Here is a 72,089-nt window from a genome sequence, read left to right on the forward strand (position 1 = left end):
GGAGGTCCTGATTGGCTTATCCTTGCTTCCCAGTTGGTGGGCTTGGCTCCCAGGCCCACCTATGGCTGCGCCCCGGCACAGTCATATGAAATCCATAGATTAGGGCCTAATTTAGTTATTTCAATTGATTTCTTTCTTTCTGTGGCCTGTAACTCAGTAAAATCTAAGAAATTGTTGCATGGTTTTGTTATTTAGTATTTTATTAGGATCCCCATTAGCTGTTGTGAAAGCAGCAGTTACTCTTCCTGGGCTCCACATAAAATATGAAACATGACATATTACAGAACGTTAATAGACAAGCACACAGACAGAACTACATCTATAATAGACAAGCACACAGACAGAACTACATCTATTTAAAAAAGGCACACGTAGTCTACATATCAATAACTACACACAAACTATCTATGTAAAATAGTGGAAAGGCTTTGTGCCGTGAGGTGTTGCTTTATCTGTTTTCTTTAAACCAGGTTTGCTGTTTATTTGAGCAATATGAGAAGGAAGGGAGTTTGATGCAATAATGGCTCTATATAACACTGTACGCTTTCTTGAATTTGTTCTGGATTTGGGGACTGTGAAAAGAGCCCCGTTGGCATCAAATAAAATCAAATTTTATTTGTCACATGCGCCAAATACAACACCTTACCGTGAAACTAAAGTTTTAAAAAGTAACACAATTAAATAACAATAATGAGGCTATATTCAGGGGGTACCGGTACCGAGTCGGTGTGTGGGGGTACAGGTTAGTCGAGGTAATTTGTACATGCAGGTAGGGGTAAAGTGACTATGCATAGACAATAAACAGTGAGAAGCAGCAGCGTAAAAACCTAGACTTGGCGCTCCGGTAACGCTTGCCGTGCGTTAGCAGAAAGAACAGTCTATGACTTAGGTGACTGGAGTCTTTGACAATTTTTGGGGCCTTCCTCTGACACAGCCTAGTATATACAGTGCATTTGGAAAGTATTCAGACCTCTTGACTTTTTTCACATTTTGTTACATTACAGCCTTTGATACATTTTCTTCATCAATCTACACACAATACCCCAAAAATGACAAAGCATAAACAGGTTTATAGAATTGTTAGCAAATTTATAAAAATTGAAATATTACATTTACATTAGTATTCAGACCCTTTACTCAGTACTTTGTTGAAGCACCTTTGGCAGTGATTACAGCATTGAGTCTTCTTGGGCATTTCGCTACAAGCTTGGCACACTTGTATTTGGGGAGTTTCTCCCATTGTTCTCTGCAGATCCTCTCAAGATCTGTCAGGTTAGATGGGGAGCGTTGCTGCACAGCCATTTTAAGGTCTCTCCAGTTTGATCAGGTTAAAGTCTGGGCTCTGGCTAGGCCACTCAAGGACATTCAGAGACTTGTCCTGAAGCCACTCTTGCGTTGTCTTGGCTGTGTGCTTAGGGTCATTGTCCTGTGTCCCGTGTGGCTCAGTTGGTAGAGCATGGTGTTTGCAACGCCAGGGTTGTGGCTTTGATTCCCACGGGGGACCAGTATGGAAGAAAAAAAAAATGTATGAAATGTATGCATTCACTACTGTAAGTCGCTCTGGATAAGAGTGTCTGCTAAATGACTCAAATGTAAATGTATATATGTTGGAAGGTGAACCTTCACCCCAGTCTGAGGTCTTGAGTGCTCTGGAGCAGGTTTTCATCAAGGATCTCTCTGTACTTTGCTCCATTCATCTTTCCCTCAATCCTGACTACTCTCCCAGTCCCTGCTGCCACCACCATGCTTCACCGTAGGGATGGTGCCAGATTTCCTCCAGATGTGACACTTGGCATTCAGGACAAAGAGTTCAGTCTTGGTTTCATCAGTTCAGAGAATCTTGTTTCTCATGTTCTGAGAGTCTTGAGGTTCCTTTTGTCAAACACAAAGCAGGCTGTCATGTGCCTTTTACTGAGAAGTGGCTTCCGTCTGGCCCCTCTACCATTTAAGTGCTGATTGGTGGAGTGCTGCAGAGATGGTTGTCCTTCTGGAAGGTTCTCCCATCTCTACAGAGGAACTCTGGAGCTCTGTCAGAGTGACCATTGGGTTCTCGGTCACCTCCCTGACCAAGGCCCTTCTCCCCCGATTGCTCAGTTTGGCCGGGCGGCCAGCTCTAGGAAGAGTCTTGGTGGAGTCAATGGAAACAGGATGCACCTGAGCTCAATTTCGAGTCTCATTGCAAAGGTTCTGAATACTTATAAGGTATTTCTGATTTTTTTTAAAGACATTTGCAAAAAACCTGTTTCCACTTTGTTATTGTGGGGTTTTGTGTGTAGATTGATGAGGGAATGTTTTTATTTAATAATTTTTAGAATAAGGCTGTAACATAACAAAATGTGGAAAAAGTCAAAGGGTCTGAATACTTTCTGAATGCACTGTAGGTCCTGGATGACAGGAATCTTGGCCTCAGTGATGTACTGGGCCGTAAGCACTATCCTCTGTAGCGCCTTACGGTTGGATGCCGAGCAGTTACCATACCAGGCGGTGATGCCACCAGCCAGGATGCTCTCGACGGTGCAGCTGTATAACTTTTTGAGGATCTGGGGACCCATGACAAATCTTTTCAGTCTCCTGAGGGGAATAGGCTTTGTCGTGCCCTCTTCACGACTTTCTTGGTGTGTTTGAACCATGATAGTTTGTTGATGATGTGGACACCAAGGAACATGAAGCTCTCAACCTGCTCCACTACAGCGCCCCATCAATGAGAATGGGGCGTGCTCGGTTTTCCTTTTCCTGTAGTCCACAATCATCTCCTTTGTCTTGATCACGTTGAGGGAGAGGTTGTTGTCTTGGCACCACACAGCCAGGTCTCTGACCTCCTCCCTATAGGCTGTATCATCGTTGTTGGTGATCAGGCCTACCACTGTTGTGTCATCTGCAAACTTAATGATGGTGTTGGAGTCGTGCCTGGCAATGCAGTCATGAGTGAACAGGGAGTACAGGAGGGGACTGAGCATGCACCTGAGGGGCCCCTGTGTTGAGGATTGGCGTGGCAGATGTGTTGTTACCTTCCCTTACCACCTGGGGTTGTCCCATCAGGAAGTCCAAGATCCAGGTGCTTAGCTTAGTGATGAGCTTTGAGGGCAATATGGTGTTGAACTCTGAGCTGTAGTCAATGAATAGCATTCTCACATAGGTGTTCCTTTTGTCCAGGTGGGAAAGGGCAGTGTGGAGTGCAATAGAGATTGCATCATCTGTGGATCTGTTGGGGCGGTATGCAAATTGGAGTGGGCCTAGGGTTTCTGGGATAAAGGTGTTGATGTGCGCCATGACCAGCCTTTCAAAGCACTTCATGGCTACAGAGTTGAGTGCTACGGGTTGGTAGTCATTTAGGCAGGTTACCTTAGTGTTCTTGGGCACAGGGACTATGGTGGTCTGCTTGAAACATGTTGGTATTTCAGACTCAGTCAGGGACAGGTTGATGTCAGTGAAGACACTTGCCAGTTGGTCAGTGCATGCTCGGAGTCCATGTCCTGGTAATCCTTCTGGCCCTGCAGCCTTGTGAATGTTGACCTGTTTAAAGGTCTTACTCACATCGGCTACGGAGAGAGTGATTACACAGTCGTCCGGAGCAGCTGTTTCAGTGTTACTTTCCTCGAAGCGAGCATAGAAGTAATTTAGCTCGTTTGATAGACTCGTGTCACTGGGCAGCTCTCGGCTGTGCTTCCCTTTGTAGTCTGTAATAGTTTGCAAGCCCTGCCACATCTGACGTGCGTCGGAGCCAGTATAGTACGATTCGATCTTAGTCCTGTGTATTGATGCTTTGCCTGTTTAATGGTTTATCGGAGGGCATAGCGGGATTTCTTATAAGCTTCCGGGTTAGAGTCCCGCTTCTTGAAGAGCAGCTCTATTCTTTAGCTCAGTGCGGATGTTGCCTGTAATCCATTGCTTCTGGTTGGGGTATGTACGTACAGTCACTGTGGGGACGACGTCAACGATGCACCTATTGATGAAGCCAGTGACTGATGTGGTGTACTCCTCAATGCCATCAGAAGAATCTCGGAACATATTCCAGTCTGTGCTAGCAAAACAGTCCTGCAGCTTAGCATCTGCTTCATCTGCCCACTTTTTTTATTGACCGAGTCACTGGTTCTTCCCGCTTTAATTTTTGGTTGTAGGCAGGAATCAGGAGGATAGAATTATGGTCTGATTTGCCAAATGAAGGGCAAGGGAGAGCTTTGTACGTGTCTCTGTGTGTGGAGTAAAGGTGGTGTATTGTTTTTTTCCCGTCTGGTTGCACTTTTAACATGCTGGTTGAAATTAGGTATACGGATTTAAGTTTCCCTGCATTGAAGTCCCCGGCCACTAGGAGCGCCGCCTCTGGATGAGCGTTTTCCTATTTGCTTATGGCCATATACAGCTCATTGAATGCAGTCTTAGTGCCAGTATTGGTTTGTGGTGGTAAATAGACAGCTACGAAGAATATAGATGAAAACTTTCTTGGTAAATAGTGTGGTCTACAGCTTATAATGAGATACTCTACCTCAGGCAAGCAAAACCTTGAGACTTCCTTAGTTTTCGTGCACCAGCTGTTGTTTACCAATATACATAGACCGCCACCCCTTGTCTTACCAGAGGCTGCTGTTCTATCCTTCCAAAAAAGCATAAAACCCGTCAGCTGTATGTTGATAATGTCGTCGTTCAGCCACGACTCGGAGAAACATAAGATATTACAGTTTTTAATATCCCGTATGTAGGATATACGTTCTCGTAGATCGTCTATTTTATTATCCAATTATTGTACCTTGGCTAATAGGACCGATGGTAAAGGCAGATTACCCACTCGCCGTCGGATCCTTACAAGGCACCCAGACCTACGTCCCCGATATCTCTGTCTTTTTCTCCTGCGAATGACGGGGATGAGGGCCTTGTTGGGTGTCTGGAGTAAATCGTTCGCGTCTGACTTGTTAAAGAAAAAATCTTCTTCCAGTACGGGGTGAGTAATCGCTGTCCTGATATCTAGAAGCTATTTTCGGTCATAAGAGACGGTGGCAGAAACATTATGTACAAAATAAGTTACAAATAACGCAAAAAAAAACACAATAGCACAATTGGTTAGGGGACTGTAAAACGCAGCCATCTCCTCCGGCACAATTATTTGCAAAACATGATTTCCCTGTGTTTTATATGTTTCCACAGAGATTGGAATAATACTGTGAAATTTAGAAAATTATGATAATGCCCTTTTAGTGGAAGAGCTATTTGATAAGACCACCTGAAATTTCAGCCTATTTGTGGTAAATTAGTTACTAGACCAATAACAGAGATCCAAACCTCTCTGCCAATAACAGCTAGCTTTCTGTTTTCCTCTCCCCACAGACTACTACCAGACAGTCCTAGCAAAATTCTTGCTTGAGAAATTGCCCTTTGCTAAGAAGCTATTTTGTTTCTTTATTAACCATTTTAATTCAAAACAATCACAGTAAGGTGTTACCCAGAAAGTATATTATATTGAGATAAAAAACAGCTGCGTTGGACCTTTTGATGTTTAAACACATAGAATCGTTGAGGTCATTACAGTACTGGACACCGAGGAGGAGAAGGATAAAGGGGGGGAAGAGGTGGAGGAGAAAGAGGAGCAGGAGGAGGAAGTGAGGAGGTGGGGGAAGGGTTTGAGGATGATGATCAAAATAGACATAGTTAATGAAATAAATAAAATCTAATTTTATTTGTCATGTGCTTCGTAAACAACAGGTGTAGACTAACAGTGAACTGCTTACTTACGGGCCCTTCCCAACAATACAGAGAGAAAGAAAAACTAAATAAGTAATAATAAATATAAAATGAGTAACGATAACTTTATATATATATATATATATATATATATTATTTTTTATATATATATATATATATATATATATATATATATATATATATATATATATATATATATATATGAGTTACCATACCCACACATCACTTGTGCTATGCAGTATTAGAAACAAATGTTTCTCTGACACATTTTTATGAGTAAAATAAATAATACAATATACTGTACAGCGCTAGGCATTAGTCACTAAAAGAAGCTCCAGGAGTGACGTGGTGCCTGCTGTGATTGGTCGAGATTTCACAATGCAGTGGACCGCTCACGTCCCTTGACCACTCCCCCACCCCTACAGCACTGGTTAGACATTAATGTCATTACTCAGCAAAACGTCTGTCACTCAGTCAGAGTTTGTATATTCAAAACTTCTTCCAAAAGTGGCAAAAAAAACGAGCAGGTTGTGGCAGCAGTGAATTAGGAGGAGAGGGCAGAACAGCCAGAAAGTCAAAGTGCAGCAGCAGCAGAGTTAGACACAGGTTCTTGCAGGGTTGGTGGTAGCTAACTAGCTAGTCTCTTTCAGTATAAGAGTTGGCTAATGCTAATAAGATAGTGTTAGCGCTGTTGGGTGTCAGTCAGTTATTTAACAGTATACTTAGTCTATGGGCAAGCTAAGGATGTTGATAGAAGTCATGATATTTGGAAATGTGTTTCTTTCCAGCGAGTGTATATGATGGGTTTCGTTTCTGTAGCTAGCTTGCCTGGCTAGCTAGCTGAGACAGAAGAGATGAAAGTTTTTCTAACTGAAGCACATGGGTGCGTTCGAGCAGATCACTTTTGTCAAAGTCGATGCCCATCGCAGGGGTTAAAAATGTTCTACATGTCAACTGCATGAACTTTACAAAAATTGTGTGATCGAAGGTCATGAAGTTAACTGTACTCGACTGCAAGTTTTTGCAGTTGCTCTTTACCAACTTCATCCTGCAGCCATCGCCTGTATTGTGGGAGGATCTACTGTATTGTCAACCAATCATTAGGGTGTTTTTGTTTGACCACGCAAACGTGACCAAAGACTTGACTGAAACAGGAACTAACTTTACTGTGATTCATGTATAGCGTGGATATGAATGTGATACTTGAGGCTCTCACTGATTGTACAATGTAGGCCTATACATACTACACCATACCATACTATACCACACCAAACACCAGTGGTTCCCAACCTTTTTCGGTCACTGTACCACCAACTGAATTTTACTCTGCCTGGAGTACCCCTGAAGTACCCCCCCATGTGCATTTTACCAGTAGACCTATGGTCTCATGAGTCTTCTCAAGTACCCCCTGTGGATAGGACAAGTGCCCCAGGGGTCCTAGTGCCCCTGGTTGGGAACCTCTGCCATACACACTGTATGATTTCAGTTCGTGAGTGTGTGATATGGGGGTTGGAGACATGGTTATTTAAACATTATAAAGAAAAACTTTGATAAACAGTGGAAACACTGTCATGTTGATCTGAGCCTTGATGTTGGAAAAGCACATCAGTGTCTGACTTTCAGCTGTCGCAGATGCACCTCCACCGACTTCACTCCTCGACTTTCATCTACAGTCGGTTGCTTTCGCCTTACCACTCAAAACATGCTCCATATCTTCTGACAGTGAGATTTTTAAGCCCGCCTGTGGACTGAAGCCGCACTTTACTGCAACGTTATGTTTAACCTGTTTATTAGCAATTAGCAATGTTGAGGTGGTAGAACTGACTAAATGAAATAAAGCAGCGGTCTTATAACCTATTCCATTCTACAGGCTCATTTCTGTTATTTCAATATATAGGCTATGTAACTAATTTACAAATGTTGTAAAAAAATTTAAAAAAATGCCTATTATTAAATTGTTGAAATTATTTCATTGAGCTTTTATTTGTATTACTCTTTTTCATTCACTTAGATGGGGACAATAAAAGACCACTCTAAAATGTGCATTTTTGTCACATCCGGCTTCTTGACCTGTGAGATCGTCTGAGGGGGGCTGAGGAGTATTTCTGTCTGTAATAAAGCCCTTTAGCAGGTAAGCATTTCATTGCACTGTGCACTCCATGTATATCATGTGTATATGACAAATAAACCAGCTTGAAGTTAGAAGGGAAAGGGGAGTCAGAACGAGAGGGGGAAATATGGTCAGCTTTGTGGTTAGATTGTAGGTGAAAAAAACATTGAAAATACATAGGCCCTTTAGTTGTGTCCTCGAATGTTATGTAATATAAAAATCACACAGTTGGTAGAACTGACTAAATAAAATGAATCATAGAGGTCTTGTAACCTATTCCATTCTACAGGGTTTTTTGGGGGCTCAAGTCTCTTTATATTCATATAGCCTAGGGCAGGAATGGGCAACGCCAGTCCTCTGGGTTCTGATTGGTGTCACACTTTTGCCCCAGCCCCAGATAAAACTTGACTCCAATAATCAACTATTCATGATCTTCAGTTTAGAATGCAATTAGTTTAATCAGCTCTGCTTGCTAGGAATGGGGAGAAAGTATGACACCACTCTGGCCCCCGAGGACTGGAGTTACCCATCCCTGGCCTAGGGGCTATATAGCTTCTAATCTGTCATGTTTGGAGTTGTGCTGCGCTGTTATGTGGATACTTGAAATTTTCTTTACAGTTGAGTAGCCCTGGTCGTGTCAGTAGACAGTAACTTTAAAGAGCAACTGCCCCTAAAAAGCAACTTCTCATTTAGGCTTTTTCTATGTGGCATCGATATGAGTCAGAAACATTTACTCTACTGTCAAAATTGACTACAAAGTGTAAATACGTTCATTTTAATAGTAAAGTCAATCTCGTCCAACGTAGTTTTTAAAACTTTGAGACTGCATCACAATGTAAACAAATGTTGGGTTTTTTCAATCATGCCCATATGTCCACAGCTGACAGCACACAAGTAATCATCAATTCGGAGTGCAACTGCACGCGAACTGATAGTAATGCTTGAGGTAAATTTGGGTTGACTTTGGATATCCCTATGAGACTAGTTAGGGACCATCGCTAAATTACACACTGTACATTGGACAATATGTTCAAATTCCAATAGCTCCAAATTTCAATGACTGATTTTGTACATTTGCCCACTGACAAAGAAATGATCAGTCTATAATTTTAATGATAGGTTTATTCGAACAGTGAGAGACAGAATAACAACAAACAAATCCAGAAAAACACATGTCAAAAATGTTATAAATTGATTTGCATTTTAATGAGGGAAATAAGTATTTGACCCCCTCTCAATCAGAAAGATTTCTGGCTCCCAGGTGTCTTTTATACAGGCAACGAGCTGAGATTAGGAGCACACTCTAAAGGGAGTGCTCCTAATATCAGCTTGTTACCTGTATAAAAGACACCTGTCCACAGAAGCAATCAATCAATCAGATTCCAAACTCTCCACCATGGCCAAGACCAAAGATCTCTCCAAGGATGTCAGGGACAAGATAGTAGACCTACACAAGGCTGGAATGGGCTACAAGGCCATCGCCAAGCAGCTTGGTGAGAAGGTGACAACAGTTGGTGCGATTATTCGCAAATGGAAGAAACGCAAAAAATTGTCAATCTCCCTCGGCCTGGGGCTCCATGCAAGATCTCACCTCATGGAGTTGCAATGATCATGAGAACGGTGAGGAATCAGCCCAGAAATACACGGGAGGATCTTGTCAATGATCTCAAGGCAGCTGGGACCATAGTCACCAAGAAAACAATTGGTAACACACTACGCCGTGAAGGACTGAAATCCTGCAGCGCCCGCAAGGTCCCCCTGCTCAAGAAAGCACATATACATGCCCGTCTGAAGTTTGCCAATGAACATCTGAATGATTCAGAGGACAACTGGGTGAAAGTGTTGTGGTCAGATGAGACCAAAATGGAGCTCTTTGGCATCAACTCAACTCGCCGTGTTTGGAGGAGGAGGAATGCTGCCTATGATCCCAAGAACACCATCCCCACCGTCAAACATGGAGGTGGAAACAATATGCTTTGGGGTGTTTTTCTGCTAAGGGGACAGGACAACTTCACCGCATCAAAGGGACGATGGACGGGGCCATGTACCGTCAAATCTTGGGTGAGAACCTCCTTCCCTCAGCCAGGGCATTGAAAATGGGTCGTGGATGGGTATTCCAGCATGACAATGACCCAAAACACATGGCCAAGGCAACAAAGGAGTGGCTCAAGAAGAAGCACATTAAGGTCCTGGAGTGGCCTAGCCAGTCTCCAGACCTTAATCCCATAGAAAGTCTGTGGAGGGAGCTGAAGGTTCGAGTTGCCAAACGTCAGCCTCGAAACCTTAATGACTTGGAGAAGATCTGCAAAGAGGAGTGGGACAAAATCCCTCTTGAGATGTGTGCAAACTTGGTGGCCAACTACAAGAAACGTCTGACCTCTGTGATTGCCAACAAGGGTTTTGCCACCAAGTACTAAGTCATGTTTTGCAGAGTGGTCAAATACTTATTTCCCTCATTAAAATGCAAATCATTTCATAACATTTTTGAAAGAGACAGCCACAGAGGAAGGCAGACCAGACAGACAGCCACAGAAGAGGGCAGACAAGAGAACAGCAACAGAAGAGGGCAGACAAGCGAGACAGCAACAGAGGAGGGCAGACAAGAGAGACAGCCACAGAGGGCAGACCAGTAAGGCAGCCACAGAAGAGGGCAGACCAGAAAGGCATTCACAGAAGAGGGCAGACCAGAGAGACAGCCACAGAAGAGGGCAGACAAGAGAGACAGCAACATAGAATACTAAGAGACAGCCACAGAAGAGGACAGACAAGAGAGACAGCAACATAGAATACTAAGAGACAGCCACAGAAGAGGACAGACAAGAGAGACAGCCACAGAAGAGGGCAGACAAGCGAGACAGCAACAGAAGAGGGCAGACAAGCGAGACAGCAACAGAAGAGGGCAGACCAGAGAGGCAGCCACAGAAGAGGGCAGACCAGAGAGGCAGCCACAGAAGAGGGCAGACAAGAGAGACAGCAACATAGAATACTAAGAGACAGCCACAGAAGAGGACAGACAAGAGAGACAGCCACAGAAGAGGGCAGACAAGCGAGACAGCAACAGAAGAGGGCAGACAAGCGAGACAGCAACAGAAGAGGGCAGACCAGAGAGGCAGTCACAGAAGAGGGCAGACCAGAAAGGCAGCCACAGAAGAGGGCAGACCAGAAAGGCAGCCACAGAAGAGGGCAGACCAGAGAGACAGCCACAGAAGAGGGCAGACAAGAGGGACAGCATCAGACAACACAGAGAAAGTAGAAGCAGAGAAGGGGTGAGCACAAAGTAGGCTGTATCACTTAAAGCTGCTCCATTGATTCTTATTACTGCACTGTTTGTGTGTGTGTGCGTGAGGGGGGGTGTTTGGGTACTGTGGGATTCTTTAATCAGTTTTGGCTCATTGGACAGGTTTAGTGTGCATGCGTGCGTGTGTGTAGTGAGTGAGAGAGAGAGGGGGTGTTTGGGTACTGTGGGATTCTTTAATCAATTTTGGCTCATTGGACAGGTCAGAGTCTATTTTTGAAGTTGCTGAGTGGTTTTTGGCAATACACTGTAGATGTAGAGTACACTGAGTGCACAAAACATTAGGAACACCTTCCTAATATAGAGTTGCACCCCCGGCGACGGCGGAGCGCACGGACGCTTTCGTCCGTCTTGTGCCGGTCCAAGAATTTCCCCTCTAGGGGCACAATACAAATGCCCCCGGCGGTCCCTCTTAATCATGGCCCCAGTTCAGAAGAAAAACTTACAAAATAGCCTTCAGAATAGCCTCAATTCGTCTGGGCATTAACACTTCAAGGTGTCGAATGCGTTCCACAGGGATGCTGGTCCATGTTGACTCCAATGCTTCCCACAGTTGTGTCAAGTTGGCTGGATGTCCTTTGGGTGGTGGACCATTCTTGACACACACGTGAAACTTGAGTGTGAAAGACCCAGCAGCGTTGCAGTTCTTGACACACTTAAACCAGTGCGCCTGGCACTGTCAGGCTGTGGGTAACTGGTGCATGGAATCAGGCGCAGGAGAGCAGAGATGAGTGTACAAGGTAATTTATTCCACGAACATCACCAGTATAAAACAAATACTAAAGGTGCGTGAAATTACCGGTCACTCGTAAATAACGGGCGTAATAACGAACCCGGCAAACAATACCAGCCAACAAGTTACGACCTGAACATTATATACAAACACGCACACAAACATGGGGGAAACAGAGGGTTAAATAATTAACATGTAATTGGGGAATAGAAACCAGGTGTGTAGAAAACAAAGACAAAACAAATGGAAAATGAAAAGTGGATCGGCGATGGCTAGAAAGCCGGTGACGTTGACCGCCGAACGCTGCCTGAATAAGGAGTGGGACCAACTTTGGCGGAAGTCGTGACAGGCACCTAGTACCATACCCCATTCAAAGGCACTTAAATATTTTATCTAGCCCAGTGGTTCCCAAACTTATTATAGTACTGTACCCTTTCAAAAATTCAACCTCCTACTGAATACCACCTCTGGCACCAGGGTCAGCGCACTCTCAAATGTTGTTTTTTTACCATCATTGTAAGCCTGCCACAGACACACTATACAATACATTTATTAAGCATAAGAATGAGTGTGGGACTTTGTCATAACCCGGCTTGTGGGAAGTGACAAAGAGGTCTTATAGGACCAGGGCACAAATAATAATTTAATAATAATCATCAATAATTTTGCTCTTTATTTAGCAATCTTACATATAAAACTATTTGTTAATCGAAAATTGTGAATAACTCACCACAGGTTAATGAGAAGGTTGTGCTTGAAAGGATGCAAATAACTCTGCAATGGTGAGTCGAATTGGAGAGAGTCTCAGTCTTAAATCATTTTCCACACACAGTCTGTGCCTGTATTTTGTTTTCATGCAAATGAGGGCCGAGAATCCACTTTCACATAGGTACGTGGTTGCCAAGGGCATCAGTGTCTTAACAGCACGATTTGCCAAGGCAGGATACTCTGTGTGCAGTCCAATCCAGAAATCTGGCAGTGGCTTCTGATTAAATAAAATTTTCACAGAACCGCTTGTTGCAATTTCGATGAGGCTCTCTTGTACACATATCGATAAGTGGACTGGAGGCAAGGCATGAAAGGGATAACGAATCCAGTTGTTTGTGTCATCTGTTTCTGGAATGTACCTGCGTAATTGCGCAGCCAATTTACTCCGGTGCTTCGCTATATATCACATTTGACATTGTCAGTAAACTTGAGTTCATTTGCACACAAAAAATCATACAATGATGGAAAAACCTGTGTGTTGTCCTTGTTAATGGAAACAGAGAAGAGCTCCAACTTCTTAGCCTCAATTTTGTCCCGTACATTGAATATAGTTGCAGAGAGTCCCTGTAATCCTAGATTCAGATCATTCAGACGTGAAAAAGCATCACCCAGATAGGCTAGTTGTGTGAGAAACATCATCATGCATTGGGGTGTTTTTCTGCTAAGGGGACAGGACAACTTCACCGCATCAAAGGGACGATGGACGGGGCCATGTACCGTCAAATCTTGGGTGAGAACCTTCTTCCCTCAGCCAGGGCATTGAAAATGGGTCGTGGATGGGTATTCCAGCATGACAATGACCCAAAACACATGGTCTCTCAATTTAAAAAAATGGTCAATACTTTGCCCCTTGATAACCAGTGCACTTCTGTATGTTGTAAAAGCGTTATATGGTCACTGCCCATATCATTGCATACTGCAGAAAATACACGAGAGTTCAGGGGCCTTGCTTTAACAAAGTTAACCATTTTCACTGTTGTGTCCAAAACGTCTTTCAAGCTGTCAGGCATTCCTTTGGCAGCAAGAGCCTCTCGGTGGATGCTGCAGTGTACCCAATTGGTGTTGGGAGCAACTGCTTGCAGCGCATTACCACTCCACTATGTCTCCCTGTCATGGCTTTTGCGCCATCAGTACAGATACCAACACATCTTGACCACCAAACTTCCATTTGATGTCACAAAGCTGTCCAGTACTTAAAAAATAAGCTCTCCTGTTGTCCTTTTCAGAAGAGGATGTCTTCCTTAATTGACCCCCCAAACACGTAACGGACATATACCAGGATCTGTGCCAGGCCCGCCACGTCTGTTGACTCATCCAGCTGTACAGCATACAATTCACTGGCTTGTTTGCGAAGCAGTAATTGTTTCAAAACATCTCCTGCCATGTCACTGATGCGTAGTGAAAGAGTGTTGTTTGATGGAGGATTGTCTGTATATTTTTGGGTGGCCTTTTCCCCCAGCATTGTCCCAGACATATCCATGGCAGCAGGAAGAATTAAGTCAAACCACAATAGTATGAGGCTTGCCTGTCCTAGCTACTCGGTATCTCACTTCTAGCCCCTTCTTATTAATGGTATCTGTTGCTTTATACATGTCTTACTACTCAAAAGATGTCTTAATACTCGCTCAAAAAACTCCTGTGGCTTATTTTTCAAATTGGCATGTTATATTTCTAAATGTCTGCGCAAGAGTGAAGGTTTCATCGAGTTGTGAGATACTACTTTTGCACTTACAGTTGAAGTTGGAAGTTTACATACACTTACGTTGGAGTCATTAAAACTAGTTCTTCAACCACTCCACAAATTTATTGTTAACAAACTATAGTTTTGGCAAGTCAGTTAAGACATCTACTTTGTGCATGACACAAGTAATTTTTCCAACAATTGTTTACAGACAGATTATTTCACTTATAATTCACTGTATCACAATTCCAGTGGGTAAGAAGTTTACATACTCTAAGTTGACTTGCCTTTAAACAGCTTGGAAAATTCCAGAAAATTATGTCATGGCTTTAGAAGTTTCTGATTGGCTAATTGACATCATTTGAGTCCATTGGAGGTGTACCTGTGGATGTATTTCAAGGCCTACCTTCAAACTCAGTGCCTCTTTGCTTGACATCATGGGAAAATCAAAAGAAATCAGCCAAGACCTCGGAAAGAAAATTGGAGACCTCCACAATTCTGGTTTATCCTTGAGAGCAATTTCCAAACGCCTGAAGGTACCACATTCATCTGTACAAACAATAGTACGCAGGTATAAACACCATGAGACCACGCAGCCGTCATACTGCTCAGGAAGGAGAAGCATTCTGTCTCCTAGAGATGAATGTACCATGGTGCGAAAAGTGCAAATCAATCCCAGAACAACAGCAAAGGCCCTTGTGAAGATGTTGGAGGAAACAGGTGAAGATGTTGGAGGAAACAGCTGCAAAAGTATCTATGTCCACAGTAAAACAAGTCCTATATCGACATAACCTGAAAGGCCGCTCAGCAAGGAAGAAGCCGCTGCTCCAAAACTGCCATAAAAAAGCCAGACTACAGTTTCCAACTGTGGGGACAAAGATCGTAATTTTTGGCTTGCAAGCCGAAGAACACCATCCCAACCGTGAAGCACGGGGGTGGAAGCATCATGTTGTGGGGGTGCTTTGCTGCAGGAGGGACTGGTGCACTTCACAAAATAGATGGCATCATGAGGGAGGAAAAGTATGTGGATATATTAAAGCAACATCTCAAGAGATCAGTCAGGAAGTTAAAGCTTGGTCGCAAATGGGTCTTCCAAATGGACAATGACCCCTAGCATACTTCCAAAGTTGTGGCAAAATGGCTTTAGGACAACGAAGTCAAGGCATTGGAGTGGCCATCACAAAGCCCTGACCTCAATCCTATAGACATTTTGTGGGCAGAACTGATAAAGCATGTGCAAGCAAGGAGGCATACAAACCTGACTCAGTTACACCAGCTCTGTCAGGAGGAATGGGACAAAATTCACCCAACTTATTGTGGGAAGCTTGTGGAAGGCTACCCAAAACATTTGACCCAAGTTAAACAATTTAAAGGCAATGCTACCAAATACTAATTGAGTGTATGTAAACTTCTGACCCACTGGGAATGTGATGAAAGAAATAAAAGCTGAAATAAATCATTCTCTCTACTATTATTCTGACATTTCACATTCTTAAAATAAAGTGGTGATCCTAACTGTCCTAAGATAGGGAATTTTTACTAGGATTAAATATCAGGAATTGTTTAAATGTATTTGGCTAAGATGTATGTAAACTTCCGACTTCAACTGTATAACGCACTGTGGCTGAGGAAAGGCACTACTCCCAATATAAGTGAACCCCAAATCAATGTAGTTCTCATCATATTTGCACCTCTTCGATGCTCCAATGTCCCTGTCTGTTGTTCAGTGCTTTCCCGGATAAGGGGCAGTAGCTCTTCGGGTGCATCAGATTCACAACTGTCAGTGTCCATGCCAGCTGGACTAACAACAAATGTAGAATTACTGATGCTAGCATTGGATGTGCTTGTGGAAGCAGAACAACTTGTGTTGTCGACAGGTGCAGGTCTAGTACTGCTGGTAGTTTTTATTTTATTTATTTATTTAACTTGGCAAGTCAGTTAAGAACAAATTCTTATTTACAATGACGGCCTACCCCGGCCAAACACAGACGGCACTGGGTCAATTGTGCGCCACCCTATGGGACTCCCAATCACAGCCGGATGTGATGCAGCCTGAATTCGAACCAGGGACTGCATTTATTTTAGATTTTTTTACCTTTATTGAACCAGGTAGGCCAGTTGAGAACAAGTTCTCATTTACAACTGCGACCTGGCCAAGTTAAAGCAAAGCAGTGCGACAAAAACAACTACACAGAGTTACACATAAACAAACTTACAGTCAATAACACAAAAGAAAAGAAAAATAGGAAAATCTATGTACAGTGTGTGCAAATGTAGAAGAGTAGGGAGGTAGGCAATAAATAGGCCCTAGAGGTGAAAATAATTACAATTTAGCATTAATACTGGAGTGATAGATGTGCAGATGATGATGTGCAAGTAGAGATACTGGGGTGCAAAAGAGCAAGAAGGTAAGTAATAATATGGGGATGAGGTAGGCAGGTGTGCTATTTACAGATTGGCTGTGTACAGGTGCAGTGATCGGTAAGCTGCGCTGACAGCTGATGCTTAATGTTAGAGAGGGAGATATAAGACTCCAGCTTCAGAGATTTTTGCAATTCGTTCCAGTCATTGGCAGTAGAGAACTGGAAGGAAAGGTGGCCAAAGGAAGTGTTGGCTTTGGGGATGACCAGTGCAATATATCTGCTAGAGCGCGTGCTACGGGTGGGTGTTGCTATGGTGACCAGTGAGCTGAGATAAGGCGAGGCTTTACCTAGCAAATTATTATAGATGAACTGGAGCCAGTGGGTTTGGTGACGGATATGTAGTGAGGGCCAACCAACGAGAGCATACAGGTCGCAGTGGTGGGTAGTATATGGGGCTTTGGTGATAAAACGGATGGCACTGTGATAGACTACATCCAGTTTGCTGAGTAGAGTGTTGGGGGCTATTTTGTAAATGACATCGCCGAAGTCAATGATCGGTAGGATAGTCAGTTTTACGAGGGTATGTTTGGCGGCATAAGTGAAGGAGGCTTTGTTATGAAATAGGAAGCCGATTCTAGATTTAATTTTGGATTGGAAATGCTTAATGTGAGTCTGGAAGGAGAGTTTACAGTCTAACCGGACCACTAGGTATTTGTAGTTGGCCACATATTCTAGGTCATAACGTCCAGAGTAGTGATGCTAGTCGGGTGGGAGGGTGCGGGCAGCAATCGGTTGAAGAGCATGCACTTAGTTGTATTGATGCCTCTTGTACTGAGATGCAGTGCCTTAGACCGCTGCGCTACTCGTAGAAGTGCTACCAGTAGAGCTGGTATGTGTCTCTATGGATGCGGGCCTTACTTTTTTTTTTTTTTATTCAGGAAAATGGAATGAGCAGCAGCTACGTTTGGCTACATATGGACTGTTAGTGGAATTCCGATAAGAGAGTAACAGTAATGTGAACGGTTAATGTTAATGTGTTAATTATTTGACTAGGCTACCTGTATTTGACATTGTGTTGTTATTTCGCTGAACACTAGATAGTTAAACTTTATTTTTGGCAGTGAAACGAGGCTACTTAGGTGAATAAAAAAACCTCACCCAAATGTATAGCCCTGTTGGAAAATATAAATGAACTGTTTGAAAATGTAAAGATTATTATACACTGCTCAAAAAAATAAAGGGAACACTTAAACAACACAATGTAACTCCAAGTCAATCACACTTCTGTGAAATCAAACTGTCCACTTAGGAAGCAACACTGATTGACAATAAATTTCACATGCTGTTGTGCAAATGGAATAGACAACAGGTGGAAATTATAGGCAATTAGCAAGACACCCCCAATAAAGGAGTGGTTCTGCAGGTGGGGACCACAGACCACTTCTCAGTTCCTATGCTTCCTGGCTGATGTTTTGGTCACTTTTGAATGCTGGCGGTCGAGTAATGCTGGCGGTTGCTTTCACTCTAGTGGTAGCATGAGACGGAGTCTACAACCCACACAAGTGGCTCAGGTAGTGCAGCTCATCCAGGATGGCACATCAATGCAAGCTGTGGCAAGAAGGTTTGCTGTGTCTGTCAGCGTAGTGTCCAGAGCATGGAGGCACTACAAGGAGACAGGCCAGTACATCAGGAGACGTAGAGGAGGCTGTAGGAGGGCAACAACCCAGCAGCAGGACCGCTACCTCTGCCTTTGTGCAAGGAGGAGCAGGAGGAGCACTGCCAGAGCCCTGCAAAATGACCTCCAGCAGGCCACAAATGTGCATGTGTCTGCTCAAACGGTCAGAAACAGACTCCATGAGGGTGGTATGAGGGCCCGACGTCCACAGGTGGGGGTTGTGCTTACAGCCCAACACCGTGCAGGACGTTTGGCATTTGCCAGAAAACACCAAGATTGGCAAATTTGCCACTGGCGCCCTGTGCTCTTCACAGATGAAAGCAGGTTCACACTGAGCACATGTGACAGACGTGACAGAGTCTGGAGACGCCGTGGAGAATGTTCTGCTACCTGCAACATCCTCCAGCATGACCGGTTTGGCGGGGGTTCAGTCATGGTGTGGGGTGGCATTTCTTTGGGGGGCCGCACAGCCCTCCATGTGCTTGCCAGAGGTAGCCTGACTGCCATTTGGTATCGAGATGAGATCCTCAGACCCCTTGTGAGACCATATGCTGGTGCGGTTGGCCCTGGGTTCCTCCTAATGCAAGACAATGCTAGACCTCATGTGGCTGGAGTGTGTCAGCAGTTCCTGCAAGAGGAAGGCATTGATGCTATGGACTGGCCCGCCCGTTCCCCAGACCTGAATCCAATTGAGCACATCTGGGACATCATGTCTCGCTCCATCCACCAACGCCACGTTGCACCACAGACTGTCCAGGAGTTGGCGGCTGCTTTAGTCCAGGTCTGGGAGGAGATCCCTCAGGAGACCATCCGCCACCTCATCAGGAGCATGCCCAGGCGTTGTAGGGAGGTCATACAGGCACGTGGAGGCCACACACACTACCGAGCCTCATTTTGACTTGTTTTAAGGACATTACATCAAAGTTGGATCAGCCTGTAGTGTGGTTTTCCACTTCAATTTTGAGTGTAACTCCAAATCCAGACCTCCATGGGTTGATAAATTTGATTTCCATTGATTATTTTTGTGTGATTTTGTTGTCAGCACATTCAACTATGTAAAGAAAAAAGTATTTCATAAGATTATTTCTTTCATTCAGATCTAGGATGTGTTGTTTAAGTGTTCCCTTTATTTTTTTGAGCAGTATATATTTTTTTACTTAAAAAAAAATATATAAATATATTTATTTTTTAATGTGAATCAAATTTTTATTTGGCGTACCCCCGACAGCATTGCATACCCCAGTTTGGGAATACCTGGTCTAGCCCATTTACCCTGTGAATGGCACACATACACAATCCATGTCTCAATTGTCTCAAGGCTTAAAATCCTTCTTTAACCTGTCTCCTCCCCTTCATCTACACTGATTGTTGTGGATTTAACAGGTGACATCAATAAGGGATCATAGCTTTCAACTGGATTCACCTGGTCAGTCTATATTATGGAAAGAGCAGGTGTTCTGCTGTCACGTCAGGCCAAACAACGCCATTTACCTGTGACTGTATTCATGATACAGCACTGCCTCGTGTGCCTTATTGCTTAAATAAAGTAATATTCTTCTAATTGACCATTTTGATGCCAGAGGGCCTGGATATTGCTTTGTGGGCCTTTGTCTTCCCACCTGTAAAATCAAACTAGGAAACAACTGCTGCGGTCTGTGTGACTCACCTGCAGCAGTGGGGCGATGTGGAGGTTGGAGAGAGGGAGAAAGAGAGAGACAGAGAGAGAAAAATAGTGAAGAGGAGGTGTGACTCTCCTGTATCTCCTGCAGTGGGGGTATGTGTAGGATGGAGAGAGGGAGAGAAATAGTGAAGAGGAGGTGTGACTCTCCTGTATCTCCTGCAGTGGGGGGATGTGGATGGTGGAGAGCAGCAGCAGTAGGGCACAGCTCCAGGACAGTGTGGGTTTATGCAGTTGGGCAACAGCCAATGACAGGCCCAGATGGGCCAGGGCCAGGACCACACCCACTCCTTTAATCCACAACGTAGGCTGTCATTCTGAACTGTTGGTTATGGAAAAATAAAAAAACATAAAAGCTACAATATTTTGGTTCTAAATTGTCTGGGGGAAAAAATTGGGTAAAAATGTTTAAGGTTCCACCTCAGCTGGTATTTTCCTTGTATATTATACCTTAGGAACAAAGAAACTGGCTAGTCTGGAGACCACAGCATTGCCCAACAGAGTCCACAGCAAAAACTTCCTAGCCCAGTGACTCCAGAAACTCCGCTCAAAGTATGTGGGGTCTTGTCAAAGACAAATCATTTTACCATAGACAAATCATTTTACCACGAGCCCAGTCTGAAAACTTCATGCCACTTCAATTAAAAAAATATATACGCACATTAGGAATGGAGAGAAAAAAATTACGCACCTCAGGAAAAAAATATAAATAAATTGACGCAGCACGGAATGTCGTGCAATTTGTAGACCCCAACGGCCGTAGACGATATTTACCTTTTTATACACACATATTAGAAAGCCTTTCTCCAGCTGGAACTGTCTCTCCAATCCTGGTTCATGTTCTTGGAAAAGAGAGCCTGAGACTACAGAGCAATCATTCTGTTTTTATTGCGAAGTTTTGCCAGGAGGTTTGAACAACTCTACCATGAAGTATGAGAAGCTCTGTGGGGAAATATACATTATTAAGGGGATAACACACTATAAAATCAGTCCATCTGATCCACTTAGCTTTCTATTAAGGCTTTTTCATGAGAGCTGTGTTGAATCAAATCCAACTTTATTTGTTGTTTTTGGCCCATGTGACAGGTCACCTTAACGTGAAATGTTTACTTACAAGCCCTAAACCAACAATGCAGTTCAAGAAAGAGTTAAAAAAAATATTTACCAAATAAACTAAAGTAAAAAATGATAAAAAAAGTAACACAATAAAATAACAATAATGAGGCTATATACAGGGGGTACCGGTACTGAGTCAATGTCTGGGGGTACAGGTTAGTCAAGGTCATTTGTACAGCGAGTAGCAGCAGTGTAAAAACAAAGGGGGGGGGGTCAATGCAAGCATTCCTCTGACACCACCTAGCAAGCATTCCTCTGACACCACCTAGTATATACAGTGAGCACCATAATTCGTTGGACAGTGACCATTGTTTTGTTATTTTGGTTCTGTACTCTAGCACTTTGAGTTTGAAAGCATACAATGACAATGAGGGTGAAGTGCAGACTGTCAGCTTTAATTTGACGGGTATTTTCATACATATCGGATTAACCATTTAGAAATTATAGAAGCTTTTGTATATAGTTCCCCCATTTTCGGGCATCAAAAAACATTGGACAGTTTAACATAATGTAGAATAAAGTAATCATTGTTAATATTTGGTCGCATATCCTCTGCATGCAATGACTGCTTGAAGTTTGCAATGCATCAACATCACCAGACGCTGGGTTTCTTCCCTGGTGATGCTCTGCCAGGTCTGTACTGCAGCCATCTTCAGTTCCTGCTTGTTTCAGGGACTTATTGCCTTCAGTCTCCTCTTCAGCATGTAAAATGCATGTTCAATTGGATTCAGATCCGATGATTGACTCGGCCAGTCAAGGATTTTCCACTTTTTTGGCCATCAAAACCCCCTTCGTGGCTCTAGCAGTATGTCTAGGGTCATTGTCCTGTTGCATGAAGAAGTGCCGTCCAATGAGTTTGGAGGCATTTGGTTTTATCTGAGCAGATAAAATATTTCTGTAAACTTCAGAATTCATTGTTCTACTTCTGTCTGCAGTCACATCATCGATGAAGACAAGTGAGCCTGTTCCACTGGCAGCCATACAGGCCCAAGCCATAACACCCCCTCTACCATGTTTCACGGATGAGGTGGTATACTTTGGATCATGGGCATGTCTTTTTTTTCTCCACACTTTCCTCCTTCCATCACTCTGGTACATGTTAATCTTTGTCTCATCTGTCCATAATACTTTTTTCCAGAACTCTTGGGGCTCTTTTAGGTGCTTTTAAGCAAACTGTAATCTCGCCTTTCTGTTCTTCAGGCTTATCAGTGGTTTGCATCTTGTAGTGTACCCTCTGTAGTACTGCTGGTGTAGTCTTCTACGTATGGTAGACTTTGATACATCTACACCTGCATCCAGGAGACTGTTTTTAGTCTGTTGGGCTGTTGTCAGGGGGGTTTTCTTCACCATAGAGAGTATTCTCCGGTCATCCACTACAGTGGTCTTCCTCAGTCTACTGGGTCTTTTGACATAATTGAGTTCACTGGTTGTTTTTTTCTTGTTAATGATGAACCAAACTGTTGACTTGGGAATGCCCAGGGTTTTTGCAATATTCCTGATTGATTGATTTTCATTTCTGAGCCTTATGACGGCCAGCTTCATTTGCATCGATACCGCTGTCTTCCTCATGTTGTCACACCCCAGCAACAACCTCCAAAGGCAATAGCAAAGTGTAGAATCAATGCTATTCATCAACAGCTCTCCTGCATTCACTAACGACACAAATGAATACACCTGCCTAACGACACACATCTGTGAAGCCAATTCAACAAATACTTGTAGTACCTTAAAATGGGGGGACCATGTACAAAAGGTGCTGTCATTTCTAAACGGTTCATCCGATATGTATGAAAATACCCTTAAATTAAAGCTGACGGTCTGTACTTCACCCTCATTGTCATTGTATCCTTTCAAACTCAAAGTGCTAGAGTGCAGAACCAAAATAACAACAAAAATGGTGCAGTTACCATCAGTCCAGTAAAACAAAAAAGCAAATTTTTCAATTCATGCTCCACAGTGCCTTACAAGTGCTAAACCAACTGATCTATTTTGTTATCAAAGCTCGAGTTTTTAAATATAATATGGTCTGATTGACAATATTGGCAGGCCAATCATTTAGCCAAAATGCTGTGATAATGTACTAGGCCTACTGCCCAAACCTCATTCCTACAAAACTGTTTGTGCAGGTTATGTAAAAATAAAAAATCTGAGCAGTAGATCTCAACTTGCTTTTTGACTGGGAAAGTGATCTTGACCCAGAAAAGGTTGGTGACCACTGGTCTAGGGTATCCGGGATGATGATGCTGTTGATGTGAGCCATGACCAGCCTTTCGAAGCATTTCATTGCTACCAAACGTGAGTGCTACGGGGCGGTAATCATTTAGGCAGGTTACCTTTGCTTCCTAGGGCACAGGGTCTATGGTGTTCTGCTTGAAACATGTAGGTATTACAGACTCGGTCAGGGTGTAATCATTGTGATGACAACACACCTGCTTCTCCCTACCATTGTACATTATACATAGGAGGGGAGGAGTGGGCCCCCACCAACTCTTTCCCCCTGCCTAAAATAATTAGGCTTAAATGGGTTTCAATTGACAATTTAGGTCAAAGAGGCCCTGGATGTTGATTTGGGGCCTTTGCGCCCCACCTGGAAAATAACCTAGCAATGAGAAACACTGCAACACACAGGGAATCCCTGGGCATAGCCCAATACTAGCATTCATTCCCTCCTCCTCTTCTGCTTCGCTTCCCTGCTCTGCAATGCAGCATCAGCTTGTTTAGCATTCTTACCTCTATCTCTCTCTTTTTCCACTCTATCGTTCCATGGGGCGCATTGCCTTGTCACCAAAACAAAAGGCATTGCTTCCTGCATAGAAAAGCAACACAGTGAGATGGGCCTGCATCTCTCCCTGGCCCTGCCTATGTAACCCCTTGAATACCAATATTGTCGGCCTAGTTCAGAATGTAAAAATTCAGATAAGAATGGATACAATGAATTATTTTCACCCATCATATTCTGTTCTTCTTTTTGCCTGGGCATTGTGGTATTGTGGAATCATTATGATATATTATGTTTTGAGTCCTATGGTTTAATTTTAAACATAACAGGGAGGGGCAGTAGTGTGTAGTTGTAGACCTATGGTATATACCAATCCCAACCGTTCAGATCTCAGAGGGAGTCAACGGTAACAACAGAAATGGAGTGAGTTGTAATCATCCCCAGCTCACTTTTCTACAAGGTGCATGAATCACAGAGACACAGCCCCACTTAGTGGCTAAACAACACAGTGCCACAGCCCCACTTAGTGGCTAAACAACACAGAGCCACAGCCCCACTTAGTGGCTAAACAACACAGAACCACAGCCCCACTTAGTGGCAAAACAACACAGAGCCACAGCCCCACTTAGTGGCTAAACAACACAGAGCCACAGCCCCACTTAGTGGCTAAACAACACAGAGCCACAGCCCCACTTAGTGGCAAAACTTCACATCACAGCTGAGGCCTCCACTTAGTAATACAGGGCTACAAAGTCTGTTAAGTCAGGTAGGTATCTTGCATACAGCAGACTTGGCAAATTTAGTGTGAAAATGTTTCAACAATGACCCAACTGATAGACTTTTTTACCAAAGAGACTGTCTTAAGACAGGTCGGTCAATGTACTATTAGAGAATATGTGCAGTTGATAGAAGGAGTATATGTGAGAGCCAAGAGAGAGAACCCAGTATGCACAGATCTCAGCAACACAGCAAAGGTTGAGCTCTGTTTGGCCATCAGTACCAAGACTGGAGCGACCCTGGTGAAGAGTAAGTGAGAGACATTAGATGTTTCAGCCATTTTATAGGCCCAGCCATCTGTTCCTCACAAACAACAAATAGAGGACCATTCTGATTCCTTGAGAGCAACATTACATTCCCTACGTTTCTCAACCAACATATTTTGAGGTTACAGGATACGGGTAGCCTATTTCTTAAATTAAGTTGATGCATCATTTTTTACAGTCTCCTATGATAACAACAACATAAACAATGGTGTAGACTATTTATATGACCTGGTTATAAGGTTATGGCTATTTAAGTAATGTATATGTATGTCAGTTGTATTTAGGTTTTGTCATATTTTAAAAAACAGGTGGTAGGCCAATATACAGTTGAAGTCGGAAGTTTACATACACTTAGGTTGGAGTCATTAAAACTCTTTTTTCAACCACTCCACACATTTCTTGTTAACAAACTATAGTTTTGGCAAGTTGGGTAGGATATCTACTTTGTGCATGACACAAGTAATTTTTCCAACAATTGTTTACAGACAGATTATTTCACTTATAATTCACTGTATCACAATTCCAGTGGGTCAGAAGTTTACATACAGTAAGTTGACTGTGCCTTTAAACAGCTTGGAAAATTCCAGAAAATGGTGTCATGGCTTTAGAAGTTTCTGATAGGCTAATTGACATCATTTGAGTCAATTGGAGGTGTACCTGTGGATGTATTTCAAGGCCTACCTTCAAACTCAGTGCCTCTTTGCTTGACATCATGGGAAAATCAAATGAAATCAGCCAAGACCTCAGAAAGAAATTTGTAGACCTCCACAAGTCTGGTTCATACTTTGGAGCAATTTCCAAATGCCTGAAGGTACCACGTTCATCTATACAAACAATAGTACGCAAGTATAAACACCATGGGACCACACAGCCGTCATGCCGCTCAGGAAGGAGACGCGTTCTGTCTCCATGAGATGAACGTACTTTGGTGCGAAAAGTGCAAATCAATCCCATAACAACAGCAAAGGACCTTGTGAAGATGCTGGAGGAAACAGGTACAAAAGTATCTATATCCACAGTAAAACGAGTCCTATATCAACATAACTTGAATGGCCGCACCAAGGAAGAAGCCACTGCTCCAAAACCGCCATAGAAAAGCCAAACTACGGTTTGCAACTGCACATGGGGTCAAAGATCGTACTTTTTGGAGAAATGTCCTCTGGTCTGATGAAACAAAAATAGAATTGTTTGGCCATAATGACCATCGCTATGTTTGGAGGAAAAAGGGGGAGGCTTGCAAGCCGAAGAACACCATCCCAACCGTAAAGCACGGGGGTGGCAGCATCATGTTGTGGGGGTGATTTACTGCAGGAGGGACTGGTGCACTTCACAAAATAGATGGCATCATGAGGAAGTAAAATTATGTGGATATATTGAAGCAACATCTCAAGACATCAGTCAGGAAGTTAAAGCTTGGTCGCAAATGGGTCTTCCAAATGGGCAATGACCCAAGCATATTTCCAAAGTTGTGGCAAAATGGAGTAAGGACAACAAAGTCAAGGTATTGGAGTGGCATTCACAAAGCCCTGACCTCAATCCTATAGAAAATGTGTGGGCAGAACAGAAAAAGTGTGTGCGAGCAAGGAGGCCTACAAACCTGACTCAGTTACACTAGCTCTGTCAGGAGGAATGGGCCAAAATTCACCCAACTTATTGTGGGAAGCTTGTGGAAGGCTACCCAAAACATTTGACCCAAGTTAAACAATTTAAAGGCAAAGCTACCAAATACTAATTCAGTGTATGTAAACGTCTGACCCACTGGGAATATGATGAAAGAAATAAAAGCTGAAATAAATCATTCTCTCTACTATTATTTGACATTTCACATTCTTAAAATAATTTTTACGGAGATTAAATGTCAGGAATGATGAAAAACTGAGTTTAAATGTATTTGGCTAAAGTGTATGTTAACTTCCAACTTCAACTGTATATTTCATGAATTACTTGAAATTAGTAGACATCTAACAGACTGTGCCTTTAAATAGTCTAGTGAAACATCCAACTAATTTTGTGCCAGAGGTGGGATGGGGAATAGTGAGTGAGGACCACGTTTGGAGGAAACATACTACATATTGTGGCAAAGCCTAGACCTCGCTAATGTCTGATCGTATTTCAGACATTTGGAATAAGATGAGAGAAAGAGCTCTGACGAAGGCCTTGAGGCAGATGCATAAAGCCTATTAAAGAGTAGAGATAGTAGCAAGAGCAGTGTGCGGGTTTCTTCTTTTTTTCTCATCTTGTTCAACTGTTGTCATTCACCTGCAAAAAGGGATGGCTCAGATGTGCGAGTGCCCTATGAATTTTGAGAAACAGGGAATAAAAAGCCCACATCTATGTGTTTGCGTGTGCAGTGCATGAAGTTGTATTCGAAATGAACCGATTTCAGAAGTTTAGCCTTCTCGTTTAACACTGTTTACACTGTATCAATGCCTCTATGTGCGAGTCCGACTAAGGCTCAAATAGTCCTACAGCTGGTTACTGAGGCCTATTGGTTAAAACAGAGATACACATCTGTGCTACTCACATGCATTATACAACAAACAAATAAATTGGGCTACATCTTCTGCCTTGTCTGTACAGCGAACACCGCTACCACAGACAGATGTGACGCTTCCTTGGGAAATGGTCGGACCACTCAGGATTCAGGAAATCTCTGCCCACATGTTCCTTGGCGCTTATTCCCAATTCTTTTGATTGGCTATGTTGTAGACTTGGACTTGGAGACAGTGATGTTGTTTCAGTACAATGACCTGCATGAATGAATTGTGTGTCCAACAAAATGCAGACCCTTTGATATCATTTTTTATATTTTTATATCAATATGCCTAGATATTTGTTAGAGGATAACGTAAAGCCACAGTCTGTAAGATTAATAGTAATTTCAGCGAATAAATGATTTTACATTTTACATTTTAGTCATTTAGCAGACACTCTTATCCAGAGCGACTTACAGTAGTGAATGCATACATTTCATGCATTTTTTTTAATTTTAATTTTATTTTTTATGATAATGACATACCTCATGAAATTCCATAGGCTTATTATTATATCCCAACATTAAGCTACCCTTATAAACACGATTTGATGCTCCTATAATTTATTTACAAAGTCTATAATCGAATCAATCCCACGCAGCCTGTGTTGGGTGGGGATAGCTTTGTCCACTGAGTGGGGACAGAGAGCCACATACACAGTTCGGAGTGTAGGCTACTTGGAAGATTGGCCTGACAGTAGTATCATCTTGATTTGAGTTCGTTTGTGAGAGCTGTTGATGAGGGTAGGGCCTCTTTACACTGGGCAAAGTGGACACAGTAAAATGTTTTTGTTTCACCGACATATGTAGCTTATTCTGAGTTTCTGATTGTTGATGTTAGGGTATGCCTTTACATTTTCCCTGGTGGAAACATGTTTCTCATGTAGGCCTACAAAATACATGGACACAACAGCTCTGGTGAGTGCTGCCGCGGGCCCAGGTTCATGTCAGGGTACTACAGGTTTCCTATGTCCTGTTCTTAATAGAGTGGGTGTGTTCATTCAATAGGTTGGCACGGTAGGCTACAACTCCCATTGCTCTGGGGTGAGATTTCCCCTATGAAGGCCTACAGATCTTGGATCAGCTTCCTTCCCGGAATCCTAACATTAACAATCAGTGGGGAAAATGCAAAACTGGCCCAAGATCAGCATCTAGGGTCAACTTCACCCTACTCCACACCTCCCATTCGGAGGCGGAGCCCCGAAGTCCCTTTACTTGAAATTGAACACAGTTGAAGGTACTGCATCATTCTGCCAGCCTCACAGATAGAATTTTAAGGTCTTTGGAGTGGGAGTAGATCGTCAGCTGGACAAAGCTTTTTTGAAGAATGGCGTCGAGGTGCCCCAGATGCACAAAAGATGTGTTTTTTGGTAAGGAATAATTTTTGTAAATTTATAGCCTGAGCCAATGAAAAATAATCTGAACATTGAAGATGATCAGAGAATTTGGATTGCATATTTTTAAGAGTGATGGTTATGATTTACGATAACTAAATGAAAATGTACTGAAATAAAACATTCAAATGGTTATTGTAGGGATAATTTGTGCAGATACAAACATAATAGAATATAACTGAATCCAAACACTGTATGTCTTGCAAATGCCTTTGTGAAGAGGAGAAAAATGTTATGTGAAGTGCTTGGCATTGGGGCGACCCGGAGAGTGTCGGGGGGCTGCCGAGGCATGAATGCCAAGTTGTCCCGGCTGATGACTTTGGGTTGCAGAACTGTCAGAATAGGCTAAACGTGAAGACTTTGTTATCATAAGATAATGTATTATCAAAAGACAATAGAAAAATATAATTAAAGTTACCTTTTTAAAACCAGGCTAAGGGTTTTGCAGCTTCTCTGCCGCTGGGACTAGTTTCATCATGTGCATACATTCTTAACCAGATGTCTCTGGAATGTTGACTGATTATTCCAAGACATTCAACGAGGATGAGTTAGTACTTTACATGTTTATTTACTTTAACGTATAGGCAAGGTTACACGGGTTATATAAGTTAAACCACTGGAAGGAGGCTACAAGCTGCAGCTCTTGGTTGTTCTCACTCTTGTCTCAAATACACTTTTGTCTATTGATTTGTCTGCAAGTTGAACCCTTATTTATGCTGAAGTGTGGTAACCCGTTATAGGCAGAGGGAGAGGGGTCAAAATGTCCAATAACATTTCAAGGAGAGGGTAGAGTACAAAGTCTGTGTTGGTTATAGCCTACCCTGTGAAACAACATGAAGGAAACCCTTTGTATAAAATCCCAAATTGTCAGGTGCGTCGTAAAAAGTGGACCAAGGCGCAGCGGGTCTCATGCTCATCTTCCTTTTTTATTTGGATAACCGTGAACACTTAACAAAAATAACAAACAAAACAGTCCTGTAAGGCTATACATGGAACAACTACCCACAAACACAGTGACAAAAACCCCCCCTACTTAAATATGGCCTCCAATTAGACGCAACGAAGAACAGCTGCTTCCAATTGAAGGCCAAACCAAACCTGAACATAGAAATAGACTAGACATTCAAACATAGAAATAGACAACATAGAACATTACCCAAAAACCCAAGACACATAAATCAAACACACCCCTGCCACGTCATGACCATACTATAATAACAAAATGACCCCTTACTGGTCAGGACGTGACACAAATAGAGATATACACTACCATGTCAAACGTTTTAGAACACCAACTCATTCAAGGGTTTTTCTTTATTTTTACTATTTTCAACATTGTAGAATAATAGTGAAGACATCACAACTATAAAATAACACATATGGAATCATGTAGTAACCAAAAAAGTGTTATATTTGAGATTCTTCAAATAGCCATCCTTTGCCTTTGACAGCTTTGCACACGTTTGGCATTCTCTCAACCAGCTTCATGAGGTAGTCACCTGGAATACATTTCAATTAACAGGTGTGCCTTCTTAAAAGTTAATTTGGGGAATTTCTTTCATTCTTAATGTGTTTGAGCCAATCCGTTGTGTTGATATACAGAAGATAGCCCAAATTGGTAAAAGACCAAGTCCATATTATGGCAAGAACAGTTCAAATAAGCAAATAGAATTGACAGTCCATTATTACTTTAAGACATGAAGGTCAGTCAATACGGACAATTTCAAGACCTTTGAAAGTTTCTTCAAGTGCAGTTGCAAAAACCATCAAGCGCTATGATAAAACTGATGAAACTGTCTCTCATAGTAAAAATAAAGAGTAACCCTTGAATGAGTAGGTGTTCAAAAAAATGTTGACCGGTAGTGTACACTGTAAAGGGGTTACTGTGATTTTGACAGTAGTTTACATGCAACTTGGTGGCAAGTAAAATTCTGTATTTCATATTACAGTACACCTACTGTAATATAAATACGGTATCAACGCAAGTACTGTGTAATGACACAGTACAATACTATACAACTGACTGTATTATACTGTAAAAAAAGGTAGATGCTACCATAATCGGAATAAATGTATGAATTAATGAATTAATAAATAAATGGATGAACGAATGAATGAAGGGAGGGAGGGGTTTGTATTTCATAGTGTTTTTGTGTAATTATAGGGGATTAGTACAAGCAGGTTGGCTGCTAGGAAAAGGCCTTAATAACAAAGCCTTCCAAACTGGCAGCGACTACAGGGCAAAACAGACCAAATGGACATGCCAAAATGTTCAACCATTTAAGGTTTAAAGGTGCTACACATAAGATTTAGTAAAAATGTTTGCATTGTAATTTCGGAACATTTCCATAATATACACTACCGTTCAAAAGTTTGGGGTCACTTAGAAATATCCTTGTTTTTGAAAGAAAAAATATTTTTTTGTCCATTAAAATAACATCAAATTGATCAGAAATACAATGTAGACATTGTTAATGTCTGCTAAATGACTTAAATGTTGTTGTAAATGACTATTGTAGCTGGAAACGGCTGATTATTTAATATGTCTACATAGCCGTACAGAGGCCCATTATCAGCAACCATCACTCCTGTGTTCCAATGGCACGTTGTGTTAGCTAATCCAAGTTTATCATTTTAAAAGGCTAATTGATCATTAGAATACCCTTTTGCAATTATGCTAGCACAGCTGAAAACTGTTGTGCTGATTAAAGAAACAATAAAACTGGCCTTCTTTAGACTAGTTGAGTATCTGGAGCATCAGCATTTGTGGGTTCGATTACAGGCTCAAAATGGCCAGAAACAAAGCACTTTCTTCTGATACTCATCAGTATATTCTTGTTCTGAGAAATGAAGGCTATTCCATGCGAGAAATTGCCAAGAAACTGAAGATCTCGTACAATGCTGTGTACTGCTCCCTTCACAGAACAGAGCAAACTGGCTCGAACCAGAATAGAAAGAGGGGTGGGAGGCCCCAGTGCACAACTGAGCAAGAGGACAAGTACATTAGTGTCTAGTTTGAGAAACAGACGCCTCCCAAGTCCTCAACTGGCAGCTTAATTAAATAGTACCTGCAAAACACCAGTCTCAACGTCAACAGTGAAGAGGCGACTCCGGGATGCTGGCCTTCTAGGCAGAGTTGCAAAGAAAAAGCCATATCTCAGACTGGCCAATAAAAATAAAAGATTAAGATGGGCAAAAGAACAGTGGAAGATTGGACAAAAATGTTATGGACAGACGAATCTAAGTTTGAGGTGTTCGGATCACAAAGAACATTCGTGAGACGCAGAACAAATGAAAAGATGCTTGATGCCATCTGTCAAGCATGGTGGAGGCAATGTGATGGTTTGGGGGTGCTTTGGTGGAAGTAAAGTGGGAGATTTGTACAGGGTTAAAGGGATCTTGAAGAAGGAAGGCTATCACTCTATTTTGCAACGCCATGCCATACCCTGTGGACTGCTCTTAATTGGAGCCAATTTCCTCCTACAACAGTACAATGACCCAAAGCACAGCTCCAAACTATGCAATAACTATTTAGGGAAGAAGCGGTCAGCTGGTATTCTGTCTATAATGGAGTGGCCAGCACAGTCACCGGATCTCAACCCTATTGAGCCGTTGTGGGAGCAGCTTGACCGTATGGTACGTAAGAAGTGCCCATCAAGCCAATCCAACTTGTGGGAGGTGCTTCAGGAAGCATGGGGTGAAATCTCTTCAGGTTACCTCAACAAATTGACAACTAGAATGCCAAAGGTCTGCAAGGCAGTAATTTATGTAATTGATTCTCCTGCCGGAGCGGCATCTGTTGTAAAAACAGGAAAGCTGTTTTGAATTTGTAGCTGTGTTATCTAGTGGACATTGGGTCAAATGGCCATTGTAGAAATTGCTCTGTCATTTCTTGGTTTCAAATATTCTACACCATTTGCTCAATTTCAGTTTGTGTGAGAAAACAAGCACTTAGTAGTGTAGGGAATCATTGTACCATCTAAATTGCTGTGAAAGGCTCGAGTCAGTCACTAGTCTCCGCCATGTTACGGGGAAATGAGATCCAGGGTAGAGGGAGATTGGTTTTGAATGCAGCTTAGTGCTGTTGCAATTCACCTAACATCCACATAGGGGAAATTCTAGGTGTAGCACCTTTACGACTTGCTGCCACTCCAATCTGTCCTCTATACATTTTCAATTGATGGGGCACTATAACCATCAGAGTTATTTTGGTACAGCATTCTCACTCACAGGTGCAACAAATATAGCATATTACAAGGCACGCCTCAAAATGTGTTAATTACTGGAAACAACAAGACCTACTCCGTTTATACTGTGTTGTCATTTTCTCTCTCTTTCTGTCCTGCAGCTGAGAAAGTGAGCTCGCTGGGGAAGAACTGGCACCGGTTCTGCCTGAAATGCAAACGCTGTAACAAAACCCTGTCGGCTGGCAACCACGCTGAGGTAAAGGGAAGCCCTGTGACCATAATCAAATCAAATATCCTATCTACAGAGAGAGGAGGGAGATTTTTTTATTTATTTATACTTTATTTAACCAGGCAAGTCAGTTAAGATTAAGAGCAAATTCTTATTTACAATGATGGCCTACCCCTGCTAAACCCTCCCCTAACCCGGACGATGCTGGGCCAATTGTGCGCCGCCCTATGGGACTCTCGATCACCGGCGGTTGTGATACAGCCTTTAGACCAATGCGCCACTCGGGACGAGAGCAAGAGAGAGCGAGAGAGAGAGATGCTATCTTACCCAAGAATAAAGGGAGGGAGGGAGGGAGGGAGACAGAGAGAGATACAGCGAAGGAATGTGCTATCCTACTCAAGAGAATGGGAGAGAGGAAAGGGGTTGCATGGGGACGGAGGGAGTAGGGCAGGCCACTAACCCCCATACAATGTAAAGCTATTTGAGCATAAACTGTATCACAACTAAGGGGTGTTGTCAGTTAAGTGAGTTGCTTTTAGGCCCATATATAAACTCAAATTAAAAGTTGCTGTGGCGCATCTACATTAGAAGTCAGATAACAGTGGCTGTGAAATTCCAATCATCTCAAGAATGAAACTGTTGAGCGGCTATGTTTTTGTGGGTCCCTTTAATTGTAGCTGGTCTGTGAACCAAAGCGTGGCTTTAGAATAATCTGACACTCATCCTTTGTCCACTCCGATCCCTCACCAGGCATTGTGACCCAGATCCTTTCTTCTGCGTCTGCGTCCCAAATGGTACCCTATTCCCTACACTGTCAAAAAAGAATCCTGTTGTTTTTACAAAACTTTGTGTACAGTATATAGGGCACTACATAGGGAATATGGTGCCATTTAGAACGCAGGCAGTGTCATGCCACCTTTCATTGTCCCGCTCAAAAGACTTAGGGAATTTTCTAGCTCACTGAGCTGAATCGTTCAAGTTCAGAATCTAGGGCTTGTATATCTGACTGCACCCCCATCTCACAGACATGGGACACACACACACACACACAAACACACTGTGTCCTCCCCTAAGCATGGCAGTTAGCCAGCCTAGTAGCGGAATGGAATGTTAGCTCAGGGGACGTCTCTAATTCGAGTGAATGTTTAATTGAACTCTGTCAAGAGGACTTGTCTCTCGTTTCACCAGGGTGCTTCTTCCTCAAGACAAATATGACACTGAGGATGATGGATGGAAATAACGAAGGGTTGGGGAATGCAAGTATTAAGACTTTAGTAAGGGTCAGGGCCAGTATTCATAAAGTGTCTTAGAGTAGGAGTGCTGATCTAGGATCAGGATCCCACTGTCCATGTAATCTTCATTCATTAAGATCTAAAATCAAAACCGAGGCACTCCTAATCTGAGAATCTTTGTGAATATGATCCCAGATGTTTGAAACAAAGTAATTCCATTAGTACCTAGAAAGTGTAGGGTTATGTTATTGCTAGTGTAGTATTAACAGTGTAATCCTCTTGTATGATCTCTCATGACCCCACATTTCTGCCTAGTCATGTACAGTATATCCTGTAAAATGTAAGAAAGGAGCTTTACTGTACAGTCATAGTAACAGCAACTGTTCAAGGATGACTCATCCCCACAGTCAGAACAATAATAAGCAAATCCCAGAAATATACATATCAAAAGAAGGATAACAGAGTTTGAAAAGAAGCTCAAAATGAAGGCAGCACAGGTGGGCCTGGACAATGAAGACTCAGCTTGGTGCATGGATCCCCAGTGAGGGTTTATTGTACTAAAAATAGTAAAAGACAACAAATAAAACAATCAATAAACAATGGATAAAAACTAGGCAGTTCGAGCCAGTGGGGGACCACATATACCCCCTGGCAGGGGGGGGTTAGCGGCCGAGTCTGGACTCAATCTGTGGCTGTCAAAAATGACAGAAGGGGATCAGAACTATTCTAGCCAGTGTCTGGAAAGGCTATATAAAACATTCATCTAAATGTGCACTCTAAATTATATTTTTCACTTATCACAGACTCCAGGTAACTGGGTTTAAAATAATTCTAGTTAGAGGCCCAATAGTCTGGTCAGGTATGGTTGGTCTCCTGACTAGTGTTCTCCAAGTCTCACTAAGTAGGATAAATGTCAAGGAGTTGTTTTGGAAGCCTGTTTGATCATGTTTGATACCCTAACCCAGGGGTAAGTCATCGTCCTGGCCCAAACAAGTCTTTGAGTTGATTGATACTAGGGCTACTGAGGCCACATGTGGCTGGTGGCACCTTAATTGGGGAGGACAGGCTCATAGTAATGGCTGGAATGGAATCAATGGAATGGTATCGAACACATCAAACATATGGCTTTCATGTGTTTGATACCATTCAATTCACTCCATTATTATGAGCCATCCTCCCCTCAGCAGCCTCCTGTGACTGAGGCTACTCATTCAGGTCATCTCAGACCAGTAAGTGACAAAATCAAGCCTTGTTTCAGTGTTTCAGTGTACATTAGTTTGGAGACTATGGGGGAGTTGGTTCAGTGGGCCAGGGAACAGACAGCTGGTTCAGTGGGCCAGGGAACAGACAGTTGGTTCAGTGGGCCAGGGAACAGACAGCTGGTTCAGTGGGCCAGGGAACAGACAGCTGGTTCAGTGGGCCAGGGAACAGACAGTTGGTTCAGTGGGCCAGGGAACAGACAGCTGGTTCAGTGGGCCAGGGAACAGGCAGTTGGTTCAGTGGGCCAGGGAACAGGCAGCTGGTTCAGTGGGCCAGGGAACAGGCAGCTGGTTCAGTGGGCCAGGGAACAGACAGCTGGTTCAGTGGGCCAGGGAACAGACAGCTGGTTCAGTGGGCCAGGGAACAGACAGTTGGTTCAGTGGCCCAGGAAACAATACATTACATTTTTTTCATATAAAGAAATACTTGTTGATAGAGTTCACAGGGAGCAGAATTCATGGCATGCTGTGGTTGTATTCTCTAGAGTCTAGTAGTCTTAACCTCCATGCTGTCTTTGTCCTTTCATCTGAAGACTAGTTGGATTTTAAAATTGCAATATGTAACCTTTTGGGCGACCTGACCAAACTCACATAGAAATGAGTTATAGATCTGTCATTCTCATTTAAGCAAGTCTAAGAAGCGGTCTATCTGTTCTATGTGCGCTATTTCTATGCTTCCTCTTTTTATGATTCATTTTTGAGTCTTTTACTTTCGGTTTTATACACCAGCTTCAAACAGCTGAAAATACAATATTTTTGGTTATGAAGAAAAAAAATCACAGCGGTTTAGATGGTACAATGATTATCTACACGATACTTGCTTGTTTTGTCACATAAACTAACATTCGATTTCTGCATAGTGCACCTTTAAGAGTTACTTATGGATGGAAGGGTTCACATGCTTGACTTTTGAGAGGTAATTGTTCTTACACAGGTCTGTCTGTACAGTATGAAATACACAACCCAACAGTATACATGGAATAATGTACAAGCACTGCTAGTTCACTGTCACCAGCCCAGATACTGTCTACTTCAGGGGTGTCGGTCTGCCAAAAGGTCCTCACTGTCAAAACGTTTTTTATGCTCCCTTACTGTCCAGCTTTCATTTTTTTGTGATTATTAGCGAGCTGGACACAGTCAAGAAACTGAATGAATGTAGGTCCATTGTCATTTATAAACAGTTTCCATTTGATTTGAGTCATTTTAAAGTATAACAAATTCTCCACTTCTCTCTCTCAGGGGTCAAATAAAAAATTTCATCAGGGAGGGACAGAGAGGGGAGAATGGCATTTGCATTCCTGAAAGGGTTTCTCATTTGGGGAACTCTCAGTACTTCTGGCTGTTGGGATCTTTGAAAATACAGACATGCCAAAAGACATGGGTACCTGATGTTGACATCTTTAAAGTTAAGTAGATGTTAAAAGACTAAGTATACATTTATAATGACCTTGTCAGAGAGGCATATGCTTAGTTCCTAGACTGTAGCCTACAATGCTAACACATTCATCACATTGAAAAACGCCTGCTCCATGACATCACGCCCTCAGTGACAGTGTGACAATGAACAGGCCAAAGTGTGACATCACAACAGACTGTCAGGTCTGTAACGGATACTTGTGGTATCAAAGGTTGAATCCCATTTGGGACGCACGTTCACTCTCCAGAGAAAACATGATTTGAAATGATCAGACATGGGAGGAGCTGAGTCACAGGCTGTCCTAGACACAATGTTCCAGACCTCAGTGTCCGTATATAGAGAGCCTGAAATAGCTATACAGGAAGTGATTGTCATGACGTTGCCCTCTTTGGGTGCAGCGAGCACAGTTGACCCCCCTCCCTCTGCACCAGGCCTTTTCTATGCACCATCCCCCGACCTCTATACTTCTGACACCAGGCTCTGTGAGAGCGGTCGTAAATTCCTATAAGGAAATTCTCTCCTCATGGCCACAGTATAGAGAACAAAGGATTCTTCCACCTCACAGAATTGGAGAACCGGACGGCATTTATGTTCTGGAGAAGGTATAAAAGATCAGTGAAGAATCCAGCTACGAACTGGTCCGTTAGGTACAATTTTGTGAAACTCATGAGAGACAATACAGCCATATTACCATAATAATGTTTATATACTAGCCTCAGCTATGAGACTTACATCTAAATGGTTGTATAAAATTAATGAATAAGGATAAAGCTATTTGGAATATGTTGGGATGCTTGTAAGATGTTAATGTGAGAGAATTGTATTTTCTGTTTAAAGTTTTACCAAGTCATCAGCACGCCCCCATGAACAGACGAGACCTGGCGTCATGAGACAGCCTTTTTCTATCATTCTGAATAAAACCCCCACCCAGGGTTTCTATCACCAGACCAGGCCTCCACTTCATTACGAGTTGGCTAATAGGTTTGACCATGCATCCCTCTACTGAACTTTAACCATACAACGTGGTTAAACTACTAGACTATCGATACAGAATAAGAACAAGTCTTTGATATTAATTACTAGTCTGCAGCTAGGAATTCGGTATCATTGAACGCGACAACCGGCGGAAACATCTGTCCTATAACGACATGAACGAATGTCGCTTTGAAAGATCCATTCTAACCGAGAGAGAGAGAACTCTCCAACAGAACGACCTTTCCAACAAAGATCCCAACGACACACTGAGCGTAAATATTGATTGCAATTGTTCCCGAATGAGTGAGCGTTCATGTGCAAAGTATTAGCAGTTCAATTGTATAATATTCAATTCTGAACTACCCCTTTTGTTTAACAAGCCGCCATGCCGGTTTAGACCACTAGGGCACATTCTCCTATCATTTCCTTGTAACCATATCTGTTTGATTATGCATTTCTGTGAATTATTTAGTTTAGTAAATAAATTATTTTAAGACAATTGATGTATGGATGACTCATAGTGAAGACTGGGTTCATGCAGATAACCAACAATTTACGACGTTTGGAATGAGATTGACGTGAGGTAAAGAATACGTCATTAAATCAGAAGACTAATCGATCAGATATTATAATATCTGAAAGTTATATTAGGAAAATTATAACTTTGTAATCTGAATATTTTCCTTGGTGCCCCGACCTAGTTAATTAAAGTTACACGATTAATCAGTTTAATCGCGTAATAATAATTACAGAGAGTTATTTGATAAACATGTCTTCAGTTTAATGATGCCAAAGACACGACATTATGATTTAACTTTGAAGTTATCAGTGCGTATATGTGACACATTCAGTGATTCACTATGAAAATCATGTGCGTATTTAGGAATACTTAGCTGTTTTTTTGCTTTCTAAATTTCACGCTACGGTCAGTTTTTGTTGTATTAATGGTGCAAGCAGGACGCTAACAAATCTACGCTCGGGAAACAATGGTACAGCAAGGCCTTATCATTACAACAATTATTATGAAAAAATGTGTGTACAAATATATATTTTTTGTCGCACAGCAAAATATTTTGTTGCATATGCGACCAAATAGATCGCAGTTTAGAGCCCTGTATCCACATCAATGCAATTGAACCGCAAACAATTCCACACTAAATGCCATTTCTTAATATATACCTACACGGTGTTACCATTGTTCCTGACAATGAAATAACCTTATGTTATACTGGGATGATCTGAAGCTATTTACGCAGCAAAAAGGTATTTCATTAGAGAGTGACTTCAGTGTTTTTGGAGAATCTTCTTTGGAGCTTTGGTTTGTCTTACTTTGCTGTTCTTGTGGCGTAAGGGAGTTTGTCAAGTAATTAAATATTATTCTGCTTGAGGACACATATCTCGCACGCACGCACGCACACAGATCATTCCTGTGTGTTCAGAGTGAGCTGTGTTCGACAGTGTGTGTGTGCATTTATTCATATAGGTACTGTTTGAGCTGTGTCACACACAATAACCCAGTGTTGGTCCGAAAAGAGCTGTGTCACATTCATTGCGTGTTTCTAAGGTTGAGTCATAAAAGGCACCCTAGTCACTACTTTTGACCCCATGGGCCCTGGTCAAAGGTAATGCAATAGGGTGCCATTTGGGACTAACTCTCTATGGTTGGTTTCATATGCAGATATTTAGACGGAAGAGCTTGAAGAGCCTGGTGAGGTCACAGCATCCTAAATCTCTCCTATCCTCCTCTCAGATGGGTGTTAGTTGTCTAAATATTGCTTTATTCCCAGTTCATGCCCCGAAATGTGAGGGAGCTAGCTAGAGCATATGGAAGCAGTTTGCTCAAATGAAAGTCTGAATTGGGGAGGTGTTTGACAGGAATTTGAGTTGGAAGGATCTCTCTGCTCTGCTCGGCCCAGTCCATTTTAGGACTGACAGAGAGAGCTCCTCCATAATTAACTTGAAGGGGTCAGAAGGAGAAGGCATTTGTATATATTTGAAAGACAATTGCTGCCCTATGGGCCCAGGTCAAATGCAGTGCACTATAAACAGAATAGGATGCGATTTGTGACAATTCCAGTGACCGGTCAGCGGTCACATTCCTGAAATATAACCTCTGTCTGATTGGTTTAAACCCAATGCTTTACAGTGACGCTGACTGACTGTAAAGTTCCGTTTCAGTGAATTGTGAACCGTTTCAGTAGTTTCAACTTCAGTAAACAGTTTATTTCCGTAATAAGTAGTACTGTTTCAGTAAATAGTTACAGCTGAAGTTGAACTTAAATTGTATATTTGTTTTTATTAATGAACCATGTTCAGCTATTTCTTATGATAATAGATTATTTGTTAATATTATTCTCTGTCTTTCAGCATGATGGACTGCCCTACTGTCACAAACCATGCTACGGAACTCTCTTTGGACCCAAAGGTAAGAGATTACTGTTAAAAAGCCTCATCACAAATATATGATGAGGAAGAATGGCTATAGCATACATATAGGATAGGATAAACTTTGTTGTCCCCGAGGGGGAAATTGTCTTGGATACACAGTGCTGCTGAATAAAAATTAAATAACCCTATACCCGTTACACACACATACGTACACACTTAAACACCACCACACTTCATAAAGTATCACAAATGCACTCCTTTCCCCACTCACACAAACAGCCATAAAAGTAGTTGAATGATTAAGAAAATAATGTTAAAAACATTAGACCATTTTATCACACAGATACTATATGGTTTTTCAAGGCATTTCCAATGCATCAAAGTGCATGACCTCATCAGTGTGCTGTGTGGGGCCCAGACGGATATTTATACATCTATAATGACCTCCTGCCCTGGTGTAATGCAGCCTGGCCAGAGCCTATTCAATTATTACTCCTAACCAGGTGGGCCTCATTTCTTAAAGTTCCTTCAATTTCAATTTGCTTAAATCTTTGACAAAAATTTGGACCACACAAAAATCCTAGGATTTGTATGTGCCATTAAAAAAGTTGATTCATAATTATGGTGTACACATCACACCACACTACATCATGTCCGACCAACGCAATTGAAGAAATACAACTTTGGGATTTATGAAGGCATGAATGAACTCTGATGTAATCTGAGGTACTTCGCTTTTTAAAAAGTCAATAGAACCACAAAAGGAGATTTTTATAAGCTCATTATAACATTTTTGTCTGACTACAGCGGGGGTGTACTCAGAAATATAGGTATTATTCTGGGTAAATATGAGATCCCAATTGGCACCCTATTCCCTATACAGTGCACTACTTTTGCCCAAAGCCCTATGGGCCCTGGTTAAATGTGGTGCACTATAAATGGAATAGGGTGCCATTTGGACAGGACACAGACATGATTTCACAACTTAGATTTTAATTGGATTATTCCCCAATGTGATGCTTTAACCGTGTAGTAGTGTATGAACACAAGGGCTTACTGAAGAACTGAAAGAAATATAGATATCTACACACTGTTGAAAGCTACAACAGTTTATTGAGTGCAATGTTTCACTCTATTGAAAAACTGACTACAGAGGCAACCAGCTACCTAATATGACCATGCCTGCATATCACATGATTGTTGTTGTGGGGGTGCCATAACACCTGGAAGAGAAAGTCTAATCTAATTTCCTAGATGGGACCTGGGTTCCAGCAGTTAGGGGCCAATAGACTGGGGAAGTTAAATGTAAAGAGGGTGACATATCTGACAAACTTCCGCTCATATCAAAGAAAATGATTTTGAGTAGCTTCATAGATTATCCATAAAGAATGAGATCATCCTACATTACAGTTGAGTTGACCCAGTCCATACATACAGAAACAAGGAATTTGTCTGGAATGTGTGTGTCTCTGGTGGTTTGGGTTGGATGGGGGCGGGGTTTGGTTCTGGATGTTTGGATAAAGGAACCTCAAACCCAACTGAAAAACAGCAGGCATTTCCCCTTGGCCTCTTCCTCCTCTGTTTTCAGTCTATCATCCAAGATGGGAGTTATGCAGTAGGACCTCTACTGGGGCTTAAGTTTCCTTTTTTAAATAAATCACACTGACAACCAAATTCCTCTCCTCTCCTCTCCTCTCCTCTCCTCCAGGTGTGAACATCGGAGGGGCAGGCTCCTACATCTACGACACTCCTCAACCCACCTTCGACTGCCCCTCCGAGGGATCCCCCACCACACCATGGACCACCATGCAGATCACCTGGAACCAGCCCAAAGGCAAGGGGACAGTGGATCCCAGATCTGTTTGTCATGCTAAACAATGTCCACTGGAGCTGAGCAAGACAGCACAAACCGATTTGGGACCAGGCTAAAGCGACGGAGGGGAGTAGTAGTATTATTAATTAAGGGAGCTTAGAGTAGCATATTGTCTTGATGAAAAACAAATACCCTCCTTAGCTCTCGCAACCTCGCGCACAAACGCACTGTTGGTTAAGGGCTTGTAAGTAAGCATTTCACGGTAAGGTCTACACATGTTGCATTCGGCGCATGTGACAAATAAAGTTTGATTTGATTTGAACCAGTCCTTTTTATCAGGGCTGCTCAAATAAACTGGCCTTGCCAAGTGCTCCAAGTATGACCGTTAAGGGTTAAATATAGCAACATAAAGGGAGTAGAGAGGGTTACTCACCACCAAATGGTTGTAATGACTGTCTTGTTTCACACACAAACATGCACGCACGCACGCGCACACACACACACACACACTTGTAATGACCCTCTTTCTGTTTGTCACTGGGGAGGATTGAGGAATTTTCATTGGCCAGCTTTGATTGGCTCACTTCCTGAAATATTTTTCCTTAATGAGGCTTTTCCGACAGACGAGCCAATTGTGTTAGTGACACTTCACACTTCACTGGCTTGTATCTAAGATACATTTTAAGATATAAACCCTCTAAATCAGGACCAATTGTTTTGAAGTGATTTGCAGCACAAGAGATGTCTAACTCTGTCTTTAAAGAACCATCTCTGATTACAAGATTCAAGAATGACCAACAGACCTTTTTAAAAGATCTTCTCCACCACTTGTGCTTTGCGTTTCCTTTGAAGATTAAAATGATTTTGAAGGAAGGGGTGGGAGAGTTGCTGATTGCTCGTTGTTACAATTATAATGATTTATAATCTGTTGAAGCTTTGCCTTTTGATAAAAAACATCCAACCTTTTTTCTACAGTATGTATCACAATGCGTTACTATTCAATCTGCAAACTATGTGGTTAACTTAGAATAGATAAATTGTGTATATTGAATAATTCTGTAGGAGATTACATTTATTTTACAGTAGCAGCAGGACTTGGTCACTGGTATGCTGAGTTTGTATCTGTTTGTCCTTATATTTGCTGTCTGTTTGTATTCCACCAATCTGCATGTTTCTGTGAGGTTGAATTCTGTGAATTTGTGGGGTGAACTGATGAATAACCTCCAGTCACTGTTTTTCCCAGTTCTTCCCCCTCCAACCAGGACATTTGCTGGAGAGACCTCACTCTGTCCTGGCTGTGGGAAAGTGGTCTATTTCGGTATGTTTTGGTCAGACTGTTATTTCAACATTTGCTTTCTTATGTTTATTTTCTATGTTGTCAACTACAATGGACTTGTACTGATAGTTTAGCGGATGTTTATATTTTCAAAGCAACATACAGTACAGTAAGTGCATATATTTTTGGTGGGAATTGAACCCACAACCTTGTGTAACCTTTATTTAACTAGGCAAGTCAGTTAACAACAAATTCTTATTTACAATGACGGCCTACACCGGCCAAACCCGGACGACGCTGGGACAATTGTGCACCGCCCTATGGGACTCCCAATGATGGTCGGTTGTGATATAGCCTGGATTTGAACCGGGGGGTCTGTAGTGACGCCTCAAGCACTGAGATGCAGTGCCTTAGACCGCTGCACCACTCGGGAGACCTTAGCATTGCAATCACCACATTTTTACCAACTGAGCCACATAGAACTATGTGCACTGTTTATTAATGATCCTGACATGCCAGCTGAGTGAGGTGGTAGCAGTGAAGTGTTTGTTTGTGTGTGTGCAGCAGAGAAGGTGATGTCCCTGGGTAGGAACTGGCACAGACCGTGCCTGCGCTGTGAGAGGTGTAAGAAGACACTGACCTCTGGTGGACATGCTGAGGTATTATATCCACATTATTACTGTAGTGGTTCCCAAACTGTGGGGTCCTGAGGGGTCAGCAAAATGTGTACAATTGCAAGAAATTAGCTTTAAAAGGTAGGTTGACGTTTATTGTCATTAATCTTGCCCTGGAGGCAGAACTGACTGATTTCTGCTAGATGGGCTAGCTGCACAGTCAAAATTGGATATATCCCAAAAATGTATGAAAACAAAAATTTTATTTTTGGTCTTAATTTAAGGTTGGGGTTAGGCATTAGGGTTAGCAGTGTGGTTAAGTTTAGGAATACTAGATTAAAGGAATAATAGATTTTGGAAAACTAGAAAAAGGAAAACTAGATTTTGGCAAGGAGACCTTTTATCTATTTTCCCAGAGTCAGGAACTTGTGGATACCATTTTAATGTCTCTATGTCCAGTATGAAGGAAGTAAGAGGTAATTTTGTGTGCCAATGCTAACTAGCGTTAGCACAATGACTGGAAGTCTATGGGTATCTACTAGTGTGCTAGCAGATACCCATAGACTTCCAGTCATTGCACTAACGCTAGTTAGCAACTTCCTTTAAATTGCACGCTGAGACATAAAAATGGTATTCACAAGTTCATCTGACTCTGGGAAGGTAGATAAAAGGCCTCAATGCCAAAATCCCGTAGTATCCCTTTAAGGCTTTGTGACTTTGTGGCTATCCCAGCTAGTGGCCACTGCAGAGCTGTGAGAAGGGGGGCTTAGTGGAAAGGTTTGGAAACCACTGCTGTAGATGACAGAAGCCAGGGGTGCTTTTAAGACTTGCATCAGTATTTTTGTAATGAAATGTGATTTTATTAATTTTATTATTAAAGTCTCTTGCATCTTCAGGATGCAAACATGGATTTATAACACAATCTGAAGATGCATTGAGGTTGGTAAATTAAATCAGACTGAATCAAACCAATAGAAGGGTATTCATCCCCTCAGGGAGGGGCAATTAAGAAGAGCTAAATGCCCCTTCATGTGTGTCATATTCTGACATCTGTAGTCTAGGGTCATGATACAGTCTCATGATAAAGAATGGATGTTGAATAATAATATCTCAATCAGATTCAAAACTGTAACATGACATTGCTGATGTTTCCGTTGCTGCAGCATGAAGGGATACCTTACTGCCACGTCCCTTGCTATGGCATCCTGTATGGACCAAAAGGAGTGAACATCGGCAACGTGGGCTGTTACATCTATGAGAAAGAAGGCATGGCGCAAACTGAAATACCCAGCCAGTCCTAGCCACACACTGAAAGTGAGATGAATGTAAATAGCCAATAGAAAACTCTGGTTAAATGTCCTCGGTTTGGGGTTTCAGTTTGATTTGGGTAATTTCAGTGAATTAATTGATTGAAATGACTGAATTGAGTGACTGAAGTTGTTGCGATGGAACCGACCACGCGATCACAGGTCAACATGAGGTCATGTTTCTCTATTTGTTTTCATGATCACAGAAATTATATTACATGGAAGGGACATTTACAAAAAACGTTCTGCATTTTATTCTAATGTATTAACGTAATAATGTTTAGGAATATTTAAATCACGTTTGCAACCTACTTAGCACACTGATTTAACGTACCAGTCAAAGGTTTGGACACACCTACTCATTCAAAATTTTTTCTTAATTTTTAATAATTTCTACATTGTAGAATAATAGTGAAGACATCAAAACTATGAAATAACACACATGGAATCATGTAGTAACCAAAAAAGTGATAAACAAATCAAAATATATTTTATAATTTAGATTTTTCAAAGTAGCCACCCTTTACCTTGATGACAGCTTTGCACACTCTTGGCATTCTCTCAACCAGATTCACCTGGAATGCTTTTCCAACAGTCTTGAAGGAGTTCCCACATATGCTGAGCCCTTGTTGGCTGCTTTTCCTTCACTCTGCGGTCCAACTCATCCCAAACCATCTCAATTGGGTTGAGCTCTGGTGATTGTGGAGGCAAGGTCATCTGATGCAGCATCTGATTTGGACTCATCAAACCAAAGGACAGATTTCCACCGGTGTAATGTCCATTGCTCGTGTTTCTTGGCCCAAGCAAGTCTCTTCTTATTATTGGTGTCCTTTAGTAGTGGTTTCTTTGCAGCAATATGACTATGAAGGCCTGATTCACGCAGTCTGTTGAGATGTGTCTGTTACTTGAACTCTGTGAAGCATTTATTTGGGCTGAAATTTCTGAGGCTGTTATAATGAACTTATCCTCTGCAGCAGAGGTAACTCTGGGTCTTCCTTTTGTGTGGCGGTTCTCATGAGAGCCAGTTTCATCATAGCGCTTGATGGTTTTTGCGACTGCACTTGAAGAAACTTTCAAAGTTCTTGAAATGTTCCGTATTAACTGACCTTCATGTCTTAAAGTAATGATGGACTGTTGTTTCTCTTTGCTTATTTGAGCTGTTCTTGCCATAATATGGACTTAACCCTACCTTGTCACAACACAACTGATTGGCTCAAACACATTAAGAAGGAAAGAAATTCCACAAATTAACAAGGCACACCTGTTAATTGAAATGCATTCCAGGTGACTACCTCATGAAGCTGGTTGAGAGAATGCCTAGATTGTGCAAAGCTGTAATCAAGGCAAAGGGTAGCTACTTTGAAGAATCTCAAATATAAAATATATTTTGATTTGTTTAACACTTTTGTGGTTAATACATGATTCCATATGTGTTATTTCATAGTTCTGGTGTCTTCACTATTCTACAATGTAGAAAATAGTAAAAATAAAGAAACACCGTTGAATGAGTAGGTGTGTTCAAACTCTTGACTGGAACTGTATAAAATGTGTATACAACAATAGGCTCATATTCAATAATAAAGATTGATTGCATGCATTTGCCAATGGTTATGGTGAAGAATAATGCATAAAGAGTTATGATACATTATCAAAGATAATATCTTGTTCCTCATTGATATGAAACAGAAAAGGAGTCTTTTCTAAATAAGATAATGTAATATTGGAATTAAGTGTAAATTATCATTTGTATGTGACGAATAACACTTGAATTATGCTTCACACTTCAGGCTTTCTCTTTTGTTCTCTTGTATTTCGTTTATCTTTTTTTATAAGATCAGTGCAAGGTTTGAAGGTTGTTTTTGATATGTAACAAACACACTGAGTGCACAAAACATTAAAGAACACCTTCCTAATATTGAGTTACACCCCTTTTGCCCTCAGAACAGCCTGAATTCATCGGGCATGGACTCTACAAGGTGTCAAAAGCATTCCACAGGGTGCACATTTGGGCATATCAAAAATATATGCAGAAAGAATCTTAGTATCCATTTTCCACCTCATCATTGTCCTTTGATTTGAGAGGAATATCTGTCGTTTCCACAACTTGGGATCCAGCCAAACTTTTCCTAGAATGGTACATTAAAGAAATAGATACAAATCATTGATAAAGCATTTACTATGACATTCATAATTAACAATAATCATGTTTAGAAAGAAACAAATTCACAATTTTGACTGATATCTATACTAAGCAACTTTATTGTTACCCTGAAATGATTTGATATGGAGATCAAGTCCCTTGTTCTGGGCCTAAGGCTGGCATTCAATCCAAGGTAGGCTATAACGCAGCGCATGACAACAGGCTTTTAAAGGTAATTTACGCTTGAGCCGACATGCGAAGGGTTTACCATGAATGTGATCTCCCCAAACGTTGGGGAAAATGCCTTTAAAATGCGCAATATGAAGCACTGTGTGCAACCCAACCAAATTCACTTAAAAATGTAAGTTAAAAACCTGTCATTCTCATTGAAAGCAAGTCTGATAAGTGGTAGATACGTTCTATGTGCACAATTGTTTATGCTTCCCTTAAGTTTAGTTTTTGCGTCCTTTACTTTAGGTTTCGTACACCAGCTTTAAAATGTAGAAAATACTATATTTTGGGTTATTGAAAATACAGTATATTTCACAGCGGTTTAGATTGTACAATGATTCTCTACATTGCTTGTTATGTCACATAAACTGAAATTATAGGACAATATTTTAGAATTTTAGCAACCACGCAATGGCGGAACAATTTCTGCGTATTGGGCCTTTATAAGGCACATTGTCAGCGGTCAAGTGCGCTGCTCTATAATGTGCTCTATTGCATCCAACCATAAGTGTCTGTATCACAGAGGCTATCAGAGTCTATATCGTACCCTGTCTGCCCGTCCTCGACGTCCTGGATGGTCTCTGGTAGACAGCGGTCCCGTGTCTCCGGCAGCATCCTGGCCACGAGGCTAGCCAGCAGGGCTATGGAGCAGAGGAGGACCTGTGGAAGGTCCCTCCACACCTCGTCCAGCAGCAGTATCAGAGGGGCCAGAGACACTCCCAGACGACCCATGGATGAGTTGTAGCCCATGCCGTTCTGCCTGAGAGATAGAGAGAAAGACACAGAACACATGTTTTGACCTGTCTTTAGTTACACTTTAAATCAGAATCCCAATCTCCTGAAGCTGATCTCTTTCTGGTTTTTTTCCATTCTTAATGACATTTCCACAGGAAAGTTTTTATTTTATTTTTTATTTTCAACTTTATTTAACCAGGTAGGCTAGTTGAGAACAAGTTCTCATTTGCAACTGCGACCTGGCCAAGATAAAGCATAGCAATTCGACACATACAACAACACAGAGTTACACATGGAATAAACAACACATAGTCAATAATACAGTAGAAAAAAGAAAACAAAAAAAGTCTATATACAGTGAGTGCAAATGAGGTAAGAAAAGGGAGTTAAGGCAATTCTGGTGGCGAAGTAAATACAATAGAGCAATTAAACACTGGAATGGTAGATCTGCAGAAGATGACTGTGCAAGTAGAGATACTGGGGTGCAAAGGAGCAAGATAAATAAATAAATAAATACAGTATGGGGATGAGGTAGATAGATGGGCTGTTTACAGATGGGCTATGAACAGGTGCAGTGATCTGTGAGCTGCTCTGACAGCTGGTACTTAAAGCTAGTGAGGGAGATATGAGTCTCCAGCTTCAGTGATTTTGGCAGTTCGTTACAGTCATTGGCAGCAGAGAACTGTAAGGAAAGGCGACCAAAGGAGGAATTGGCTTTGGGGGTGACCAGTGAGATATACAATGGGGGAAAAAGTATTTGATCCCCTGCTGATTTTGTACGTTTGCCCACTTACAAAGAAATGATCAATCTATAATTTGAATAGTATGTTTATTTGAACAGTGAGAGACAGAATAACAACAAAAAATCCAGAAAAACTTATGTCAAAAATGTTATAAATTGATTTGCATTTTAATGAGGGAAATAAGTATTTGACCCCTCTGCAAAACATGACTTAGTACTTGGTGGCAAAACCCTTGTTGGCAATCACAGAGGTCAGACGTTTCTTGTAGTTGGCCACCAGGTTTGCACACATCTCAGGAGGGATTTTGTCCCACTCCTCTTTGCAGATCTTCTCCAAGTCATTTAGGTGTCGAGGCTGACGTTTGGCAACTCGAACCTTCAGCTCCCTCCACAGATTTCCTATGGGATTAAGGTCTGGAGACTGGCTAGGCCACTCCAGGACCTTAATGTGCTGCTTTTTGAGCCACTCCTTTGTTGCCTTGGCTGTGTGTTTTGGGTCATTGTCATGCTGGAATACCCATCCACGAGCCATTTTCAATGCCCTGGCAGAGGGAAGGAGGTTCTCACCCAAGATTTGATGGTACATGGCCCCGTCCATCGTCCCTTTGATGCGGTGAAGTTGTTTTGTCCCCTTAGCAGAAAAACACCCCCAAAGCATAATGTTTCCACCTCCATGTTTGACGGTGGAGATGGTGTTCTGGGGGTCATAGGCAGCATTCCTCCTCCTCCAAACACGGCGAGTTGAGTTGATGTCAAAGAGATCCATTTTGGTCTCATCTGACCACAACACTTTCACCAGTTGTCCTCTGAGTCATTCAGATGTTCATTGGCAAACTTCAGGCGGGCATGTATATGTATTCTTGAGCAGGGGGACCTTGCGGGCGCTGCAGGATTTCAGTCCTTCACGGCGTAGTGTGTCACCAATTGTTTTCTTGGTGACTATGGTCCCAGCTGCCTTGAGATCATTGACAAGATCCTCCCGTGTAGTTCTGAGCTGATTCCTCACCATTCTCATGATCATTGTAACTCCACGAAGTGAGATCTTGCATGGAGCCCCAGGCCGAGGGATATTGACAGTTCTTTTGTGTTTCTTCTACTTGCGAATAATCACACCAAATGTTGTCACCTTCTCACCAAGCTGCTTGGCGATGGTCTTGTAGCCCATTCCAGCCATGTGTAGGTCTACAATCTTGTCCCTGACATCCTTGGAGAGCTCTTTGGTCTTGGCCATGGTGGGGAGTTTGGAATCTGATTGATTGATTGCTTCTGTGGACAGGTGTCTTTTTTACAGGTAACAAGCTGCGGTTAGGAGGACTCCCTTTAAGAGTGTGCTCCTAATCTCAGCTCATTACCTGTATAAAAGACACCTTGGAGCCAGAAATCCTTCTGATTGAGAGGGGGTCAAATACTTATTTCCCTCATTAAAATGCAAATCAATTTATAACATTTCTGACATGCGTTTTTCTGGATATTTTTGTTGTTATTCTGTCTCTCACTGTTCAAATAAACCTACCATTAAAATTATAGACTGATCCTTTCTTTGTCGGTGGGCAAATGTACAAAATCAGCAGGGGATCAAATACTTTTTTCCCCCCACTGTACCTGCTGGAGCGCGTGCTACGAGTGGGTGCTGCTATGGTGACCAGTGAGCTGAGATAAGGCGGGGCTTTACCTAGCAGAGACTTGTAGATAACCTGTAGCTAGTGGGTTTGGCGACGAGTATGAAGCGAGGGCCAACCAACGAGAGCGTACAGGTCACTGTGATAGACTGCATCCAATTTGTTGAGTAGAGTGTTGGAGGCTATTTTATAGATGACATCGCCGAAGTTGAGGGTCGGTAGGATGGTCAGTTTTACGAGGGTATGTTTGGCAGCATGAGTGAAGGATGCTTTGTTGCAATATAGGAAGACGATTCTAGATTTAATTTTGGATTGGAGATGCTTAATGTGAGTCTGGAAGGAGAGTTTACAGTCTAACCAGACACCCAAGTATTTGTAGTTGTCCACGTATTCTAAGTCAGAGCCGTCCAGAGTAGTGATGCTGGACGGGCGGGCAGGTGCGGGCAGTGATCGATTGAATAGCATGCATTTAGTTTTACTTGCATTTAAGAGCAGTTGGAGGCGACGGAGGGAGAGTTGTATGGCATTGAAGCTCGTCTGGAGGTTAGTTAACACAGTGTCCAAAGAGGGGCCAGAAGTATACAGAATGGTGTCGTCTGCGTAGAGGTGGATCAGAGAAATCACCAGCAGCAAGAGTGACATCATTGATATATACAGAGAAGAGAGTCGGCCCGAGAATTGAACCCTGTGGCACCCTCATGGAGACTACCAGAGGTCCGGACAACAGGCCCTCCGATTTGACACACTAAACTCTATCAGAGAAGTAGTTGGTGAACCAGGCGAGGCAATCATTTGAGAAACCAAGGCTGTCGAGTCTGCCAATAAGAATGTGGTGATTGACAGAGTCGAAAGCCTTGGCCAGGTCAATGAAAACGGCTGCACAGTAATGTTTCTTATCGATGGTGGTTATGACCAGCTCTGAAATCAGACTGCATAGCGGAGAAGGTACGGTGGGATTGGAAATTGTTGGTAATCTGTTTGTTAACTTGGCTTTCGAGGACCTTAGAAAGACAGGGTAGGGTAGATATAGGTCTGTAGCAGTTTGGATCTAGATTGTCACCCCCTTTGAAGAGGGGATGACCGCAGCAGCTTTCCAATCTTTGGGAATCTCAGACGATACAAAAGCGAGGTTGAACAGGTTAGTAATAGGGGTTGCAACAATTTCGGTAGATCATTTTAGAAGGAGAGGGTCCAGATTGTCTAGCCCGGCTGATTTGTAGGGGTCCAGATTTTGCAGCTCTTTCAGAACATCAGCTATCTGGATTTGGGTGAAGGAAAAATGGTGGGGGCTTTGGCGGGTTGCTGTGGAGGGTGCCAGGCAGTTGACTGGGGTAGGGGTAGCCAGGTGGAAAGCATGGCCAGCCGTAGAGAAATGCTTATTGAAGTTCTCAATTATAGTGGATATCTTTGCAGTAGATTGCAACACCGCCCCCTTTGGCAGTTCTATCTTGGCGGAAAATGTTATAGTTAGGGATGGAGATTTCAGGGTTTTTGGTGGTTTTCCTAAGCCAGGATTCAGACACAGCTAAGACATCGAGGTTGGCAGAGTGTGCTAAAGCAGTGAGTAAAACAAACTTAGGGAGTAGGCTTCTAATGTTAACATGCATGAAACCAAGGCTTTTACGGTTACAGAAGTCAACAAATGAGAGCACCTGGGGAGTGGGAGGGGAGCTAGGCATCGCAGGTCCTGGATTAACCTCTACATCACCAGAAGCACAGAGGAGAAGTAGGTTAAGGGTATGGCTAAAGGCTATGCGAACTTGCCGTCTAGCACGTTCGGAACAGAGAGTAAAAGGAGCAGGTTTCTGGGAACGATAGCATAGATTCAAGGCATAGTGTACAGACAAAGGTAAGGTAGGATGTGAGTACATTGGAGGTAAACCTAGGCATTGAGTAATGATGAGAGAGATATAGTCTCGAGAGACGTTTAAACCAGGTGATGTCATTGCATATGTAGGAGGTGGAACAACATGGTTGGTTAAGGCATATTGAGCAGGGCTAGAGGCTCTACAGTGAAATAAGACAGTAATCACTAACCAGGACAGTAATGGACGAGGCACATTGATATTAGAGAGAGGCATGCGTAGCCAAGTGAACATATGGGTCCAGTGAGTGGTTGGGCTGGCTGGGGACACGGCGATTCAGACAGTTAGCAGGCCGGTGCTAACAAGCTAGCAGTTAGCAGACTGGGTTAGCAAGCAAGTAGCTAGCAGACCTGGGCAAGCAAGCTAGCAGTTAGCAGACCGGGGCAAGCAAGCTAGCAGTTAGCAGACTGGGGAGCTAGCAGTTAGTAGACCGGGGCTAGCAAGTTAGCAGAAGGGCCTTTGGGGGATGTCGCGATGGAGGTAAGTCTGTTTTTGCCTCTTCGTGCGGTGACATCGATAGACCAGTCATGGATTAGTTGGGTTCCAAGTAGCTCTAGGTAGCTAGCAGGCCGCGGTTAGCATAATGTGCCTTCTGCGGACGTCGCGCCTAAGGGGCCTGTTGGAATCCTCGGGCAGATTATGTCGGTATTCCAGTTGTAGAGGATCGGCGGGGTTCCGTGCCCCGTACCGGCAGTAGAAGGGGTCCGGATATTGTAGCCCAGGAGTGGGCTTCGGTGGTAGCCCAGGACCCCTAGCCGGGCTAGCTTCAGGCTAATTGGTGCTTGCTACGGGATGGAAACGCTAGCCAGGAGTAGTCACCCGGGATTGCGGTTAGCTAGTTGCGATGATCCAGATGAAAATGTTCAGCGTTTACGGTAGGAATCCGGGGATATGGAGAGAGAAAAATAGGTCCGTTATGCTCTGATTTGAGTCACGTTGTACGAACTGACGAGAGCTTTCCAAGCTAAAGGTTAGCTGATGACCGCTAGCAGTGGTTTGATTATTTAGAAGTTGAGGTTTAGGAAAATATTTTAAAAAGATATGCGAAGAAAAATATATAAAAAGATATATACAAGAGATATGACAGGACAAAGACAAAGACGTCTGACTGCTACGCCATCTTGGATCACAAAGTTGAAAGTAAAGGGGCATAGATAGGAAAGTGACCAAGGTGGGAACCCCTATCGCCAGGGGTATGTGGTTTTGAGTACGCAGTGCAACTACTACACTATACATCCCAACCAAATATTCCTTTGTTAAAGAGAGAGTAGACAGGAGAATCATTTACCTGACCACAGTAGGGAACAGCTCAGAGCTGTACAACACAACGGTTGTGAAGGATGTTGCCGAGCAACCCTTCCCCAGCACCGCCACCACCGTCCTTAAAACAGACATGTCTGAAAGAGAGGATGGGAACAACATGACCTTTAACTCAAAGTTACGCACCTCATTTAAATCTTGAGGATGAGTCCATGAATAACTGAAACAGACTGGAACAGACCACAGCAGTACTAGATGTGATGACACTTGTAGATTTGTGAATACTCCTGTAAAGTTGTGATTACTCTTGTAGAGTTGTGATTACTCTTGTAGAGTCGTGACAACTCCTGTAGAGTCGTGACAACTCCTGTAGAGTCGTGATATTTCTTGTAGTGTTGTGATATTTCTTGTAGTGTTGTGATATTTCTTGTAGAGTTGTGATGACTCCTGTAGAGTCGCGATTACTCCTGTAGAGTTGCGATTACTCCTGTAGAGTTGCGATTACTCCTGTAGAGTCGCGATTACTCCTGTAGAGTCGCGATTACTCCTGTAGAGTTGCGATTACTCCTGTAGAGTTGTAATCTAGTAAGTGCCAGGGTATGTTCCACCCCAGCTACACACCTGATTCAACTAAGCATGGTCTTCAATTGAGCTATTAGTTGAATCAGGTAGTATGTTAGTATGTTAGTGCTGCACTGAAACAAAAGCCTGCACACACTGCAGCCCCTGCTGCCAACCCCAGTTTTTTATATGATAACTCCAATATTTAAGCAATAAGGGGGTGGGGGGTGGGGTATATGGCCAATATACCACGGCTAAGGTCTGTTCTGAAGCACGATGCAACATGGAGATCCTGGATACAACCCTTAGTCGTGGTTTAATGTCCATATACTACAAACACCGAGGTGCTTTATTGCTATTATAAACTGGTTACCAACATAATTAGAGCAGTAAAAATAAATGGTTTTGTCATACCCATGGTATACAGTCTGATACGGCGAGGGAAAAAAGTATTTGATCCCCTGCTGATTTTGTACGTTTGCCCACTGACAAAGAAATGATCAGTCTATAATTTTTAACATTTTTTGACATGCGTTTTTCTGGATATTTTTGTTGTTATTCCAACCATTGAAATTACAGACTGATCATTTCTTTGTCAGTGGGCAAACGTACAAAATCAGCAGAGGATCAAATACTTTTTTCCCTCACTGTATACCACGGCTGTCAGCCAATCAGCATTCAGGCCTCAAACCACCCAGTTTATAAAAGATAATACTGCCTGGACCGGAGTTCTGGACCGGAGTTGCTCACCTTCCTAATCAACAAAAAAAAGCACTCACCTCTGGGTATGAAGATGTTGATAGCGAGACAGATTCCAGCTCCTAGTAAAGATCCCACTTCTGTGTTTCTCCTGCCCACCTTATCCAGAAGGTAGTATGCTGATAGTTTGGCTGGCAGCTCTATGGCACCGTACACGAACTGGGTCAGATAGATGTTGAGTCCAAATCCAGTGATGTTGAAGCTAATGCCATAAAATGTTGACGCCACACCATACCTTCGGTAGGAGAAATCAGGTTGGCATTATTGGTGTTGTTAAACTGTGTAGACTGATGTCATGTGTCGTGACAGTTTGAGTTGAGATAAAAGTTGACATTTCATGATATTTTCTTGAATTCATTAATAAATTCTTACATTACTCTTACATTGCTATGTATAGCCAGACTTGATGAACATGCATCTACTAAAGCGACTTGTAACAGACATCATGAGAGAGGGGTTACTCACCACACTATGCCTGTTAGTAGAGCCAGCCTCCTCATCTTTGGTGTCCTGACCAAGTCCAGGTAGGAGTGAGTTCTGTCTTTTCTCTCTGTCACAATGATACTGGACAGAGTCTGGTGGGGAGAAAAATATAGGCGGATCAGTTGCTGAATCCCAAATCAACCCCTAATCCTTAGACTCTACCACCTAGGCACTCGTGTACATCTGAACCTATTGGATAAGTATAAGCAATATGGCAAAATTCACACCCAGCCTTTCAGAGGGAAAGTAACCTGGTCCCAGATCTGTTTGTGCTGTCTTGCCAACTCTGACCATAGGAGTTAGCAAGACAGCACAAACAGATATGGGACTAGGCTAGAAGGAAAGGTGAAGGAATTATGATATTGCTTAAACTTCCTGATCCTGATCCGATCCTGATATTCGCTTACCTCTGGTGTAATTTTGAATCCAAACTCCTCCTTCTGGTTCATCTGGGCACATTGTTGCAAATAAAAGTTAGCTTTCTCAAACCTCCCATTGGCTATGAGCCACCTGGCTGACTCAGGAATCCACCTATTGGAGGAGGTAAAGATGTCATTCACAATTACATAGCAACGGTTAACTGTCCATTCCTTTTTTTGTCAGTCCATCAGTCAGACCCTCTCTCCCTCTAACCTCCAGGTGAGTATGGCTAGAGCAAGAGGTGAGGTGACCGCTATGGTTAGCTGTCTCCAGTCGGTCACACAGTAGGCTATGGCTGGAATCATGCAGTAACCAAACGTCCAGGACAGGCTGTCAATCACTCCCACCAGCTTTCTGTGCTCAATGTCCACCCACTCCACACCTGAAGAGATGGGACAACACCACAACACAAACCCAGATGAGGAGAGGGTAGTGTCTGGGGTGCAACATGGGTTATCTGTATTTGTCTAGTGGGTGGGCTTCATATTTGAGTGTGGGTGTGTGTGGGGTGTGTGTGTGGGTGTGTGTGTGTGTGTGTGTGTGTGTGTGTGTGTGTGTGTGTGTGTGTGTGTGTGTGTGTGTGTGTGTGTGTGTGTGTGTGTGTGTGTGTGAGCCTGTGTGCATGTGTATAATCACTGAGTACTGATGAGACGATGACGATGCCGGTGATACCGAACCCAGTGAAGAACCTGAGCACAGCGAACATGATGAAGGAAGTGGAGAAAGCACTGGCAAAACCAAACAGCATGCCAGAGATATAGGACACCAGGAGCATGGGCTTCCTACCAAACCTAGAGAAAAAAGACATCATGTGAAGAGAAGGTGAACAGGAACATCTACATACAGATGTAGGCTCTTAATTACATCACCATGTTGCAGGAGACCTTTCCTGCAATGCAGGAAATCTAAAACTTGTAGTGTATTTGAGGTATAAAAAGGCTTCTGATATTTGTAATTTCCACTTTCAGACTTGATTTTCCCTTACAATTGTTTTTTCAACCCCTACAAAAATGTCCATTAAATCTAATCCACATAATAATTCACATTTCCTGTTGCTGCAGGATTATTTTCTATAGCAAACTGGCTCAAATTAAGATCCTACATCTGTACATTAAATAGCCTTATCCGAGCCAGAACGGCCCATAGGGCAGGAGCCTATCTCCTGTTTCTGTAGCGTGAGGCAGTTCCCCTTTTTCGATTAGAAAGATAATAAAATAAGATTATGTAGAGAGAATACAAATACAAAATTCCTTTTAATTTGATTGATTTAAAAAATATTAAAGTCCAAATGCAGCAGTTTTTATATCAATATCAAACCATTATTGGGTAACCATCAAGTACCTCACTGCAACAGTATTCTATTCAAATGGTCAAAAAGAAACAAGGCTATGGGACAAAACATACTAACACCTGCAAAATCGTGATTTGTCCAAATGATCAATGACAATCGTAGCATCCCATAGTCTGTTGACAGACACTACCATAGCAGTTCTGATACATGCATCTATACATAAGAGATTAGGATAAAGGTGACTCTAAAATCTACTGTCTGTGAATGAATAAATGACTGTTAACTTACCTGTCACTCAGGCTTCCAAAGGTCATAGCTCCGAACATCACTCCTATGAAGAAGATGGTTGTTGTCACCTTATTTTGCCCTTTCTGGTCACACACCAAGTCCCACTGATGAGAGAGGTGGAATTAAGAATAAACTCCTTCAATGTATAAATGAGAACGGCCTCTCTACTTTCCTTTTGTGAAAGACTTTCATTGAGTAGCTAGCAACGCAACAATATTAAAATATGCTTTGAAAGTACGGATAACACTTAAATTATATGCAACATCTGTAGTGGTCAAATAATGACATTCAATGAGTACAACATGATCTTTCATTTAATGAGACATTCAATGACTACAACATTGCTTTTCATTCAATGAGACATTCAATGACTACAACATGACCTTTTGACTTCTATAGTCTAGTGACAAAGAGACAGAAAGACTTACCTCTGTAGCCAGAGTGGATTTGAAGGTGCTGTTGTCATATACCCATCCATTCTGACAGGGGACTGTAACTAGGTCACGGTCATTGGAGTTGGAAAGGAGCTGGAACTGGGGCTCTGGGAACATCTTACAGGAGCTTGGAGTTCCATCTTCCTGTACTGGAACGCTGACAGTCAGTCTCTGCTCCTGGGTCAGATTCCCAAAGATGTTGCCATCATCCAGAGCGCTGAGGTCACAGTGGTGAGAGGGCATGGCTGCTATGAAGTTGTTCAGCAGGAAGTGACATGGCAGGGTGAATCGACCAATAAAGCTGATGATAATGATCATCATCTGGAACCGTCCAAATCCATTGACAACCGAGAGTAGGTGTTCGAAATTCATCTTCGTCTTCCACTTGGTCCACACAGACTTCTTGTCCACAGACTCGTAATATCAACAGCAATCCCTCTCTCATTCACCAACGTTGAATCTAAAAAAATATGTCATAATCTTTCACCAAGTCTAAAGGTTGTCTGTTGGTCCCATTGTCTCATTGTTAGGTAAACCATGTGAAATTGATCAATCTTTGACAGTGCAAAACCACTTAAACCTCTTTTGTTTGTGGAAGAATGCCTTCATCTACATTAATTGGTGACACATTGACAGAAAGGAGTTACTTGAGCAACTAAAGAATATTTCACAATTTCAAACTTTCTAGAATTCAATAACATGTTAACATTTCTAAGTTCAAAATGAGAATAGGGCGTGATGTTTGTGTTCTTGCCAACTCCATCACTCATTGTCAAGCCAAACGTACATTGTACCATGACAATGGGTGGGTGACAAGGACTTGATAGCATGATGGTACCAATAGGCTGGCACTCAGACTAGTTCCCACACAAGTTTGTAGAAAAAAAGCGAAAATAGACGAAGGCTAGATATACTGAAACGAGACGAAGGCTAAACGAGACGAAGGCTAGATATACTGAAACGAAATGAAGGCTAAACGAGACGAAGGCTAGATATTCTGAAACGAGACGAAGGCTAGATATACTGAAATGCTTCACAGTGTTTTCCATAGTATGTTTAATTGAACATGCCACCACAATAAAGGTATTTATCTGATGGAAAACACAAGTTCCAACTCGGGACAGCAGTTTAAGAGGAAGGAACTAACCCTAACCCTTAGGGTAACTCAGTAGAGGAAACAGATCTATAGAACATGGGTTTATTGCCAAGCCCCACAGGAAGACATACCAACACCAGTATTTATGAAGAACAAAACAGTAGATTAATTGATGACCGTGTGAAAAAAACAGACTACAATTAATTTTACAATGCTCTTTCACCGTGTAATAACCAGGTTAACAACAACTTTTGTCAAGTGTGTTACTTAAATTATTATATTGTTTTTTTTGTTGGTTGTTTTGAGTTGTTTTGGTTACGTTAGTAGGGCCCTAGTACATCTATGCTTTGGTCCATCCATTATCTTCTGGCTAGATATTGTCACGACTTCCGCCGAAGTCGGTGTTACGCTTGTCGTAAGGATTGGACCAAAATGCAGCGGGAATATGTATACTCATCTTCTTTTTATTTTGAAGAAGGAGAAACAAATAAATACGTATACAAAAAAGAACAAAACAAAACAGTCCTGTCAGGTGCAACAAACACTAAACAAGGAACAACTACCCACAAAATCCCATAGAAAACACACCCCTCTTAAATAGGACCTTCAATTAGAAGCAACGAGGAGCAGCTGCTTCCAATTGAAGGTCAACCCCATTAACTAAACATAGAAATAGAAAGACTAGAACGAACATAAAAATATACTAACATAGAACATTAACCACAAACCCCGAAACACATAAAACAAACACCCCTCTTACATAAGAACATAGCCCAACAAACCCCGAAACACTCTAAACAAACACCCCCTGCCACGTCCTGACCAAACTACAATAACAAATAACCCCTTTACTGTTCAGGACGTGACAGTCGGCTCCTCTCCTTGTTCGGGCGGCGTTCGGCGGTCGACGTCACCAGCTTTCTAGCCATCGCCGCTCCATTTTTCATTTATCTATTTGTTTTGTCTTGTTCCCTGCACACCTGGTTTTCATTCCCCAATCACACTACATGTATTTATTCCTCTGTTCCCCCTCATGTCTTTGTGTGAAATTGTTTGTGTGTTACTTGTTTTTGTACGCATTAGGCTTGCGTGCGTTTTTTCCTGTGTTATTTCACGAGGCCTGTTTGTATTGTTATACATTTGATGTTTTGTGACTGTTTTTGCGCGCTTTACACTTTGCCTTGTTGGCTGGAGGTTTTTGACGCAGCTGCATCAGTCTGTAATCTTTCTCCTGCCGAAATAAAGTGTGTGCCTGTTCACAATTCTCTGCTCTCCTGCACCTGACTTCACCACAAGTACGCACACGCCTGACAGATATTCTGCTCTATGTTCATATTTCATGCACTTGCTTTAAAACTACTGTTTCTCTGAGTGACATGAATTCACATAGAATTACATATAGAATGCCTTTGTAATTTAATAGAACCTCTGTGTGGATTCATGCAACTTCAACTGTTCCATTTCTGTTTTCATCAGAAGTGATTCAGTGGAATGGCACTCTCTCCATCCAGTTCCGCTCTGCAAAGGAGAAAAGTTGCAATTAGATGTTAGATGGCCTTTCGTCCAATTATGAATACTGATGAAATACTGGATTAAATACCTTTATTTAAAGCATCTTGGTCAATTTTTTTTATATCTTGCTATAAGCATGTATGAGCCTTTATAATGTCTTGTAACCAGGCTCACGACAAGTCTTACAATGCATCATATAACTGCATCATAAATGTACAATTTAAGTACTTGATGAACATTGTCTTATAAGCCCGTATGGGCTGTAAAATCATCAATCAATAAATCATAATAAAATCATCAATCAATCAATCAATAATATAGCTGGAGGCTATATTATACAGTGTTAGCAAATACAATTCCTCCTATATTTGGTGACCTTATGTCCTCTATGAACTCTGGCAGGCGAACATTGAGTGTTTTTGGGAGGAGCAAAGCACCTAGTCTGGTACCAACAATCACCAAGCTATATATTACAGCAGGAAGGACCTCCCAAATATTGTCCAATAGTGCGACGAGAGGGAGCGATGGACACGCCCAGTCGACCCACAAACAAGATGTAGTCAACGCCGCTCTGCATGAGGGACCAAACTAACAAGTTATTTAAGGTGCAAGAGGAGAGATCTGTGAGAAAAAAAACACATTATTATGTAGCAGCATGACGTACTTTGAAACTTCTTGTCAACAATATGTGTATAAAAAGGCCACTATAAAGAGCAACCCAATGAACAAGTCCCGATATTAGGTCTCTGTTTCTGTGAACGTCATAACCCAAAAGGGGTCCGTTTCAGGAGGGCAACAAACAACGTTACAAAACATTCAGATATAAATATATTCTTTAGAACAGAGTTGATTGTCTTGTTAAATTTCTATCTGCAACATTGTGAATGACGTTTCACCTCACTGAATACACCACAGGACTACATTAAGTGAACAAATGTGATATAGTAGTTTATTGATCACTCACCAAACTACTGTTGGGTAGAGCTCAGTGGTATAAAGAGACATTATTGTGAAGGACGCTTCTGTAATGAATACGAGGGGAGACAGGGAGCTGGTTTCAAGCACAGGGTGCAGCAGGTGTTTATTTGTAAAGGACCACAGGAGGAGGCAGGTAGAATTCCACATTCAGGGGGATCTACATGTTTACGAGTGTGAGTTGGAAGCAGATGTTACAGCTTCTGACAGGCTTTTCCCAAAAAGACCCATGATGGTACGAAACACCCACATACAGTGCATTCGGAAGTATTCAGACCCCTTCACTTTTTCTACATTTTGTTACGTTACAGCCTTATTCTAAAATTGATTAAATGGGGTTTTTTTCCCCCTCATTAATCTACACACAATACCCCATAATGACAAAGCCAAAACTGTTTTTTTAAATGTTTGCAAATGTATTAAAAATAAAAAACGAAATATAACATTTAAATAAGTATTCATACCCTTTACTCAGTACTTTGTTGAAGCACCTTTGCCAGTAATTACAGCCTCGAGTCTTCTTGGGTATGACGCTACAAGCTTGGTAGAACGGTAGTTTCTCCCATTCTTCTCTGTAGATCTTCTCAAGCTCTGTCAGGTTGGTTAGGGAGCGTCGCTGCACAGCTATTTTCAGGTCTTTTCACAGATGTTATATTGAGTTCAAGTCCGGGCTCTAGCCGGGCCACCCAAGGACATACCGAGACTTGTCCCAAAGCCACTCCTGCATTGTCTTGGCTGTGGGCTTAAAGCCTTCGCCCCAGTCTGAGGTCCTGAGCGCTCTGGAGCAGGTTTTCATAAAGGATCTCTTTGCACTTTTCTCCATTCATCTTTCTCTTGATCCTTCCCACAGCATGATGCTGCCACCACCATGCTTCACCGTAGGGATGGTTTTGACCAAGTGATGAGTGGTGCCTGGTTTTCTCCAGACGTGACGCTTGGCATTCAGGCCATAGAGTTCAATCTTGGTTTCATCAGACCAGATAATCTTGTTTCTCATGGTTTGAGAGTCTTTAGGTGGCTTTTTCGCAAACTCCAAGCGGGCTGTCATGTGCCTTTTACTGAGGAGTGGCTTCCGTCTGGCCACTCTACCATAAAGGCCCGATTGGTGGAGTGCTGCAGAGATGGTTGTCTTTCTGTAAGGTTCTCCCATCTCCACAGAGGAAATCTGGAGCTCTGTCAGAGTGTCATGGTCATCTCCCTGACCAAGGCCCTTCTCCCCCGATTGCTCAGTTTTGCCTGCGGACAGCTCTAGGAAGAGTCTTGGTGGTTCTAAACTTCTTCCATTTAAGAATGATGGAGGCCACTGTGTTCTTGGTGACCTTCAATGTGGCAGAAATGTTTTGGTACCCTTCCCCAAATCTGTGCCTTAACACAATCCTGTCTCGGAGCTCTACGGAAAATTCCTTCGACCTCATGGCTTGGTTTTTTCTCTGACATGCACTGTCAACTGTGTGACCTTATATAGACAGGTGTGTGCCTTTCCAAATCATGTCCAATCAATGTAATTTACCACAGGTGGACTCTAATCAAGTTGTAGAAACATCTCAAGGATGATCAATGGAAACAGGATGCGCCTGAGCTCAATTTCGAATCTCATAGCAAAGGGTCTGAATAATTATGTAAATAAGGTATTTCTGTTTTTTATACATTTGTCATTATGAGGTATTGTGTAGTTTGATGTGGAAAAACAATTGTTTAGTTCACTTTAGGCTTTAGAATAAGGCTGTAACGTAACAAAATGTGGAAATAGTGAAGGGGTCTGAATACTTTCCAAATGCACTGTACCTGAGTGAAGATATGAAAACATGGATTACTGAATCTAAGGCTAACAGCTGACAAATAACACACAGGGCTCAAAATGCAAGTGCGGAAAGAAAAAACAAACTGCAGCGATGGCGTATGTTCCACAAGGAACTCAAAGGTATGTAAGTAAGTAAGTAGAAATGTGAAGTGGAGTAAAATCTTAACACATGTAGCGCATTGTTGCAAAGTCGAATAATACATTATTTGCTAACAAAATATTTTGGGAACCAACAAATACCTTGAGGAGCAAATATGTTGATGAAGACACAGGCTCCAGTCAAAAGCAGTGTCCCAACCTTTCCAGGTTTTCGGCCAATCTTGTTCAAGAAGTGATAGACTGCAATCTTTCCTGGCATCTCCATGGCAACATATATGAACTGTGTGAAGTAGACGTTCATGCAAAACCCAATGATGTTCAGGCTGATTCAGTAATATGTGAACACAACTCCATACCTACAGGTCACATAAAATAACAAACTTAAGAAAAAAAATGTAACAGGTTATACATGTGACATTTTCACTAGCAACTAGTGTCAAATGACAATGGATGGCCCAATGGATGGCCCAATGGATAAAGTAAGAAGCAGTACTAAGACATTTTAGGAGTTTCTTAACATGCTGCTCCTTTAAATGTAGAACAAAGAACAAGCTGAATAGATCAAAGAACAAGCTGAATAGAAAAAAAGAACAAGCTGAATAGAAAAAAAGAACAAGCTGAATAGAACAAAGAGCAAGCTGAATAGAACAAAGAGCAAGCTGAATAGAACAAAGAACAAGCTGAATAGAACAAAGAACAAGCTGAATAGATCAAAGAACAAGCTGAATAGAACAAGTTGAATAGAACAAAGAGCAAGCTGAATAGAACAAAGAACAAGCTGAATAGATCAAAGAACAAGATGAATAGAAAAAAGAACAAGCTGAATAGAACAATCTGAATAGATCAAAGAACAAGCTGAATAGATCAAAGAACAAGCTGAATAAAACAAGCTGAATAGATCAAAGAACAAGCTGAATAGAACAAAGCTGAATAGATCAAAGAACAAGCTGAATAGATCAAAGAACAAGCTGAATAGATCAAAGAACAAGCTGAATAGATCAAAGAACAAGCTGAATAGATCAAAGAACAAGCTGAATAGAACAAAGCTGAATAGATCAAAGAACAAGCTGAATAGAACAAAGAACAAGCTGAATAGAACAAAGAACAAGCTGAATAGAACAAGCTGAATAGAACAAAGAACAAGCTGAATAGAACAAAGAGCAAGCTGAATAGAACAAGCTGAATAGAACCAGCTGAATAGAACAAATAACATGCTGAATAGAACAAAGAGCAATCTGAATAGAACAAGCTGAATAGAACCAGCTGAATAGAACAAAGAACATGTTGAATAGATCAAAGAACAAGCTGAATAGAACAAAGAGCAAGCTGAATAGAACAAGCTGAAGAGAACAAGCTGAATAGAACAAAGAGCAAGCTGAATAGAACAAGCTGAAGAGAACAAAGAACAAGCTGAATAGAACAAAGAGCAAGCTGAATAGAACAAGCTGAAGAGAACAATCTGAATAGAACAAAGAACAAGCTGAATAGATCAAAGAACAAGATGAATAGAACAAGTTGAATAGAACAGAGAGCAAGCTGAATAGAACAAGCTGAAGAGAACAAAGAACAAGCTGAAGAGAACAAAGAACAAGCTGAATAGAACAAAGAGCAAGCTGAATAGAACAAGCTGAAGAGAACAAAGAACAAGCTGAAGAGAACAAAGAACAAGCTGAATAGAACAAAGAGCAAGCTGAATAGAACAAAGAACAAGCTGAATAGATCAAAGAACAAGATGAATAGAACAAGTTGAATAGAACAAAGAGCAAGCTGAATAGAACAAAGAGCAAGCTGAATAGAACAAAGAACAAGCTGAATAGAACAAAGAGCAAGTTGAAGAGAACAAAGAACAAGCTGAATAGAACAAAGAACAAATTGAATAGATCAAAGAACAAGTTGAATAGATCAAAGAACAAGCTGAATAGATCAAAGAACAAGCTGAATAGAACAAAGAGCAAGCTGAATAGAACAAAGAACAAGATGAATAGAACAAAGAACAAGCTGAATAGAACAAAGAACAAGATGAATAGAACAAAGAACAAGCTGAATAGAACAAAGAACAAGATGAATAGAACAAAGAACAAGCTGAATAGAACAAAGAACAAGATGAATAGAAAAAAGAACAAGCTGGATAGAACAAAGAACAAGCTGAATAGAACAGAGAGCAAGCTGGATAGAACAAAGAGCAAGCTGAATAGATCAAAGAACAAGATGAATAGAACAAAGAACAAGCTGAATAGAACAAAGAACAAGATGAATAGAAAAAAGAACACGCTGAATAGAACAAAGAACAAGATGAATAGAACAAGTTGAATAGAACAAAGAGCAAGCTGAATAGAACAAAGAGCAAGCTGAATAGAACAAAGAACAAGATGAATAGAACAAGCTGAATAGATCAAAGAACAAGCTGAATAGAACAAGCTGGATAGAACAAAGAACAAGCTGAATAGAACAAAGAACAAGATGAATAGAACAAAGAACAAGCTGAATAGAACAAAGAACAAGCTGAATAGAACAAAGAACAAGCTGAATAGAACAAGTTGAATAGAACAAAGAGCAAGCTGAATAGAACAAAGAACAAGCTGAATAGATCAAAGAACAAGATGAATAGAACAAAGAGCAAGCTGAATAGAACAAAGAGCAAGCTGAATAGAACAAGCTGAATAGATCAAAGAACAAGCTGAATAGAACAAAGAACAAGCTGAATAGAACAAAGAGCAAGCTGAATAGAACAAAGAACAAGCTGAATAGAACAAAGAACAAGCTGAATAGAACAAAGAACAAGATGAATAGAACAAAGAGCAAGCTGAATAGAACAAAGAACAAGATGAATAGAACAAAGAGCAAGCTGAATAGAACAAGCTGAATAGAACCAGCTGAATAGAACAAATAACATGCTGAATAGAACAAAGAGCAATCTGAATAGAACCAGCTGAATAGAACAAAGAAAATGTTGAATAGATCAAAGAACAAGCTGAATAGAACAATGAACAAGCTGAATAGAACAAAGAACAAGCTGAATAGAACAAAGAGCAAGCTGAATAGAACAAAGAGCAAGCTGAATAGAACAAAGAACAAGCTGAATAGAACAAAGAACAAGCTGAATAGAACAAAGAGCAAGCTGAATAGAACAAAGAGCAAGCTGAATAGAACAAAGAACAAGCTGAATAGAACAAAGAACAAGCTGAATAGAACAAAGAGCAAGCTGAATAGAACAAAGAGCAAGCTGAATAGAACAAAGAGCAAGCTGAATAGAACAAAGAACAAGCTGAATAGAACAAAGAACACGCTGAATAGAACAAAGAGCAAGCTGAATAGAACAAAGAACAAGCTGAATAGAACAAAGAGCAAGCTGAATAGAACAAAGAGCAAGCTGAATAGAACAAAGAACAAGCTGAATAGAACAAAGAACAAGATGAATAGATCAAAGAGCAATCTGAATAGAACCAGCTGAATAGAACAAAGAACAAGTTGAATAGATCAAAGAACAAGCTGAATAGAACAAAGAGCAAGCTGAATAGAACAAGCTGAATAGAACAAAGAGCAAGCTGAATAGAACAAGCGAAGAACAAGCTGAATAGAATCAGCTGAATAGAACAAATAACATGCTGAATAGAACAAAGAGCAATCTGAATAGAACAAAGAACATGTTGAATAGATCAAAGAACAAGCTGAATAGAACAAAGAACATGTTGAATAGATCAAAGAACAAGCTGAATAGAACAAAGAGCAATCTGAATAGAACCAGCTGAATAGATCAAAGAACAAGCTGAATAGAACAAAGAACACGCTGAATAGAACAAAGAACAATATGAATAGATCAAAGAACAAGCTGAATAGATCAAAGAACAACCTGAATAGAACAAAGAGCAAGCTGAATAGAACAAAGAACAAGCTGAATAGATCAAAGAACAAGCTGAATAGAACAAAGAGCAAGCTGAATAGAACAAAGAACAAGCTGAATAGATCAAAGAACAAGATGAATAGAACAAAGAACAAGCTGAATAGAACAAGCTGAATAGAACAAAGAGCAAGCTGAATAGAACAAAGAACAAGCTGAATAGATCAAAGAGCAAGCTGAATAGAACAAGCTGAATAGAACAAAGAACAAGCTGAATAGAACAAAGAGCAAGCTGAATAGAACAAGTTGAATAGAACAAAGAGCAAGCTGAATAGAACAAAGAGCAATCTGAATAGAACAAGCTGAATAGATTAAAGAACAAGCTGAATAGAACAAAGAACAAGCTGAATAGAACAAAGAGCAAGCTGAATAGAACAAAGAACAAGCTGAATAGAACAAAGAACAAGATGAATAGAACAAAGAGCAAGCTGAATAGAACAAGCTGAATAGAACCAGCTGAATAGAACAAATAACATGCTGAATAGAACAAAGAGCAATCTGAATAGAACCAGCTGAATAGAACAAAGAAAATGTTGAATAGATCAAAGAACAAGCTGAATAGAACAATGAACAAGCTGAATAGAACAAAGAGCAAGCTGAATAGAACAAAGAGCAATCTGAATAGATCAAAGAGCAATCTGAATAGAACCAGCTGAATAGAACAAAGAACAAGCTGAATAGAACAAAGAACAAGATGAATAGAACAAGCTGAAAAGAACCAGCTGAATAGAACAAAGAACAAGCTGAATAGAACAAAGAGCAAGCTGAATAGAACAAAGAGCAATCTGAATAGAACCAGCTGAATAGAACAAAGAACAAGCTGAATAGAACAAAGAACAAGCTGAATAGAACAAAGAGCAAGCTGAATAGAACAAAGAACAAGATGAATAGAACAAAGAGCAAGCTGAATAGAACAAGCTGAATAGAACCAGCTGAATAGAACAAATAACATGCTGAATAGAACAAAGAGCAATCTGAATAGAACCAGCTGAATAGAACAAAGAACATGTTGAATAGATCAAAGAACAAGCTGAATAGAACAAAGAGCAATCTGAATAGAACAAGCTGAATAGAACAAAGAGCAAGCTGAATAGAACAAGCTGAAGAGAACAAGCTGAATAGAATCAGCTGAATAGAACAAAGAGCAAGCTGAATAGAACAAAGAGCAATCTGAATAGAACAAGCTGAATAGAACAAAGAGCAAGCTGAATAGAACAAGCTGAAGAGAACAAGCTGAATAGAATCAGCTGAATAGAACAAATAACATGCTGAATAGAACAAAGAGCAATCTGAATAGAACCAGCTGAATAGAACAAAGAACATGTTGAATAGATCAAAGAACAAGCTGAATAGAACAAAGAGCAATCTGAATAGAACCAGCTGAATAGATCAAAGAACAAGCTGAATAGAACAAAGAACACGCTGAATAGAACAAAGAACAAGCTGAATAGAACAAAGAGCAAGATGAATTGAACAATCTGAATAGAACAAAGAGCAAGCTGAATAGAACAGAGAGCAAGCTGAAGAGAACAAAGAACAAGCTGAATAGAACAAAGAACAAGCTGAATAGATCAAAGAACAAGATGAATAGAACAAGTTGAATAGAACAAAGAGCAAGCTGAATAGAACAAAGAACAAGCTGAATAGATCAAAGAACAAGATGAATAGAACAAGTTGAATAGAACAAAGAGCAAGCTGAATAGAACAGAGAGCAAGCTGAATAGAACAAAGAACAAGCTGAATAGAACAAAGAACAAGTTGAATAGAAAAAAGAACAAGCTGAATAGAACAAAGAACAAGTTGAATAGATCAAAGAACAAACTGAATAGAACAAAGAACAAGCTGAATAGATCAAAGAACAAGTTGAATAGAAAAAAGAACAAGCTGAATAGATCAAAGAACAAGTTGAATAGATCAAAGAACAAACTGAATAGAACAAAGAACAAGCTGAATAGATCAAAGAACAAGCTGAATAGAACAAAGAACAAGCTGAATAGAACAAAGAACAAGCTGAATAGAACAAAGAGCAAGCTGAATAGAACAAAGAACAAGCTGAATAGAACAAAGAACAAGATGAATAGAACAAGCTGGATAGAACCAGCTGAATAGAACAAATAACATGCTGAATAGAACAAAGAACACGCTGAATAGAACAAATAACATGCTGAATAGAACAAAGAACACGCTGAATAGAACAAGGTGAATAGAACAAAGAACAAGTTGAATAGAACAAAGAACACGCTGAATAGAAGAAAGAACAAGCTGAATAGAACAAAGAACAAGCTGAATAGAACAAAGAACACGTTGAATAGAACAAAGAACAAGCTGAATAGAACAAAGAACACGCTGAATAGAACAAAGAACAAGCTGAATAGAACAAAGAACACGCTGAATAGAAGAAAGAACAAGCTGAATAGAACAAAGAACACGCTGAATAGAACAAAGAACACGCTGAATAGAAGAAAGAACAAGCTGAATATTCCAAGAAGCTTCAGCATTAATTAACATAACAGATCACAGAGTCATGCAATATATCACTAAATCAGCTATCAACCTTTTTATATGAATAATGTATGAAATCCCAGTGTATTGGAACTAACTTTTTAAATATTTCCTGTATATAGTAAGCTAACTTACTTACTTACTTTATTGTATTATTTATTGTGTGTTTTTTCTAGTAATACATTGTTACTGATTATTGCATTGTTGGGTTTTGAGTTAGCAAGAAAGGCATTTCATTGTACTTGTGCATGCGACATTAAAACTTTAAACTATTTCATTTAACCCCTAATTTAACCAAGATCAATTCCCTTGCGGTTTAAAGCCTGTTTTTCGAGGGATACTATAATAATATATAGTATAACATTTTAATATGTATAACACTATAGAAAACAAAGTACAATCAGTCACTAACTCACTGAGTACAATGGAGATTATGCTTATTCCAGAGAATGTCCCTCCAGTGAAGAATTTCATGAGACAAAACATGATATAGGAGGTAGAGAAGGCATTGTTTAAGGCAAGCACCATATTTGACAGGTACGCATGCCACCATCAGCGTTTCCCACTGGCCAAATCGTATCAGAGAACAATAAGACATTTTACAGGCTCATACGTGATTATAACAAGTTATAAAGCATTATACCGGCACACTTTAAGTGTTTTTACATATCTAATATATGCATATACTGTACCAATCAAAAGTTTGGACACAGCTACTCATTCAAGGGTTTTTTGTTAGTTTTACTATTTTCTACATTGTAGAATAATAGTGAAGACATCAGAACTATGAAATAACACATATGGAATCGTGTTGTAACCAAAAAACAGTTTAAAAAATCAAATATATTTTAGATTTTAGATTTTTCAAAGTAGCCCCCCTTTGCCTGATGACAGCTTTGCACACTCTTGGCATTTTCTCAACCAGCTTCATGAAGAAGGCTTTTCCAACAGTCTTGAAGGAGTTCCCACATATGCTGAACACTTGTTGGCTGCTTTTCCTTCACTCTGTGGTCCATCTCATCCCAAACCATCTCAATTGGGTTGAGGTCGGGTGATTGTGGAGGTCAGGTCATCTGATGTAACACTCCATCACTCTCCATCTTGGTCAAATAGCCCTTACGCAGCCTGGAGGTGTGTTGGGTCATTGTCCTGTTGCAAAACAAATTATCGTCCCACTAAGCGGAAACCAGATGGGATGGCATATCGCTGCAGAATGCTGTGGTAGCCATGCTGGTTAAGTGTGCCTAGAATTCTAAATAAATCACAGACTGTGTCACCTGCAAAGCACCGCCACACCATCACACCTCCTCCTCCATGCTTCACGGTGGGAACCACACATGCAGAGATCATCCGTTCACCTACTCTGCTTCTCATAAAGACACGGTGGTTGGAACCAAAAATCTCAAATTTGGACTCATTAGCCAAAGGACAGATTTCCACCATTCTAATGTCCATTGCTGGTGTTTCTTGGCCCAAGCAAGTCTCTTCTTAATATTGGTGTCCTTTGGTAGTGGTTTCTTTGCAGCAATTCGACCATGAAAACCTGATTCACGCAGTCTCCTCTGAACAGTTGATGTTGAGATGTGTCTGTTATTTATTTGGGCTGCAATCTGAGGTGCAGTTAACTCTAATGAACTTATTCTCTGCAGCAGAGGTAACTCTGGGTCTTCCTTTCCTGTGGCGGTCCTCACGAGAGCCGTGGTCCTCACGAGAGCCAGTTTCATCACAGCACTTGATGGTTTTTGTGACTGCAATTGAAGAAACTTTCAACGTTCTTGAAATTTTCCACATTGACTGACATTCACGTCTTAAAGTAATGATGGACTGTTGTTTCTCTTTGCTTATTTGAGCTGTTCTTGCCATAATATGGACTTGGTCT

General features: G+C 41.5%; 2 protein-coding genes and 1 pseudogene across 2 annotated transcripts; 1 reads left to right on the top strand and 2 right to left on the bottom strand.

The window, feature by feature from the left end:
• The first annotated feature begins 28,486 nt into the window (after nt 1–28,486).
• On the top strand, nt 28,487–45,531 carry LOC106577202 (cysteine-rich protein 3). The gene is made up of 7 exons (XM_014155093.2): nt 28,487–28,778; nt 33,151–33,245; nt 40,469–40,526; nt 42,198–42,323; nt 43,546–43,620; nt 44,143–44,237; nt 45,356–45,531. The coding sequence occupies exons 1-7, from the start codon at nt 28,736–28,738 to the stop codon at nt 45,491–45,493; spliced, it is 630 nt and encodes a 209-aa protein (XP_014010568.2). The 5' UTR covers nt 28,487–28,735; the 3' UTR covers nt 45,494–45,531.
• Nucleotides 45,532–46,912: 1,381 nt separating this feature from the next.
• LOC106577201 (solute carrier family 22 member 7) lies at nt 46,913–58,865 on the bottom strand. Its single transcript, XM_014155092.2, has 10 exons — nt 58,322–58,865; nt 57,894–57,997; nt 56,951–57,105; nt 56,528–56,696; nt 56,302–56,425; nt 55,877–55,986; nt 55,432–55,646; nt 54,120–54,228; nt 48,418–48,630; nt 46,913–47,625 (listed from the first exon to the last, which is right to left on the bottom strand). The coding sequence occupies exons 1-10, from the start codon at nt 58,697–58,699 to the stop codon at nt 47,538–47,540; spliced, it is 1,665 nt and encodes a 554-aa protein (XP_014010567.1). The 5' UTR covers nt 58,700–58,865; the 3' UTR covers nt 46,913–47,537.
• Nucleotides 58,866–67,231: 8,366 nt separating this feature from the next.
• Nucleotides 67,232–72,089, bottom strand: part of LOC106577226 (solute carrier family 22 member 7-like) — a 6,353-nt pseudogene continuing 1,495 nt past the window's right edge.

The sequence above is a fragment of the Salmo salar genome, chromosome ssa18 (assembly GCF_905237065.1).
Source record: "Salmo salar chromosome ssa18, Ssal_v3.1, whole genome shotgun sequence".
NCBI classification, from domain to species: Eukaryota; Metazoa; Chordata; class Actinopteri; order Salmoniformes; family Salmonidae; genus Salmo; species Salmo salar.

What these genes read in the sequence shown, in the direction of transcription:
- LOC106577202 (XM_014155093.2), top strand. Translation starts at nt 28,736, where the DNA reads ATGGCGTCGAGGTGCCCCAGATGCACAAAAGATGTGTTTTTTG. An exon ending in CGGCTGGCAACCACGCTGAG is followed by an intron (nt 33,246 to 40,468) that starts GTAAAGGGAAGC and finishes TCTGTCTTTCAG; the next exon opens with CATGATGGACTGCCCTACTG. An exon ending in TGGGAAAGTGGTCTATTTCG is followed by an intron (nt 43,621 to 44,142) that starts GTATGTTTTGGT and finishes GTGTGTGTGCAG; the next exon opens with CAGAGAAGGTGATGTCCCTG.
- LOC106577201 (XM_014155092.2), bottom strand. Translation starts at nt 58,699, where the DNA reads ATGAATTTCGAACACCTACTCTCGGTTGTCAATGGATTTGGACGGTTC. An exon ending in AATCCACTCTGGCTACAGAG is followed by an intron (nt 57,998 to 58,321) that starts GTAAGTCTTTCT and finishes CTCTCTCATCAG; the next exon opens with TGGGACTTGGTGTGTGACCA. An exon ending in CTAGCCATACTCACCTGGAG is followed by an intron (nt 56,426 to 56,527) that starts GTTAGAGGGAGA and finishes CTCCTCCAATAG; the next exon opens with GTGGATTCCTGAGTCAGCCA.